This window comes from Hippoglossus stenolepis, chromosome 14 (assembly GCF_022539355.2).
Source record: "Hippoglossus stenolepis isolate QCI-W04-F060 chromosome 14, HSTE1.2, whole genome shotgun sequence".
Taxonomy (NCBI): domain Eukaryota; kingdom Metazoa; phylum Chordata; class Actinopteri; order Pleuronectiformes; family Pleuronectidae; genus Hippoglossus; species Hippoglossus stenolepis.
Window position 1 is genome coordinate 4510149 of NC_061496.1, and position 69297 is coordinate 4579445.

The 69297-nt window shown below is 42.6% G+C and overlaps 3 protein-coding genes and 1 pseudogene across 7 annotated transcripts in view; 2 read left to right on the top strand and 2 right to left on the bottom strand.

Moving 5' to 3' along the window:
* Positions 1 to 9923: 9923 nt before the first annotated feature.
* LOC124854638 lies at positions 9924 to 13599 on the bottom strand (annotated as a pseudogene).
* A 10442-nt stretch (positions 13600 to 24041) lies between these two features.
* ttc14 (tetratricopeptide repeat domain 14) lies at positions 24042 to 35326 on the top strand. Of its 4 annotated transcripts, none has more exons than XM_035176501.2 (12): positions 24042 to 24551; positions 26326 to 26459; positions 26818 to 27017; positions 28060 to 28144; positions 28879 to 29008; positions 29683 to 29838; positions 30293 to 30364; positions 30475 to 30594; positions 30715 to 30837; positions 31309 to 31426; positions 33018 to 33124; positions 33348 to 35326. In XM_035176501.2, exons 1-12 carry the CDS (start codon positions 24418 to 24420, stop codon positions 34294 to 34296), a joined length of 2328 nt encoding a protein of 775 aa, XP_035032392.2. In that variant the 5' UTR covers positions 24042 to 24417; the 3' UTR covers positions 34297 to 35326. The 4 variants fall into 4 exon arrangements, with proteins under 4 accessions (XP_035032392.2, XP_047198904.1, XP_047198906.1 ...); XM_047342948.1 differs by having other exon boundaries at positions 26329 to 26459; XM_047342950.1 differs by having other exon boundaries at positions 24046 to 24173.
* A 20451-nt stretch (positions 35327 to 55777) lies between these two features.
* Positions 55778 to 66870, top strand: fxr1 (fragile X mental retardation, autosomal homolog 1). 2 transcript variants are annotated; one of them, XM_035175880.2, is made up of 18 exons: positions 55778 to 55931; positions 58230 to 58282; positions 58394 to 58487; positions 58578 to 58649; positions 58876 to 59024; positions 59151 to 59244; positions 59373 to 59489; positions 59759 to 59929; positions 60088 to 60166; positions 60565 to 60674; positions 60813 to 60917; positions 62058 to 62301; positions 62447 to 62540; positions 62728 to 62840; positions 63472 to 63681; positions 63882 to 63959; positions 64472 to 64557; positions 65036 to 66870. In XM_035175880.2, the coding sequence occupies exons 1-18, from the start codon at positions 55881 to 55883 to the stop codon at positions 65222 to 65224; spliced, it is 2109 nt and encodes a 702-aa protein (XP_035031771.1). In that variant the 5' UTR covers positions 55778 to 55880; the 3' UTR covers positions 65225 to 66870. The 2 variants fall into 2 exon arrangements, with proteins under 2 accessions (XP_035031771.1, XP_035031772.1); XM_035175881.2 differs by having other exon boundaries at positions 60813 to 60908.
* A 624-nt stretch (positions 66871 to 67494) lies between these two features.
* The window catches only part of dnajc19 (DnaJ (Hsp40) homolog, subfamily C, member 19), a 2376-nt gene continuing 573 nt past the window's right edge, over positions 67495 to 69297 (bottom strand). The window contains exons 3-6 of the mRNA XM_035175882.1: positions 68344 to 68417; positions 68113 to 68192; positions 67858 to 67928; positions 67495 to 67688 (exon numbers count right to left, since the gene is read on the bottom strand). Of these exons, the coding sequence (XP_035031773.1) occupies positions 67618 to 67688; positions 67858 to 67928; positions 68113 to 68192; positions 68344 to 68417 (296 nt within the window). The 3' untranslated portion in view covers positions 67495 to 67617. The remainder of the gene's footprint in view (positions 67689 to 67857; positions 67929 to 68112; positions 68193 to 68343; positions 68418 to 69297) is intronic.

A 69297-nucleotide genomic window follows, 5' to 3' on the forward strand; every position in this document is an offset into this window, starting at 1 on the left:
TGGCTGTAGTTGAGCTGTGGTTGTGTTGGAGCTGTAGTTGCTGTGGTTGGAGCTGTAGTTGCTGTGGTTGGAGCTGTAGTTGTTGTAGTTGGGGCTGTAGTTGCTGTGATTGGAGCTGTAGTTGCTGTGGTGTAGTTGTAGTTGCTGTGTTTGGAGCTGTAGTTGCTGTAGTTGGGGCTGTAGTTGCTGTGGTTGGACCTGTAGTTGTTGTAGTTGGGACTGTAGTTGCAGTGGTGGGAGCTGTAGTTGGGGCTGTAGTTGGAGCTGTAGTTGTTGTAGATGGGACTGTAGTTGCTGATGTTGGAGCTGTAGTTGCTGATGTTGGAACTGTAGTTGCTGTGGTTGGAGCTGTAGTTGCTGTGGTTGGAGCTGTAGTTGTTGTAGTTGGGACTGTAGTTGCTGTGACTGGAGCTGTAGTTGCTGTGGATGTAGTTGTAGTTGCTGTGTTTGGAGCTGTAGTTGCTGTAGTTGGGACTGTAGTTGCTGTGGTTGGAGTTGTAGTTGTTGTAGTTGGGACTGTAGTTGGAGCTGTAGTTGTTGTAGATGGGGCTGTAGTTGCTGATGTTGGAGATGTAGTTGCTGTGGTTGGAGCTGTAGTTGCTTTGTTTGGAGCTGTAGTTGCTGTAGTTGGGGCTGTAGTTGCTGATGTTGGAGCTGTAGTTGCTGTGGTTGGAGCTGTAGTTGCTTTGTTTGGAGCTGTAGTTGCTGTAGTTGGGGCTGTAGTTGGAGCTGTAGTTGTTGTAGATGGGACTGTAGTTGCTGATGTTGGAGCTGTAGTTGCTGTGGTTCGAGCTGTAGTTGTTGTAGTTGGGGCTGTAGTTGGAGCTGTAGTTGTAGTTGGAGCTGTAGTTGCTGTGGATGGAACTGTAGTGGTTGTAGTTGTGACTGTAGTTGCTGTGGTTGGAGCTGTAGTTGCTGTGGTTGGAGCTGTAGTTGTTGTAGTTGGGGCTGTAGTTGCAGTGGTTGGAGCTGTAGTTGCTGTGTTTGGAGCTGTAGTTGGGGCTGTAGTTGGAGCTGTAGTTGTTGTAGATGGGACTGTAGTTGCTGATGTTGGAGCTGTAGTTGCTGTTGTTGGAGCTGTAGTTGCTGTGGTTGGAGTTGTAGTTGCTGTGTTTGGAGCTGTAGTTGCTGTAGTTGGGGCTGTAGTTGCTGTGGTTGTAGTTGTAGTTGCTGTGGTTGGAGCTGTAGTTGCTGTAGTTGGGGCTGTAGTTGGAGCTGTAGTTGTTGTAGATGGGACTGTAGTTGCTGATGTTGGAGCTGTAGTTGCTGTGGTTGGAGCTGTAGTTGCTGTGGTTGGAGCTGTAGTTGTTGTAGTTGGGGCTGTAGTTGGAGCTGTAGTTGTTGTAGTTGGGGCTGTAGTTGCTGTGGTTGGAGCTGTAGTTGTAGTTGGGGCTGTAGTTGCTGTGATTGGAGCTGTAGTTGGAGCTGTAGTTGTTGTAGTTGGGACTGTAGTTGCTGTGGTTGGAGCTGTAGTTGCTGTGGTTGGAGCCGTAGTTGTTGTAGTTCGGACTGTAGTTGCTGATGTTGGAGCTGTAGTTGCTGTGGTTGGAGCTGTAGTTGCTGTGTTTGGAGCTGTAGTTGCTGTAGTTGGGGCTGTAGTTGGAGCTGTAGTTGTTGTAGATGGGACTGTAGTTGCTGATGTTGGAGATGTAGTTGCTGTGGTTGGAGCTGTAGTTGCTGTGGTTCGAGCTGTAGTTGTTGTAGTTGGGGCTGTAGTTGGAGCTTAGTTGTGTTGGAGCTGTAGTTGCTGTGGATGGAATTGTAGTGTTTGTAGTTGTGACTGTAGTTGCTGTGGTTGGAGCTGTAGTTGCTGTGGTTGGAGCCGTATTTGCTGATGTTGCAGCTGTAGTTGCTGTGGTTGGAGCTGTAGTTGCTGTGGTTGGAGCTGTATTTGTTGTAGTTGGGATTGTAGTTACTGTGGTTGGAGCTGTAGTTGCTGTAGTTGGAGCTGTAGTTGCTGTAGTTGGGGCTGTAGTTGGAGCTGTAGTTGTTGTAGATGGGACTGTAGTTGCTGATGTTGGAGCTGTAGTTGCTGTGGTTGGAGCTGTAGTTGCTGTGGTTGGAGCTGTAGTTGTTGTAGTTGGGGCTGTAGTTGGAGCTGTAGTTGTTGTAGTTGGGACTGTAGTTGCTGTGGTTGGAGCTGTAGTTGCTGTGGTTGGGGCTGTAGTTGCTGTGGTTGGAGCTGTAGTTGTTGTAGTTGGGACTGTAGTTGCTGTGGTTGGAGCTGTAGTTGCTGTGGTTGTAGTTGTAGTTGTTGTAGTTGGAACTGTAGTTGCTGTGATTGGAGCTGTAGTTGCTGTGGTTGGAGCTGTAGTGTTTGTAGTTGTGACTGTAGTTGCTGTGGTTGGAGCTGTAGTTGCTGTGGTTGGAGCCGTATTTGCTGATGTTGCAGCTGTAGTTGCTGTGGTTGGAGCTGTAGTTGCTGTGGTTGGAGCTGTATTTGTTGTAGTTGGGATTGTAGTTACTGTGGTTGGAGCTGTAGTTGCTGTAGTTGGAGCTGTAGTTGCTGTAGTTGGGGCTGTAGTTGGAGCTGTAGTTGTTGTAGATGGGACTGTAGTTGCTGTTGTTGGAGCTGTAGTTGCTGTGGTTGGAGCTGTAGTTGCTGTGGTTGGAGCTGTAGTTGTTGTAGTTGGGGCTGTAGTTGCTGTTGTTGGAGCTGTAGTTGCTGTGGTTGGAGCTGTAGTTGCTGTGGTTGGAGCTGTAGTTGTTGTAGTTGGGGCTGTAGTTGGAGCTGTAGTTGTTGTAGTTGGGACTGTAGTTGCTGTGGTTGGAGCTGTAGTTGTAGTTGGGGCTGTAGTTGCTGTGATTGGAGCTGTAGTTGGAGCTGTAGTTGTTGTAGTTGGGACTGTAGTTGCTGTGGTTGGAGCTGTAGTTGCTGTGGTTGGAGCCGTAGTTGTTGTAGTTCGGGCTGTAGTTGCTGATGTTGGAGTGTAGTTGCTGTGGTTGGAGCTGTAGTTGCTGTGGTTGGAGCTGTAGTTGCTGTAGTTGGGGCTGTAGTTGGAGCTGTAGTTGTTGTAGATGGGACTGTAGTTGCTGATGTTGGAGCTGTAGTTGCTGTGGTTGGAGCTGTAGTTGCTGTGGTTGGAGCTGTAGTTGTTGTAGTTGGGGCTGTAGTTGGAGCTGTAGTTGTAGTTGGAGCTGTAGTTGCTGTGGATGGAACTGTAGTGGTTGTAGTTGTGACTGTAGTTGCTGTGGTTGGAGCTGTAGTTGCTGTGGTTGGAGCTGTAGTTGTTGTAGTTGGGATTGTAGTTGCTGTGGTTGGAGCTGTAGTTGCTGTAATTGGAGCTGTAGTTGCTGTAGTTGGGGCTGTAGTTGGAGCTGTAGTTGTTGTAGATGGGGCTGTAGTTGCTGATGTTGGAGCTGTAGTTGCTGTGGTTGGAGCTGTAGTTGCTGTGGTTGGAGCTGTAGTTGTTGTAGTTGGGGCTGTAGTTGGAGCTGTAGTAGTTGTAGTTGGGACTGTAGTTGCTGTGGTTGGAGCTGTAGTTACTGTGGTTGGGGCTGTAGTTGCTGTGGTTGGAGCTGTAGTTGTTGTAGTTGGGACTGTAGTTGCTGTGGTTGGAGCTGTAGTTGCTGTGGTTGTAGTTGTAGTTGTAGTTGGGACTGTAGTTCCTGTGATTGGAGCTGTAGTTGCTGTAATTGGAGCTGTAGTTGTTGTAGTTGGGGCTGTAGTTGGAGCTGTAGTTGTTGTAGTTGGGACTGTAGTTGCTGTGGTTGGAGCTGTAGTTGCTGTGGTTGAAGCTGTAGTTGCTGTGGTTGAAGCTGTAGTTGAAGTTGGGACTGTAGTTGCTGTGATTGGAGCTGTAGTTGCTGTAATTGGAGCTGTAGTTGCTGTAGTTGGGGCTGTAGTTGGACCTGTAGTTGTTTTAGATGGGACTGTAGTTGCTGATGTTGGAGCTGTAGTTGCTGTGGTTGGAGCCGTAGTTGTTGTAGATGGGACTGTAGATGCTGATGTTGGAGATGTAGTTGCTGTGGTTGGAGCTGTAGTTGCTTTGTTTGGAGCTGTAGTTGCTGTAGTTGGGGCTGTAGTTGGAGCTGTAGTTGTTGTAGATGGGACTGTAGTTGCTGATGTTGGAGCTGTAGTTGCTGTGGTTGGGGCTGTAGTTGGAGCTGTAGTTGTAGTTGGAGCTGTAGTTGCTGTGGATGGAACTGTAGTGTTTGTAGTTGTGGCTGTAGTTGCTGTGGTTGGAGCTGTAGTTGCTGTGGTTGGAGCTGTAGTTGTTGTAGTGTGGGCTGTAGTTGCTGTGGTTGGAGCTGTCGTTGCTGTGGTTGGACCTGTAGTTGTTGTAGTTGGGACTGTAGTTGCAGTGGTGGGAGCTGTAGTTGGGGCTGTAGTTGGAGCTGTAGTTGTTGTAGATGGGGCTGTAGTTGCTGATGTTGGAGCTGTAGTTGCTGATGTTGGAGCTGTAGTTGCTGTGGTTGGAGCTGTAGTTGCTGTGGTTGGAGCTGTAGTTGTTGTAGTTGGGACTGTAGTTGCTGTGACTGGAGCTGTAGTTGCTGTGGTTGGAGTTGTAGTTGCTGTGTTTGGAGCTGTAGTTGCTGTAGTTGGGACTGTAGTTGCTGTGGTTGGAGTTGTAGTTGTTGTAGTTGGGGCTGTAGTTGGAGCTGTAGTTGTTGTAGATGGGGCTGTAGTTGCTGATGTTGGAGATGTAGTTGCTGTGGTTGGAGCTGTAGTTGCTTTGTTTGGAGCTGTAGTTGCTGTAGTTGGGGCTGTAGTTGGAGCTGTAGTTGTTGTAGATGGGACTGTAGTTGCTGATGTTGGAGATGTAGTTGCTGTGGTTGGAGCTGTAGTTGCTGTGTTTGGAGCTGTAGTTGCTGTAGTTGGGGCTGTAGTTGGAGCTGTAGTTGTTGTAGATGGGACTGTAGTTGCTGTTGTTGGAGCTGTAGTTGCTGTGGTTCGAGCTGTAGTTGTTGTAGTTGGGGCTGTAGTTGGAGCTGTAGTTGTAGTTGGAGCTGTAGTTGCTGTGGATGGAACTGTAGTGTTTGTAGTTGTGGCTGTAGTTGCTGTGGTTGGAGCTGTAGTTGCTGTGGTTGGAGCTGTAGTTGTTGTAGTTGTGGCTGTAGTTGCAGTGGTTGGAGCTGTAGTTGCTGTGTTTGGAGCTGTAGTTGGGGCTGTAGTTGGAGCTGTAGTTGTTGTAGATGGGACTGTAGTTGCTGATGTTGGAGCTGTAGTTGCTGATGTTGGAGCTGTAGTTGCTGTGGTTGGAGCTGTAGTTGCTGTGGTTGGAGCTGTAGTTGTTGTAGTTGGGGCTGTAGTTGGAGCTGTAGTTGTTGTAGTTGGGGCTGTAGTTGCTGTGGTTGGAGCTGTAGTTGTAGTTGGGGCTGTAGTTGCTGTGGTTGGAGCTGTAGTTGGAGCTGTAGTTGTTGTAGTTGGGACTGTAGTTGCTGTGGTTGGAGCTGTAGTTGCTGTGGTTGGAGCTGTAGTTGCTGTGGTTGGAGCTGTAGTTGCTGTAGTTGGGGCTGTAGTTGGAGCTGTAGTTGTTGTAGATGGGACTGTAGTTGCTGATGTTGGAGATGTAGTTGCTGTGGTTGGAGCTGTAGTTGCTGTGGTTCGAGCTGTAGTTGTTGTAGTTGGGGCTGTAGTTGGAGCTGTAGTTGTAGTTGGAGCTGTAGTTGCTGTGGATGGAACTGTAGTGTTTGTAGTTGTGACTGTAGTTGCTGTGGTTGGAGCTGTAGTTGCTGTGGTTGGAGCTGTAGTTGCTGATGTTGCAGCTGTAGTTGCTGTGGTTGGAGCTGTAGTTGCTGTGGTTGGAGCTGTAGTTGTTGTAGTTGGGGTTGTAGTTGCTGTGGTTGGAGCTGTAGTTGCTGTAATTGGAGCTGTAGTTGCTGTAGTTGGGGCTGTAGTTGGAGCTGTAGTTGTTGTAGATGGGGCTGTAGTTGCTGATGTTGGAGCTGTAGTTGCTGTGGTTGGAGCTGTAGTTGCTGTGGTTGGAGCTGTAGTTGTTGTAGTTGGGGCTGTAGTTGCTGTGGTTGGAGCTGTAGTTGCTGTGGTTGGGGCTGTAGTTGCTGTGGTTGGAGCTGTAGTTGTTGTAGTTGGGACTGTAGTTGCTGTGGTTGGAGCTGTAGTTGCTGTGGTTGTAGTTGTAGTTGTTGTAGTTGGAACTGTAGTTGCTGTGATTGGAGCTGTAGTTGCTGTGGTTGGAGCTGTAGTGTTTGTAGTTGTGACTGTAGTTGCTGTGGTTGGAGCTGTAGTTGCTGTGGTTGGAGCCGTATTTGCTGATGTTGCAGCTGTAGTTGCTGTGGTTGGAGCTGTAGTTGCTGTGGTTGGAGCTGTATTTGTTGTAGTTGGGATTGTAGTTACTGTGGTTGGAGCTGTAGTTGCTGTAATTGGAGCTGTAGTTGCTGTAGTTGGGGCTGTAGTTGGAGCTGTAGTTGTTGTAGATGGGACTGTAGTTGCTGATGTTGGAGCTGTAGTTGCTGTTGTTGGAGCTGTAGTTGCTGTGGTTGGTGCTGTAGTTGTTGTAGTTGGTGCTGTAGTTGGAGCTGTAGTTGTTGTAGTTGGGGCTGTAGTTGCTGTGGTTGGAGCTGTAGTTGCTGTGGTTGGGGCTGTAGTTGCTGTGGTTGGAGCTGTAGTTGTTGTAGTTGGGACTGTAGTTGCTGTGGTTGGAGCTGTAGTTGCTGTGGTTGTAGTTGTAGTTGTTGTAGTTGGAACTGTAGTTGCTGTGGAGTTGGAGTTGCTGTGGTTGGAGCTGTAGTTGGGATTGTAGTTGCTGTGGTTGGAGCTAGTTGCTGTGTTTGGGCTGTATTTGTTATTTGGGCTGTAGTTGTTGTTAGCTGTAGTTGGAGCTGTAGTTGGTAGTTGGGACTGTAGTTGCTGTGGTTGGAGTGTTACTGTGGTTGGGGCTGTAGTTGCTGTGGTTGGAGCTGTAGTTGTTGTAGTTGGGACTGTGGTTGCTGTGGTTGGAGCTGTAGTTGCTGTTGTTGGAGTTGTACTTGTTGTAGTTGGGACTGTAGTTGCTGTGATTGGAGCTGTAGTTGCTGTGGTTGGAGCTGTAGTTGGGATTGTAGTTGCTGTGGTTGGAGCTGTAGTTGCTGTAGTTGGAGCTGTAGTTGCTGTGGTTGGAGTTGTAGTTGCTGTGTTTGGAGCTGTAGTTGCTGTAGTTGGGGCTGTAGTTGCTGTGGTTGGAGTTGTAGTTGCTGTGTTTGGAGCTGTAGTTGCTGTAGTTGGGGTTGTAGTTGGAGCTGTAGTTGTTGTAGTTGGGACTGTAGTTGCTGATGTTGGAGCTGTAGTTGCTGTAGTTGGAGCTGTAGTTGCTGTGGTTGGAGCTGTAGTTGTTGTAGTTGGGGCTGTAGTTGGATGTAGTTGTTGTAGTTGGGACTGTAGTTGGAGCTGTAGTTGTTGTAGTTGGAGCTGTAGTTGCTGTGGTTGGAGCTGTAGTTGTAGTTGGGACTGTAGTTGCTGTGATTGGAGCTGTAGTTGTTGTAGATGGGACTGTAGTTGCTGATGTTGGAGCTGTAGTTGCTATGGTTGGAGCTGTAGTTGCTGTGGTTGGAGTTGTAGTTGTTGTAGTTGGGGCTGTAGTTGGAGCTGTAGTTGGAGCTGTAGTTGTTGGGATTGTAGTTGCTGTGGTTGGAGCTGTAGTTGTAGTTGGGGCTGTAGTTCCTGTGATTGGAGCTGTAGTTGCTGTAATTGGAGCTGTAGTTGCTGTAGTTGGGGCTGTAGTTGGACCTGTAGTTGTTTTAGATGGGACTGTAGTTGCTGATGTTGGAGCTGTAGTTGCTGTGGTTGGAGCTGTAGTTGTTGTAGTTGGGGCTGTAGTTGCTGTTGTTGGAGCTGTAGTTGCTGTGGTTGGAGCTGTAGTTGCTGTGTTTGGAGCTGTAGTTGCTGTAGTTGGGGCTGTAGTTGGAGCTGTAGTTGTTGTAGATGGGACTGTAGATGCTGATGTTGGAGATGTAGTTGCTGTGGTTGGAGCTGTAGTTGCTGTGTTTGGAGCTGTAGTTGCTGTAGTTGGGGCTGTAGTTGGAGCGTCGTTGTTGTAGATGGGGCTGTAGTTGCTGATGTTGGAGCTGTAGTTGCTGTGGTTGGAGCTGTAGTTGCTGTGGTTCGAGCTGTAGTTGTTGTAGTTGGGGCTGTAGTTGGAGCTGTAGTTGTAGTTGGAGCTGTAGTTGCTGTGGATGGAACTGTAGTGGTTGTAGTTGTGACTGTAGTTGCTGTGGTTGGAGCTGTAGTTGCTGTGGTTGGAGCTGTAGTTGTTGTAGTTGGGACTGTAGTTGCTGTGACTGGAGCTGTAGTTGCTGTGGTTGGAGTTGTAGTTGCTGTGTTTGGAGTTGTAGTTGTTGTAGTTGTGGTAGTGGTTGTAGTTGGGGTAGTGGTTGTTGTAGTTGGGGTAGTGGTTGTTGTAGTTGGGGTAGTAGTTATTGTTGTTGGGGTAGTGGTTGTTGGAGTTGTTGTTGTCGTAGATGGTGTAGTGGTTGTTGTTGTTGGGGTAGTGGTTGTATGTTGGGGTAGTGGTTGTTGTTGGGGTAGTGGTTGTTGTAGTTGGGGTAGTGGTTGTTCTTGTTGGGGTAGTGGTAGTGGTTGTTGGATAGTTGTTGTTGTTGTGGGGTAGTGGTTGTGTTTGGGGTAGTGGTTGTTGTTGGGGTAGTGGTTGTTGTTGTTAGATGGTGGTTGTTGTAGTTGGGGTAGTGGTTGTTGTAGTTGGGGTAGTGGTTGTTGTTGTTGGGGTAGTGGTTGTTGGAGTAGTGTTTGTTGTAGATGGGGAGTGGTTGTTGTAGTTGTGGTAGTGGTTGTAGTTGGGGTAGTGGTTGTTGTTGTTGGAGTAGTGGTTGTGGTTGTTGGAGTAGTGGTTGTTGTTGTTGGGGTAGTGGTTGTTGTAGTTGGGGTAGTGGTTGTAGTTGGGGTAGTCGTTGTTGTTGGTGGGGTAGTGGTTGTTGTTGTCGGGGTAGTGGTTGTTGTTGTTGGGGTAGTGGTTGTAGTTGGGGTAGTAGTTGTTGTTGGGGTAGTGGTTGTTGGAGTTGTTGTTGTAGTAGATGGGGTAATGGTTGTTGTTGTTGGGGTAGTGGTAGTGGTTATTGGAGTAGTTGTTGTTGTATTTGGGGTAGTGGTAGTTGTGGTGGGAAGTGGTTGTTGTAGTTGGGGTAGTGGTTGTAGTTGTTGGGGTAGTGGTTGTTGTTGTTGGGGTAGTGGTTGTTGTAGTTGGGGTAGTGGTTGTTGTTGGGGTAGTGGTAGTTGTAGTTGGGGTAGTGGTTGTTGTAGTTGGGGTAGTGGTTGTAGTTGGGGTAATTTGTTGTTGTTGGGGTAGTGGTTGTTGTTGTCGGGGTAGTGGTTGTTGTTGTTGGGAATTGTTTGTTGTAGTTGGGGTAGTGGTTGTTGTAGTTGGGGTAGTAGTTGTTGTTGTTGGGGTAGTGGTTGTTGGAGTTGTTGTTGTCGTATATGGTGTAGTGGTTGTTGTTGTTGGGGTAGTGGTTGTTGTAGTTGGGGTAGTGGTTGTTGTTGTTGGGGTAGTGGTAGTTGTAGTTGGGGTAGTGGTTGTTGTAGTTGGGGTAGTTGTTGTTGTCGTTGGGGTAGTGGTTGTTGTTATTGGGGTAGTGGTTGTTGTAGTTGGGGTTGTGGTTGTTGGAGTACTTGTTGTCGTAGTTGGGGTAGTGGTTGTTGTTGTTGGGTAGTGGTAGTGGTTGTTGGAGTAGTTGTTGTTGTCGTAGATGAAGTGGTGGTTTTGTTGTTAGTGGTAGTGGTTGTAGTTGGGGCAGTGGTTGTTGTGTTGGAGTAGTGGTTGTTGTTGTTGGGGAGTGGTAGTGGTTATTGGAGTAGTTGTTGTTGTATTTGGGGTAGTGGTAGTTGTAGTTGGGGTAGTGGTTGTTGTAGTTGGGGTAGTGGTTGTAGTTGTTGGGGTAGTGGTTTTTGTTGTTGGGGTAGTGGTAGTTGTAGTTGGGGTAGTGGTTGTACTTGTTGGGGTAGTGGTTGTTGTTGTTGGGGTAATGGTTGTTGTTGTTGGGGTAGTGGTTGTTGTTGTTGGGGTAGTGGTTGTTGTAGTTGGGGTAGTGGTTTTGTTGTTGGGGTAGTCGTTGTTGTAGTTGGGGTAGTGGTTGTACTCTTTGGGGTAGTGGTTGTTGTTGGGGTAGTGGTTGTTGTAGTTGGGGTAGTGGTAGTTGTTGGAGTAGTGGTTGTTGTTGTTGGGGTAGTGGTTGTTGGAGTAGTTGTGGTTGTAGTTGGGGTAGTGGTTATTGTTGTTGGGGTAGTGGTTGTTGGAGTAGTGTTTGTAGTAGATGGGGGAGTGGTTGTTGTAGTTGTGGTAGTGGTTGTTGTAGTTGGGGTAGTAGTTGTTGTTGTTGGGGTAGTGGTTGTTGGAGTTGTTGTCGTAGATGGTGTCATGGTTGTTGTTGTTGGGGTAGTGGTTGTTGTTGTTGGGGTAGTGGTTGTTGTTGTTGGGGTAGTGGTAGTTGTAGTTGGGGTAGTGGTTGTTGTAGTTGGGGTAGTGGTTTTGTTGTTGGGGTAGTGGTTGTTGTAGTTGGGGTAGTGGTAGTTGTTGGAGTAGTGGTTGTTGTTGTCGGAGTAGTGGTTGTTGTTGTTGGGGTAGGGGTTGTTATTGTTGGGGTAGTGGTTGTTGTAGTTGGGGTAGTGGTTGTTGTTGTTGGGGTAGTGGTGGTTGTAGTTGGGGTAGTGGTTGTTGTTGTTGGGGTAGTGGTAGTTGTCGTTGGGGTAGTGGTTGTTGTTGTTGGGGAAGTTGTTGTCGTAGTTGGGGTAGTGGTAGTTCTAGTTGGGGTAGTGGTTGTTGTTGTTGGGATAGTGGTTGTTGTTGTTGGGGTAGTGGTTGTTGTAGTTGGGGTAGTGGTTGTTCTTGTTGTGAGTGTTTATTGGATTAGTTGTTTTTATTGTATTGGGTAGTATTTATTTGGTTGTTGTTGTTGTAGTGGTTGTAGTGGTTGTTGTAGTTAGGGTAGTGGTTGTTGTAGTTGGGGTAGTGGTTGTTGTTGTTGGGATAGTGGTTGTTCTTGTTGGGGTAGTGGTAGTGGTTATTAGTAGTTGTTGTTGTATTTGGGGTGGTGGTTGTATTTGGGGTAGTGGTTGTTGTTGGGGTAGTGGTTGTTGTTATCGGAGTAGTGGTTGTAGTTAGGGTGGTAGTGGTTGTTGTAGTTGGGGTAGTGGTTGTTGTTGTTGGGGTAGTGGTTGTTGGAGTACTGTTTGTCGTAGATGGGGAGTGGTTGTTGTAGTTGTGGTAGTGGTTGTAGTTGGGGTAGTGGTTGTAGTTGGGGTAGTCGTTGTTGTTGTTGGGGTAGTGGTTGTTGTTGTCGGGGTAGTGGTTGTTGTTGTTGGGGTAGTGGTTGTAGTTGGGGTAGTGGTTGTTGTTGTTGGGGTAGTGGTACTGGTTGTTGGAGTAGTTGTTGTCGTAGATGGGGAGTGGTTTTGTAGTTGTGGTAGTGGTTGTAGTTGGTGCAGTGGTTGTTGTTGTTGGAGTAGTGGTTGTTGTTGTTGGGGTAGTGGTTATTGGAGTAGTTGTTGTTGTTGGGGTAGTGGTTGTTGTTGTCGGAGTAGTGGTTGTTGTTGTTGGGGTAGTTGTTGTTGTAGTTGGGGTAGTGGTTGTAGTTGGGGTAGTGGTTGTTGTTGTCGGAGTAGTGGTTGTTGTTGTTGGGGTAGTTGTTGTTGTCGTTGGGGTAGTGGTTGTAGTTGGGGTAGTGGTTGTTGTTATTGGGGTAGTGGTTGTTGTAGTTGGGGTTGTGGTTGTTGGAGTACTTGTTGTTGTAGTTGGGGTAGTGGTTGTTGTTGTTGGGGTAGTGGTAGTGGTTGTTGGAGTAGTTGTTGTCGTAGATGGGGGAGTGGTTTTTGTAGTTGTGGTAGTGGTTGTAGTTGGGGCAGTGGTTGTTGTTGTTGGAGTAGTGGTTGTTGTTGGGGTAGTGGTAGTGGTTATTGGAGTAGTTGTTGTTGTATTTGGGGTAGTGGTAGTTGTAGTTGGGGTAGTGGTTGTTGTAGTTGGGGTAGTGGTTGTAGTTGTTGGGTAGTGGTTGTTGTTGTTGGGGTAGTGGTTGTTGTAGTTGGGGTAGTGGTTGTTGTTGTTGGGGTAGTGGTTGTTGTTGTTGGGGTAGTGGTTGTTGTTGTTGGGGTAGTGGTAGTTGTTGTTGGAGTAGTGGTTGTTGTTGTTGGGGTCGTGGTTGTTGTAGTTGGGGTAGTGGTTGTAGTTGGGGTAGTAGTTGTTGTTGTTGGGGTAGTGGTTGATGGAGTTGGGGTAGTGGTTGTAGTTGGGGTAGTAGTTGTTGTTGTTGGGGTAGTGGTTGATGGAGTTGTTGTTGCGTTGTGTGGAGTGGTTGTTGTAGTTGTGGTAGTGGTTGTAGTTGGGGTAGTGGTTGTTGTTGGAGTAGTGGTTGTTGTTGTTGGGGTAGTGGTAGTGGTTGTTGGAGTAGTTGTAGTTGTCGTTGGGGTAGTGGTTGTTGTTGTTGGGGTAGTGGTTGTTGTTGTTGGGGTAGTGGTTGTAGTTGGGGTAGTGGTTGTTGTTGGGGAAGTGGTTGTTGTTGTCGGAGTAGTGGTTGTTGGGGTAGTGGTTGTAGTTGGGGTAGTGGTTGTTGTTGTTGGGGTAGTGGTAGTTGTCGTTGGGGTCGTGGTTGTTGTTGTTGGGGAAGTGGTTGTTGTTGGGGTATTGTTGTTGTTGGGGTAGTGGTTGTAGTTGTTGGGGTAGTGGTAGTTGTTGTTGGAGTAGTGGTTGTTGTTGTTGGGGTAGTGGTTGTTGTAGTTGGGGTAGTGGTTGTTGTTGTTGGGGTAGTGGTTGTTGTTGTTGGGGTAGTGGTTGTTGTTGTTGGGGTAGTGGTTGTTGTTGTTGGGGTAGTGGTTGTTGTTGTTGGGGTAGTGGTTGTTGTTGTTGGGGTAGTGGTTGTTGTTGTTGGGGTAGTGGTTGTTGTTGTTGGGGTAGTGGTTGTTGTTGTTGGGGTAGTGGTTGTTGTTGTTGGGGTAGTGGTTGTTGTTGTTGGGGTAGTGGTTGTTGTAGTTGGGGTAGTGGTAGTTGTTGTTGGGGTAGTGGTTGTTGTTGGGGAAGTGGTTGTTGTTGTCGGAGAAGTGGTTATTGTAGTTGGGGTAGTGGTTGTAGTTGGGGTAGTGGTTGTAGTTGGGGTAGTGGTTGTTGGAGTTGGGGTAGTGGTTGTAGTGTTGGGGTAGTGGTAGTTGTTGTTGGGGTCGTTGTTGTTGTTGTTGGGGTAGTGGTTGTTGTTGTTGGGGTAGTGGTTGTTGTCGTTGGGGTAGTGGTTGTTGTTGGGGAAGTGGTTGTTGTTGTCGGAGTAGTGGTTATTGTAGTTGGGGTAGTGGTTGTAGTTGGGGTAGTGGTTGTAGTTGGGGTAGTGGTTGTTGGAGTTTTTGTTGTCGTATATGGGAGTGGTTGTTGTTGTTGTGGTAGTGGTTGTAGTTGGTGTAGTGGTTGTTGTTGTTGGTGTAGTGGTTGTTGTTGTTGGGGTAGTGGTAGTGGTTGTTGGAGTAGTAGTTGTAGTTGGGGTAGTGGTTGTAGTTGGGGTAGTTGTTGTTGTTGGGGTAGTGGTTGTTGTTGTCGGAGTAGTGGTTGTTGTAGTTGGGGTAGTGGTTGTTGTTGTTGGGGTAGTGTTAGTGGTTATTGGAGTAGTTGTTGTTGTAGTTGGGGTAGTGGTAGTTGTAGTTGGGGAAGTGGTTGTTGTTGGAGTAGGGGTTGTTGTTGTCGGAGTAGTGGTTGTTGTAGTTGGGGTAGTGGTTGTTGTAGTTGGGGTAGTGGTTGTTGTTGTTGGGGTAGTGGTTGTTGGAGTAGTTGTTGTCGTAGATGGGGGAGTGGTTTTGTAGTTGTGTTAGTGGTTGTAGTTGGGGTAGTGGTTGTTGTTGTTGGAGTAGTGGTTGTTGTTGTTGGGGTAGTGGTAGTGGTTATTGGAGTAGTTGTTGTATTTGGGGTAGTGGTAGTTGTAGTTGGGGTAGTGGTTGTTGTAGTTGGGGTAGTGGTTGTAATTGTTGGGGTAGTGGTTGTTGTTGTTGGAGTAGTGGTTGTTGTTGTTGGGGTAGTGGTTGTTGTAGTTGGGGTAGTGGTTGTTGTAGTTGGGGTAGTGGTTGTTGTTGTTGGGGTAGTGGTTGTTGTTGTTGGGGTAGTGGTAGTTGTTGTTGGAGTAGTGGTTGTTGTTGTTGGGGTCGTGGTTGTTGTAGTTGGTGTAGTGGTTGTAGTTGGGGTAGTAGTTGTTGTTGTTGGGGTAGTGGTTGATGGAGTTGTTGTTGTCGTAGATGGGGGAGTGGTTGTTGTAGTTGTGGTAGTGGTTGTAGTTGGGGTAGTGGTTGTTGTTGTTGGAGTAGTGGTTGTTGTTGTTGGGGTAGTGGTAGTTGTTGTTGGAGTAGTTGTAGTTGTCGTTGGGGTAGTGGTTGTTGTTGTTAGGGTAGTGGTTGTTGTTTTTGGGGTAGTGGTTGTAGTTGGGGTAGTGGTTGTTGTTGGGAAGTGGTTGTTGTTGGGGTAGTGGTTGTTGTTGTTGGGGTAGTGGTTGTAGTTGTTGGGGTAGTGGTAGTTGTTGTTGGTGTAGTGGTAGTTGTAGTTGGGGTAGTGGTTGTTGTAGTTGGGGTAGTGGTTGTAGTTGTTGGGGTAGGGGTTGTTGTTGTTGGGGTAGTGGTTGTAGTTTTGGGGTAGTGGTAGTTGTTGTTGGTGTGGTTGTTGTTGTTGGGGTAGTGGTTGTTGTTGTTGGGGTAGTGGTTGTTGTAGTTGGGGTAGTGGTAGTTGTCGTTGGGGTAGTGGTTGTTGTTGGGGAAATGGTTGTTGTTGTCGGAGACGTGGTTATTGTAGTTGGGGTAGTGGTTGTAGTTGGGGTAGTCGTTGTAGTTGGGGTAGTGGTTGTTGGAGTTGTTGTTGTCGTAGATGGGGGAGTGGTTGTTGTAGTTGTGGTAGTGGTTGTAGTTGGGGTAGTGGTTGTTGTTGTTGGAGTAGTGGTTGTTGTTGTTGGGGTAGTGGTAGTGGTTGTTGGAGTAGTTGTTGTTGGGGTAGTGGTTGTTGTTGTTGGGGTAGTGGTTGTTGTTTTTGGGGTAGTGGTTGTAGTTGGGGTAGTGGTTGTTGTTGTTGGGGAAGTGGTTGTTGTTGTCGAAGTAGTGGTTGTTGGGGTAGTGGTTGTAGTTGGGTTAGTGGTTGTTGTTGGGGTCGTGGTAGTTGTCGATGGGGTCGTGGTTGTTGTTGTTGTGGAAGTGGTTGTTGTTGGGGTAGTGGTTGTTGTTGTTGGGGTAGTGGTTGTAGTTGTTGGGGTAGTGGTAGTTGTTGTTGGGGTAGTGGTAGTTGTAGTTGGGGTAGTGGTTGTTGTTGTTGGGGTAGTGGTTGTTGTTGTTGGGGTCGTGGTTGTTGTTGTTGGGGTAGTGGTTGTTGTTGTTGGGGTAGTGGTTGTTGTTGTTGGGGTCATGGTTGTTGTTGTTGGGGTAGTGGTTGTTGTTGTAGGGGTAGTGGTTGTAGTTTTGGGGTAGTGGTTGTTGTTGTTGGGGTAGTGGTAGTTGTTGTTGGGGTCGTGGTTGTTGTTGTTGGGGTAGTGGTTGTTGTTGTTGGGGTAGTGGTTGTAGTTGGGGTAGTGGTAGTTGTTGTTGTATCGTGGTTGTTGTTGGGGTAGTGGTTGTTGTTGTTGGGGTAGTGGTTGTTGTAGTTGGGGTAGTGGTAGTTGTCGTTGGGTTAGTGGTTGTTGTTGTTGGAGAAGTGGTTGTAGTTGGGGTAGTGGTTGTAGTTGGGGTAGTGGTTGTAGTTGGGGTAGTGGTTGTTGGAGTTGTTGTCGTAGATGGGAGTGGTTGTTGTGGTAGTGGTTGTTGTTGTTGGTGTAGTGGTTGTTGTTGTTGGGGTAGTGGTAGTGGTTGTTGGAGTAGTAGTTGTAGTTGGGGTAGTGGTTGTAGTTGGGGTAGTTGTTGTAGTTGGGGTAGTGGTTGTTGTTGTTGGGGTAGTGTTAGTGGTTATTGGAGTAGTTGTTGTTGTAGTTGGGGTAGTGGTAGTTGTAGTTGGGGAAGTGGTTGTTGTTGGGGTAGGGGTTGTTGTTGTCGGAGTAGTGGTTGTTGTAGTTGGGGTAGTGGTTGTTGTAGTTGGGGTAGTGGTTGTTGTTGTTGGGGTAGTGGTTGTTGGAGTAGTTGTTGTCGTAGATGGGGGAGTGGTTTTTGTAGTTGTGTTAGTGGTTGTAGTTGGGGTAGTGGTTGTTGTTGTTGGAGTAGTGGTTGTTGTTGTTGGGGTAGTGGTAGTGGTTATTGGAGTAGTTGTTGTTGTATTTGGGGTAGTGGTAGTTGTAGTTGGGGTAGTGGTTGTTGTAGTTGGGGTAGTGGTTGTTGTTGTTGGGGTAGTGGTTGTTGTTGTTGGGGTAGTGGTAGTTGTTGTTGGAGTAGTGGTTGTTGTTGTTGGGGTAGTGGTTGTTGTAGTTGGGGTAGTGGTTGTTGTAGTTGGGGTATTTGAGTTGGGGTAGTGGTTGTTGTTGTTGGGGTAGTGGTTGTTGTTTTGGGGTAGTGGTTGTAGTTGGGGTAGTGGTTGTTGTTGTTGTAGTGGTTGTTGTTGGGGTAGTGGTTGTTGTGTTGGGGTAGTGGTTGTTTTTGGGGTAGTGGTTGTAGTTGGGGTAGTGGTTGTTGTTGTTGGGAAGTGGTTGTTGTTTGGGGTAGTGGTTGTTGTTGTTGGGGTAGTGGTTGTAGTTGTTGGGGTAGTGGTAGTTGTTGTTGGGGTAGTGGTAGTTGTAGTTGGGGTAGTGGTTGTTGTAGTTGGGGTAGTGGTTGTAGTTGTTGGGGTAGGGTTGTTGTTGTTGGGGTAGTGGTTGTAGTTTTTGGGGTAGTGGTAGTTGTTGTTGGGGTAGTGGTTGTTGTTGTTGGGGTAGTGGTTGTTGTTGTTGGGGTAGTGGTTGTTGTAGTTGGGGTAGTGGTAGTTGTCGTTGGGGTAGTGGTTGTTGTTGTTGGGGAAATGGTTGTTGTTGTCGGAGACGTGGTTATTGTAGTTGGGGTAGTGGTTGTAGTTGGGGTAGTCGTTGTAGTTGGGGTAGTGGTTGTTGGAGTTGTTGTTGTCGTAGATGGGGGAGTGGTTGTTGTAGTTGTGGTAGTGGTTGTAGTTGGGGTAGTGGTTGTTGTTGTTGGAGTAGTGGTTGTTGTTGTTGGGGTAGTGGTAGTGGTTGTTGGAGTAGTTGTCGTTGGGGTAGTGGTTGTTGTTGTTGGGGTAGTGGTTGTTGTTGTTGGGGAAGTGGTTGTTGTTGTCGGAGTAGTGGTTGTTGGGGTAGTGGTTGTAGTTGGGTTAGTGGTTGTTGTTGGGGTCGTGGTAGTTGTCGATGGGGTCGTGGTTGTTGTTGTTGGGGAAGTGGTTGTTGTTGGGGTAGTGGTTGTTGTTGTTGGGGTAGTGGTTGTAGTTGTTGGGGTAGTGGTAGTTGTTGTTGGGGTAGTGGTAGTTGTAGTTGGGGTAGTGGTTGTTGTATTTGGGGTCATGGTTGTTGTTGTTAGTGGTTGTTGTTGTTGGGGTAGTGGTTGTTGTTGTTGGAGTAGTGGTTGTTGTTGTTGGGGTCATGGTTGTTGTTGTTGGGGTAGTGGTTGTTGTTGTTGGGGTAGGGTTGTTGTTGCTGGGGTAGTGGTTGTAGTTGTTGGGGTAGTGGTAGTTGTTGTTGGGGTCGTGGTTGTTGTTGTTGGGGTAGTGGTTGTTGTTGTTGGGGTAGTGGTTGTTGTAGTTGGGGTAGTGGTAGTTGTCGTTGGGGTAGTGGTTGTTGTTGTTGGAGAAGTGGTTGTTGTAGTTGGGGTAGTGGTTGTAGTTGGGGTAGTGGTTGTAGTTGGGGTAGTGGTTGTTGGAGTTGTTGTCGTAGATGGGGGAGTGGTTGTTGTGGTAGTGGTTGTTGTTGTTGGTGTAGTGGTTGTTGTTGTTGGGGTAGTGGTAGTGGTTGTGGGAGTAGTAGTTGTGGTTGGGGTAGTGGTTGTAGTTGGGGTAGTTGTTGTAGTTGGGGTAGTGGTTGTTGTTGTTGGGGTAGTGTTAGTGGTTATTGGAGTAGTTGTTGTTGTATTTGGGGTAGTGGTAGTTGTAGTTGTGGGGTGGTTGTTGTTGGGGTAGGGGTTGTTGTTGCTGGAGGTAGTTGTTGTAGTTGGGGTAGTGGTTTTGTAGTTGGGGTAGTGGTTGTTGTTGTTGGGGTAGTGGTTGTTGGAGTAGTTGTTGTCTAGATGGGGAGTGGTTGTTGTAGTTGTGGTAGTGGTTGTAGTTGGGGTAGTGGTTGTTGTTGTTGGAGTAGTGGTTGTTGTTGTTGGGGTAGTGGTAGTGGTTGTTGGAGTAGTTGTTGTTGTAGTTGGGGTAGTGGTAGTTGTAGTTGGGGTAGTGGTTGTTGTAGTTGGGGTAGTGGTTGTAGTTGTTGGGGTAGTGGTTGTTGTTGTTGGGGTAGTGGTAGTTGTTGTTGGAGTAGTGGTTGTTGTTGTTGGGGTAGTGGTTGTTGTAGTTGGGGTAGTGGTTGTTGTAGTTGGGGTGGTGGTTGTTGTAGTTGGGGTAGTGGTTGTTGTTGTTGGGGTAGTGGTTGTTGGAGTTGGGGTAGTGGTTGTAGTTGGGGTAGTGGTTGTTGTTGTTGGGGTAGTGGTTGTTGTTGTCGGAGTAGTGGTTGTTGTAGTTGGGGTAGTGGTTGTTGTTGTTGGGGTAGTGGTAGTGGTTATTGGAGTAGTTGTTGTTGTATTTGGGGTAGTGGTAGTTGTAGTTGGGGTAGTGGTTGTGTAGTTGGGGTAGTGGTTGTAGTTGTTGGGGTAGTGGTTGTTGTTGTTGGGGTAGTGGTAGTTGTTGTTGGAGTAGTATTGTTGTTGTTGGGGTAGTGGTTGTTTAGTTGGGGTAGTGGTTGTTGTAGTTGGGGTGGTGGTTGTGTAGTTGGGATAGTTGTTGTTTTTGGGGTAGTGGTTATTGGAGTTGGGGTAGTGGTTGTAGTTGGGGTAGTGGTTGTTGTTGTTGGGGTAGTGGTTATTGTTGTCGGAGTAGTGGTTGTTGTAGTTGGGGTAGTGGTTGTTGTTGTTGGGGTAGTGGTAGTGGTTATTGGAGTAGTTGTTGTTGTATTTGGGGTAGTGGTAGTTGTAGTTGGGGAAGTGGTTGTTGTTGGGGTAGGGGTTGTTGTTGTCGGAGTAGTGGTTGTTGTAGTTGGGGTAGTGGTTGTTGTTGTTGGGGTAGTGGTTGTTGGAGTAGTTGTTGTCGTAGATGGGGGATTGGTTGTTGTAGTTGTGGTAGTGGTTGTTGTTGGGGTAGTGGTTGTTGTTGTTGGAGTAGTGGTTGTTGTTGTTGGGGTAGTGGTAGTGGTTGGTTGAGTAGTTCTTGTTGTATTTGGGGTAGTGGTAGTTGTAGTTGTAGTGGTTGTTGTTGTCGGAGTAGTGGTTGTTGTAGTTGGGGTAGTGGTTGTTGTAGTTGGGGTAGTGGTTGTTGTAGTTGGGGTAGTGGTTGTAGTTGTTGGGGTATTGGTTGTTGTTGTTGTTGGGGTAGTGGTAGTTAGAGTTGTGGTTGTTGTTGTTGGGGTAGTGGTTGTTGTAGTTGGGGTAGTGGTTGTTGTAGTTGGGGTAGTGGTTGTTGTTGTTGGGGTAGTGGTAGTTGTTGTTGGAGTAGTGGTTGTTGTTGTTGGGGTAGTGGTTGTTGTAGTTGGGGTAGTGGTTGTAGTTGCTGGGGTAGTGGTAGTTGTTGTTGGAGTAGTGGTTGTTGTTGTTGGGGTAGTGGTTGTTGTAGTTGGGGTAGTGGTTGTAGTTGCTGGGATAGTTGTTGTAGTTGGATTTGCAGTTGTTGTAGTAGTGGCTAGAGTTGTGGTGTTCGTGGTTGGGGCTGGAGTTGTTGTGGTTTTTACTACAGTTGTTGATGCTGGATTAGCAGTTGTTGGCCGTGTTGATTATGTATAGAGATGTTATGGGAGAGAGAAAACAAGTTAAGGAATCCTGAGTAGAAATGATCAAAGATTACTTGAGCATGACACATATCCTCTCTCTCCCCTGAACAAGCTGCTTCATTACATCCGTGTGGGAAACTTCAATCCATATGTGTTTTTGTGCTGACACAACCATAACCTTGTGGATAAGTAGATAAAGTATGAGAGTAAGGAAAACGAGCTGTAAACAGCATCTTCATCACTACTGTTGGGCCATGGTTCTTTGTGAAACCACACTTCGGCCTACATGTTCAGTCAAGAGCCTGAAGCCGCATGTTCCTCCAAGACTCAGTCTCCCAGGGGGCACAGAGGGTGAAACCCCCCCCCCAGGGACACAGGTTTCAACTCCCATTGGTCACTCTGGACCCCATGACCTGTGAGGTCACCGGGCCAATATAAAGTCAGGTTTCCCCCTCTTCTCTGCCTCTTTCTACATTCCCTCCATGGAGAGAAGGCTGTCGAGCCAGGTCTCTCTTTCTACACTCCCTCAACGGAGAGAAGGCTGTCGAGCCTCGTCCTGCCTCTTCCTACAATCCTTCTACAGGAGGGAAGGCTGTCGAGCCTCTTCTCCAGCTCACATCTTCTCTTCCCATCCAACTCTTCGAGAGGAGCACAAAGGCTGCATCCAATCTAGTAACTTTCTCTAATTTGGCACACACACAGACACATGCATAACTCTTCACCTCATTAGCTCTACAGGTCGTAAACATTCCAATAGGTGGGGGAGGGTGTTATCTCTTTGGCCAGTGACCATCTTGAAAGCACGCTGACTCACACAGACACACACACATGTATACTGTAATGGCAGATTTTGCATTTGTGTAATGTTTAATAGAAGAACAGATATGTATTTAGAAGAAGTAGATAACAAATGTGTTTCTGTGACTGACAAAAGTTGCAGAGGGGACTATAAGTGTTTATGGCCCCCACATGTGTGTCTTAGCAAATGCTTCACTGCAGGGGTTACTTAGTGTGTCTGATAGAGATGGGTGAGGGGAACTCTGCATTGTATACAGGACTGGGGTCTTTTGATGTTGTAAATCTAGATAAGGGATCTCGGAGACAGATTGTCTCACACCAGGGGTCTGGGATGGAGATCTGAGACAGGAACTCTGCCCAACCTGGTCAGACATCAAGAGACTGAAGAATACCTTTTGGCTCCTCGCAGGGAGGGGCTTCTGATTGTATAAGTGAAGTGATTCTCCTGTGCTCTGTGCTCATTCTATACACGTCACACTAGGTGGCTGTGTGGGGTGAGCCCACCTGCAGGTGTTTTAGTTGAACTTTCCGAGAGACAATGTTATGTGTGTATTATTATACAATAGAGTATCATTATTAAACAGAAACTGCCACCACAATACACACATACCTATCTTTGTTTAGCAATTAGACCGTTAGTAATTTGTGTTTTTATACTTTATTATATTCATAATAAATGTTTTTCTTTCACAAATGTTTTTTTATTAATGTTGCATAAGTGAATTTCGCCAACCTCTACACTGTCAAGAACCCCATATCTTTCAACTTAGCTAACTATCTATATGGTAATTTTGGTTATAGTTATTAATTTAATTGTTAATCAGAGTTCCAAATTTGTAGTTAGAACCTTAATCAATGAGACTAAATCAATAAATTGGCTATCTTTTCCCTTCCTTTGAAGGGTGGTGCTCCGAGGTAACTTTAATCAATTAAAGTTATTATTTAATATTAATAATAAAATATTAATATTTAATATTTTTATCTTGATAACCAAATTTATTGAATGCCGAAAGGCACACCATTTTATGGTATCACGTTTGATGCATTATGGCACAACACTACCATCTGACACAAGGTGCCTCACCTAAGAGAAGAAGCTCCAACCCTCATATCAGAGAGCTGCTGTGATACATCGCTTCAATAATTCAATGTTGCCTTGAAAGGATGTCATGAAATTCAAAATTGGCCGTGAGTCAAAGTCTGTTGGTCTGTATTTTATTAGCCTTAATTTAACCATGTTAGTCCCATTGAGATGAAGAATCTCTTTTACAAGGGAAATTATTATTTTCTCTTTTTTAGTATTAATTACAATCAGACAACAAAGTGACAATAGTTGAAGTTTAACTGAAATTGAATCGCCCTCATGGTTTAGCTGACCCAGTCATCTTGAACATCAGTCACCTTGTCCACCTCTGTACTGTTATTCTGTCATCTGGACCACCTACACTACTGACTATTGACAGGATAATACTGATATTTTCATACCGTATCTTGACTGAATGTCAATGACAATTGAGCTCATGAGTGCTTCACTGTTTTGCATGTGAGCTGTTGTTTTGTTGACACCTTTTATAGCCTAAATTAAACCATTTTAGTCCCATTGAGATGAAAAGTCTATTTTACAAGGGAAATTGTCGATTTTTTTTGGTTTTAGTATTAATTACAATCAGATGTAAGACATGTATACAGTGTCTAAAAGTGCTGCCAATAAACCAAGTAAAGATCCACTCCAGGTGAGAGAGTGGAACCTGAGTCTGCCGGCCAGGATTTACAGTTGTGTACTTGTTAATGATTCTCCTATGTCCTTGACAAAGATCCATTCAAGTATCAAATGTCATCTTGGAAATGAAGTAAACCCAATGAATTGTTTCTTTTCAATCCCATTTAATCAAGTAATTACTTTATTCATCTCTGGAAACCTTTTACCAAGTTTTGATAACTTTAGGATGGTTTAGTCCAAAAGTCGTATCTGTAATTATTCTCATGATTAGTCTTAATTAATCCTGTGTTATAACCTGTTGCAACAAAATAACACATTTTCTTTTGGTTTAATTATTGTTGTTTTATGTTGCTTGCAGCAAATTATATTTATTTCATCAGACAACAATAGTAAGTTTTTGAAGGAGACACCAATAGCAGGCAAAAACATATACCATTATTTTTCAGAATTTCAAATAGATAACGCATAATAACACACATGAATCACTAATCACCACTGAGCTGCTCTTCAAGTACTCTACTGTTTATTCTCCTAAATTACGTATCATAAAATGCAAACAATAATTGCAATGAATGCTGACCTTGGGCACAGGATGCATGAAAATATCCAAGCAAAAATATACAATAGAGGATTGTTCTTTCCATGATGGGTGGTGTTACTCCTCACTACTACAAAAACAGAGTGGTAGTTTGTCTTTGATTTGTTTTGTGCTTATGTTGTGCTTTGCTCCTCCTTCAGCTAACCTGAAAAACTAGGTAAACATCAATTAGTGAGTGTTTGAATTTTACAGAGATGAAAAGGATACTCAAGTGGAACTTGAACACATAAGACGACATGATGCCCAACATAACCCCAACATGAAACTATCGATTTCATTCTGTGGAAACTCTGTCTTCATCATGACGGCTTTTCTCCAGTCAAAAGGGTTAAGGTTGTTGCTATTTTTTTGGCTTTTGATGAATGCTGTCAGGATGCTGTCATAAGGGTTGTCACACAGGTTCTTGAATTATAAACAGCACAATCCTCTCTAACTACATTCTCAGAGTTCAAGCCTACACAGGATCATATTTCTGCCACACCACAAAAAAAAAGAAGAAACGTTGCACAATATTGCAAGACAGTGGGGTAAATTTGGATCACATGGGGTGTTTATTATTGTATTTTTGCAAATTTACTTCTGCTACTTCCAACGACTAAAAAACACATTAAATCACCCCACCAGACATGTTTGATATCCCTAAGTAATCCTTAAATAATGTGGATATTATACATGGAGGAGACATGCAACACCAAACACGAGTAGTGTTTATTACTAAACATTTAGTAATAAACACAAATGTTTCTTTCCAATATCATGGACAGTTGTATGTTCGTTAGAAAAAAAACTCTTTATTATAATGCATTCCAATCTCGGTATCACCATCTTTTAAAAAAACAACATTATGATAACAGGACAAAAAGTTTGATAAGAACTAACATTGTCAGATGATAGACCATGAACATACTCTGACAACAATTATTAATATTTTCTACTAAAGGCAGATTTATATAGACAGACAGACAGACAGACAGACAGACAGGTAGGTAGGTAGATAGATAGACAGATATTCTTCTTCAGGATGGCTTTTGCTGTTTTCAACAAACAATAAACAATATTGATTCATTGGTTCTTTGAAATATGATTTATTTATGATATAGACAAACATTTTAGCTCAAAGGAAAATGAGCACACAGGTAATAAATCAAATCATGGTGACTATGGTTCCTACGTGGGGTTGTTTCCTCCGGACAGCTGCAGTGTAACACGCCCTGCGCATGCTCACTTCGGCCCTTCCTGTTAGCTTAATGCTGCAGCAGCTAAAGTTAGTGGCAGTAAATCGGTAGTTGTGATTTGTCTCTCGGGACATTGGAGGATTCTTGCGAATGGTGACATCAGCGCGGCGATGTGAGTTTTTACGCAGACAACCAACTAATAAACAATCCACTTCCGCGTTAGCGTGACACTTGTTTTTCACAGTTTATCTCGTTAGCCAGTTAGCTGAGCGACACCGAGCGACCGCTGTTGTTTAAACGGTGGAAAAAACTTCTCCGCGCGGGACATTAACAACGCGACATCCCACCACTGTGTACACGCGCGCACCCCTCCACCGCAGGACATGCGCCACGTTAGCTAACCGACGCAGACGAGGATGGACAGAGACTTGTTGCGGCAGTGTCTCGTGTTCCACGGCGAGTCCCTGTTCAACAAACTGAAGTGCGAGCAGACGGAGAACCCGGACTTCCAGGCGGTGGCGCCCGACCTGTGCAAAGTCACGAGTGAAAGGTGAGTCTCGCACGTCCAAACGGGAAGAACGTGCGTTTATGCGCAAAGGGGTTCGCGTGATACCAGTTCCGCGTCAGGGTTGTGGAGCTTTCCTGCATTTGCACACGTGCGTTCACCCACAAACGATCCCTGTGCACATGTATTTGGATTAAAATCAAAAGGTAACGTCCATCAGTGTATTACAGGTGTTTAAACCCCGCCCACACTTTGAGATCTCACACTTAAGGGTTCAGAGCTCTTGCAATAACAAGCCTGAGGCCCTGGACCGACTCAGCAGGTTCACGTCAAATCAAATCAAATCAAATCAAATCAAATCAAACGCTTCAGATGAACTTTTATTAAAACACATTCCATGATTTGACAGGTTGAGTCCGAGCTCAGCTGCCAGGTTTGTAACCACAGTAAACTGGGTTGGACACATCACCCCGGCTGCAGCCTCTTGACACAGGCTGTCAATACGAGAAGGATTTAAAGCTTGTTTTAATTACTTGCATGGGAACATTGTGGTGTGACACACCAGTATGTTGGAGATGTTTTGACCTCATTCAACCCCGATCACTCTTTGAGATCCTTCGACAGGTTCTTGGCTAAAGACTTTTAAAATACAAACCCTGAGGCGCTGGACTAACTCAGCAAGTTCCTTTTTAAATCAACGCTTAAGCACTTTACAGCATTTTACCTAATTCTAGTTTCTATTAATGTGTTGTCATGCATACATTTCTGTCGCACCTTTAGTGTTTTCATTTGAAAGTTAGTCAGAAAGTTGTGACTCTGCACAGAAGTCATCTAAAGCTCCGGGAAGTTCCAGGAGTATCTTGAAGATCCCTTCAGACTCTTAAAGTTTTCATGTATTATCAATTTCACGTTAAACTTGTGGAGGTATCCTGCGTTTTTATAGCTGAGCTTGGTCAGAAACGATCCCTGTGCACATTTATCTAGATCAAAACATGTTGTGCATTAACGTGCATATCACCCTATTAACTATATACTGTGCATAGACGTGTAAAGGCGCAGATACTTAATGTAAAGTAAATAATTAAGTAGATAAATAATTCACATTGTTCCAGATGATTTTTCCATCGTATTTTCATTCTTTGACTGGTTTTACAATGAAAACAATATTGAATTAAGCTCGATTTGTGGTTTTAAAAACATAGTGAACCCTGCCGATACATTTTAAAAGTATAAATCAGTATTGTACTTAGTTTCTTGATTCAAATATTAATAGTTTGATCTATAAAATGCCTGAAAATAGGGAAAACGTCTGTTACAGTTTGCTGAAGTCTAAGGAGATGACTTCAGAGTTTTTTCCCCAATCAGGAAACCAAGGCTTAAACATTATACCATTTTCAGGAAATCACCACATTTGAGAAGCTTGAACCAATGAATATGAATAATATTTGCTTTGAAATTAAACGACTGACTGAAATGAAATCAATCTATTATCAAAATCCTTGTGATTACTTTTTTTCTTGACCAATCCATTGATCATTTCAGCTCTAGCCTTATTTTGAGGTCCTTTTCATTATTTGTTGGTACGGTTCTCGTCTCTGACTGTTTAGTGCAGCTCTAAAATTAACAGTGTGAATTTTGAGGTCTGTAACCAAACATTAATTTCTCCAATGAAGTCATTCCAGACAGTGTGCAGTAACTCAGTGTTTTCTATTAAAGCTTTTAAAATACTGTTCACTTTTCTGGAATGAATTAGACAACGATTAGTTTGTCAAGTGATAATTCTTAGAGCCAATGATGAATGTTTCTGCTTTCTGTGCAGCAGGGGTGAGGAGCAGGACAACCCCCTTGTGGAGCAGTTCATTGCGAGAAAGGCTGACATCCTGTTCTGTCCGTCATGGAAGACCACCACTCCTCAGGAAGAGGAGCACGAGGAGCAGGAGGAGGAGGCTGCAGGTCGGTGCTGGTTCGACCTCACGTCTCAGGCCACATCTACACCAATGTGTCAGATCTTTAGAATACCATGTTGAAAAGAAGGCTCAGTCCTCTCCTGCTCTCTTTGTTCACCTGTACTGTTCAATACTGGTTTGTATTGCTCATCAGGGCTTCAACCAACAATTATTTTCATTATCAGTTTATCTTTATGTTGTTTTGTCTATAATAGAAGTCAGAAAATTATGAAAAATACCTGTTCTACGATTAAAGAGCTCAAAGTAATGTCTTCAAATGTCTTGTGTTGTTCAAACACTGATCATATCACTGTTTTCTTATTTCCTGCGTGTTTGATTTGTATTTCTCCCTGTGCTCTTCTCAGAGCCCTATGCCATCATGCCACCACTGGAGTTATTCATGGAGGTGTCGTACGAGGAGAGAAGATCCACGCTGTACAGAGACTTGGAAAAGGGAGACATTGTGGTGGGCAGGATCAACAACATAAGAGATTACGGCTTCTTTCTCACTCTGCTGTGCATGGCAGGAGGACTGAAGAGAGACATAGAAGACCTGGAGTTGTCGGTGAGTCAGAAAGCTAAACTAACAGAGTACATGACTCAGGTCATACATGTTCTCACACATTAAAAATGGCCTACTTCCACTTAGGGTGATGCCTCATATCATTAAATTAAAGAAAGAGAAAACTGGATCTGCCAGTTTATCTGGATCCGCCCCACAACAATTCTTGAGTAATGGACAAAAGATCTGTTCCAAAGGCTTTGGGTTCTTTCTGGTTCCACACCCTTCCCTTCCACCAAGTTTCAATAAAATTGGATCAGTAGTTCTGAGGTGATCCTGCTGACAGACAGACAGCATTGGAAACGTAACCACTTTGGTGAATGTAATAAATAATGTTGGCCAGATCCAACTGTGTGGTTCTCTGGGTTTCTGATGGTTCCTGGTATTTACATCCTGAGTGATCAGAATCTCAAATGCATTCACACCTGAGATGGAGGCTGACACCAGGTCTGAACTGGGCCTGAGTGACTGCCATTGCTATTCCCCAGTGTGTTTTTTTTTTTTTTTATGAACCACACGGGTTGAGATCTTATGCAAACAAACGTGTGAGAACTGACATTATTTGTACATCTCTGGGAGTGCTCCATTCCAGATGCTCAGCAGATCAGGTGGGAGCGGGAGGAATTCACAGAACTACATAAACCTGTCCAACTGCCTACCCTGGTTAAATGACACGTCTGGAATCCCAACCAAACCAGACAACCCAGAACAAAGAAGGAATGAGTTGGTTTGCTCAACATCAGTGATTGAATTGGTGTTAACTCTCAGTCTAACTATGAAAGATTCACAATGTGCTTCAGAACCTGGAAAACTAAAAACAGTGAAATTGATGCATTTTTGAATATTTGTAAAACCACCACATCCATGAGTTTTTCTAACTCGTTATGAAAACACAATGCAGTTCCCCCTAAAACCATTTCACTTTGAGATTCTCAAGTATTTGGTGTCATGGGTAAATGCTCATTAATCAGTTTGATTCCTCCTGCTCCCCTGACCTTTCTGGATTCTGTACGATTTGAAAACGTGATTTCCTCTCCACTTTTAGGCTCTGTGTCACATCAGAGAAATTCCCTCCACCGGCAACCACGATGATCCTCTGTCCTACTACCAGATTGGTGACTTCATCAGAGGTTAGTGTCTTGTTTGGCTTTGTCAGTTTAGTTTTTACACATAGATAGATAAAGTTGGCATTTGTTCCCTAAAGTTATTACTAGGCTCTGATCCTTAAAGTGACGGTTGTGGCTAACTGGCCCAATACTGATAGCCATAGCCACGCATACCTTCTGTAATTTCTTCCCGGTTTGCCTCTTGCTGGTGTTTAGTTGCAGACCATAGTTGTTAGTTCACACTGGGTCAACACACCAGCGTCTATATAAAACAGCATGGTGGGATATGACCCATCATCAGTGTGTTACTGCCCTCTTGTGGCGTCATATATTAACACCCAAAAAATGAAACCATAAACACCAGTATAGGCTGCAACAAAGACTTGACTCAAACTGGTTTGTTTTTATAATGGGATGAGACCTTTTTTTGATCATGTAGTTTTTTTTAAGAAGGTATTTCATCACCAAAACAACGAATTTGTTGTCAGAAGGTGTTAGCTTGTTGCTATGCTTAAGCCTTGTTCAGACCAACATTAGCACAATGGTAAAAATACATACCCCGATGTTACACATTTGAAATACTTTCTCAGATTGCCCTCTCGAAATCCACCCATTAGTCGGAACTCCTTACATTTCACACGTAGAACAACATAACTTTATTTTGTCTGTGATTATTTAATGTTTTTCCTCAATCTTTATTGAGGACAGATGAAGTAAAACAAATCTCCTCCTAAGCTCTGTGCTTTGTTCTTCCCCAGCTGGAGTGAAAGACATTGACCGCTACCAGGAGAAAGTCACCATCTCCCTCCAACAGACGTCTCTGTTGCCCGGCTTGGGGCACGTCAAACTGGGGGTCATCACCCGAGAGGAGCTGCCCGTACACTACAGGTAACACGATAACATGATAATACAAACCACAAGAAAATGGGCAACACTGAAGAGACTTTGGCAAACTAACACAGAATGAAACACACAACGTGTAACTTAACAATATAATGTTTTAACAAGGAAGAAACAAGACCAGACAGATAAAATGAGGATCAAACGGTGGAACATGAGCAGAGAAAATGGAAAAATGCAAAAGATTAAATAATGTATATAAATATAGGAATAGTCAGTAAAATAAGAACCAATGCCAATCATTTGTAAAATCTTTCACAGGGATTTAAAAGAAGTTGTAGAAAAAACGTGGGACACAATTTCATTTAAAAATGTCATATCAAAGAAGTAATTCTATTTAAAATAAGATGTACGTGATTAGTCTGTTGATCACAGCAACAGCTTCACCCTGTTCTTCACTTGATTCTCACTTTATAAAATTGTAAATAGAACAATTAGATTTTTGGCTAACACTCTTTACTTTATTTGTTTACAGCTTGATGTGATTTTTGTGACTATAACGGAAAATAAACAAACCTATCAAGCTTGCTACGGCTTGAATAACCATCATGTTTGTCTAATATCCTCATTTATTGTTCTGCACAGATCCTCTAGTGTTCTCAGTGCTCCCGCTCGAGTATGGGACTCTTCCCCGTTGGTTCACTCTGAATCTTCTCTTTCAGTCGTAGCGTCCGTGCAGCCAGTGACTCCAGTGAGACGTACGAGTTTATTCTGAGGCGCTGCCATGGTTACCACAACCCCTCTGTAGTGGAATACCTGCTGGACAAGGTGCGAATCAGTGACACCCACCCACCGTCAATGATGAGAGGACTACAGAGGTAAACATGTCGACTGGCTTGACCTACTGTTTTCCCAGTAGTTGATTCAGCTTTCATAATATGTTATGGTGCTTTTAGCAACAGGATTGATTGATTGATTGATTGATTGATTGATTGATTGATTGATTGATTGATGAGTAACTCACTTGATTTTATAATGACAACCCAGAACAAAGAAGGAATTAGTTGCTCAACATCAGTGCTTGAATTGGTGTAAACTCTCAGTCTAACTATGAAAGATTCAAAGTGTGCTTCAGAACCTGGAAAACTAAAAACAGTGAAATTGATGCATTTTTGAATATTTGTAATATATACACAACCTCTGTTAGCCAAATTTCCACTTCAGGGATAATAAAGATCATCTGTCCCTCAGTCAGGTTCTCTTTGTAAAACCTTCAGTAACAGTGAGAGTAACAGTCTTCGGAGTTCTTACCTGTGTCTCTTTTCTCCACAGTAAACTTTTCCAGGCGGAAGATTTTGCCTCTGCCATCAGGAAGAAACAGTCTGCATCCTGGGCCTTGAAGTGGTAACGCTAAACCTTTTCAATTTTGACTGCAGCTCATAGATGGTTTTCGCTCTCTTCTCCCTCTGGCTGCTTCTTAGTGTGAATGTAACCTTTATGTTCTTTCTTTTCAGTGTACGTGCAGGTGTGGACCTCTTCAAACATGGCCGTCATGTGGAATCTATGAATGAATATAACAAGGCCTTGGAGATCGACACTAACAATGTAGAAGCTCTGGTGGCACGGGGAGCTCTGTGAGTTGATTCTTATTTTAATACAGGATATTTTACAGATTCTTATATTTACCAGGGTCTTTGTCATTTCTACTTTATCCATTTACATTTGAAAAATAAATTGTTCACATCGTTGCTCAGGTACGCTAACAAAGGCGGCATCATGAAGGCTATAACAGATTTTGAGAAGGCTCTGGAAAACTGTCCAGATCACCGCAACGCCAGGAAGTACCTCTGCCAGACGCTGGTGGAGAGAGGAAAACAGTAAGCACTTTATTTTGTGTATTGACCCTGTTAACAGTTCAGAGTGGTGACATCAGAAGTCAATAATGGTTTAATATACGGTTACTCAATATAGTTTTTGATAAACAAAACATGTCGGCGCTTTCTCCCAGCTTAATTAAACCTTTCCTCATCTGCACCTCCTAGTACATTTACAACATGAGCGTCAGTATTTCCACTTTCAAACTTCTTGCACTAGTGTACAGTTAAATTTATGTTTAGAAGACGGCTGAATACCTAAAGAGTTTGGACATTACCAGACTTGGGTGGAAAACTGAATTGACGTGACACAATGTGACAGAAATGCTGTTTAGGAACAGATGAGTCAGCATCAACTGGTGTGATTTGTTTTCAGACTAAAGATTAGGACAAGGTAGAGACGGGAGTGGCTCCAGGAATTTTGTTAATTATTTGTTACTGTAAATATACCTCAAAGTTTTATTGTGTGTGTAGGCTTGAAGAACAAGAGAAGCTAGTGACAGCGGAGGGACTGTACAGGAGAGCGTTGTCTCTGGATGACTCGAACCCTGAGGCACAAGAGGCCCTGCACAAGATCACAGACGCGATACAGGTGAGTGGGACCACCGCACTTGACGAGGGGTTTGGGGGAAGTTTGCAGGTATGCACGAAGTACATCGTATACCAGATGCTAACAACAGTGGGCATATCAGAGCTTGATGCTCTTTATTAAAATACAGTATAACAGATGATGTCAGAAAACAAATAAAGTAGTTGTTGAAGCAAATAAACAAACATTCCTTTGTTTTTTTTCGCCCGATTCTTTGTGGGTTTTTTGGACGTTTCACAGTTTGGTGTGTCGATGGTGAACACCAACACGCTAAAATCCAATACCGAGCAGTGGGAGAGCATCTGCATCCCACTGTATATGAAAACCTCAATCATTCTAACATCACCAGTGTGTGTACAAACTTTAAGAGCACTGTTGCAGTACAAGAAGCAACATTTCTAAATAAAAGTTGAATTTGGTTGAAATCAAAATACATTTGTTTTCCTATTCAAGTTATATTTAGCCACTATCTAAACTCAATACATGTTCGGGTTATGAGCAGCTCATCCATTTCTTATATCAAAGGGAATATTCTGTCTTTATACTGTCTGTCTAGAAGAATGGATTTGGGAAAATCGTCTGTATAGGTCCAGACTTTCAGTGAAGGGATCTAATGAGAGAGCTGTCCATGGTGCTGAATCATGTCTGACTGCATTTACAATGGGATAAACCATAGTCTGTAAATAGAGATGGACGCCATGACGGCTCCACAAAGGTGAAACCAAAGTGTTTTGATCACCTCCTGGTGGCTGGCTGTGTCATAGGTCATAAGCCCCACCTCCTCCATGTTAACGGTCACCCAACACGTCAGATACGTTTTTCTCAAAGATGGTTTCTGTCATTTACGTTAGCTCTTATCACACTGATGTACTTGCTGCTGTTTGTAATACTGATGAAGTGTTTTGGTGTGTGTGTGTGTGTGTGCAACCCCGGAACTCTGCCCTTTGACCCTTCGACTGCCACGGCCTTGTCACCTGTCTCGTGTGGGGGGTGAATAAATCAATAACTGCACAATGACAACGACTTCTCTTCTGGACACTGGGCGTGCTGCCATGTCTGTGGTCCAACACGGTAACGTTGAAACCGTCTCTCTCTCTCTCTCTCTCTCTCTCTCTCTCTCTCTCTCTCTCTCTCTCTCTCTCTCTCTCTCTCTCTCTCTCTCTCTCTCTCTCTCTCTCTCTCTCTCTCAATGGGGAACAAATGCTGTTTATTTTCCCTGCACATCTCTGCCCTCTGTCCTTCCATCCAACCGCCTGTCTGCCAACTTCCTTACTCCTGGAATCTAATCACTTTTCCTCTGGTAAATACGTGTGCATTCCTCCGTCATTCTGTCACCTGTGGTTTTTAATTGCGACGCTCTTCTGTCCTTCTTAAACTTTTGATTTTCCTTTTCCTCTCCACTTTCTTCTTGTGACGTAAATAACAAAATAAATAAACGAATGACCGAATGCCGTTTCTTTGGGGCCTCGGTTGCATGCTTTTGGGTCATGGTGTGTGTGTGTTTGTGTGTGTTTGATTGAATATGTCTGTGGGCTTTTGCGTGCCTTTGTTATGCCTTGCCTTGCCTTGCCTTGCCTTGCTCGGTGACGTGAAGAAATCGATTCGCCTGCAAGAAGAAGCGCAGGCTAAGGAGCAGGTGAAAGATAAGAGCGGCCAGACCAGCGCTGAGAAATTGCGTAAGATCTTAAAAGAAGAGAAGAGGTGAGTTGGTTCTAATCTTTTAAAGGTACGGGAATGATCAATCACCACGTACCGGGTCGCTAGTTTTAATGTGATGTCATTCTGAAGCATTATTAACATGTTTTAAAACTTATTTTGTAGTTTCAAATGCTGGTAAGGCCATTCAATAATGTAATAATGTAAGTAATGTAAAATGCAGCCCATTGATCAGGATGAGAATATCAGTGGATTTATGTTCCCTCAGAATGAAGAAAAAGCGAAAGAGGTCTGCGTCTTCCTTGTCATCGTCCTCAGCTTCCTCCAGGAACTCCTCTGCTTCCTCATCTTCCTCCTCCTCCCGTAGGAGGTCCAAAAAGAAGAAAAAGAAGCGTAGGAGGTCTGAGCGTGGAAGTAAACGCCACCGTAGGATCTCCTCAAGGGGGAGCAGGGGGAGTGAGGAGGGTAAGAGTGAGAGAAATGGGGGGAAGGATGAGGATGAGGTGGAGTGGTATCCCGCACCTCCAAACACCTCCGCCACCTTTCTCAACAAGAAGGGAGGCCCGGGGTTTGGAGAGGGGGATGATGAGGAGGAGGTAGAGGAGAAGATCGGTGAAGAAAGGATCTCTCAGCTTTATTCTTTGTCGGCAGCCTCAGATAACGAAGAGTCCGACTCCTCACGTAGAGAAACCAAGAGAAGGGAGAGCAAGGAGAGCAGGACGGGGAGAAGGAAAAGCAGAAGCCCAGAAAGAAAGGATAGACGGAGCAGAAGTAGCGAAAGGAGGGATAAATACAGGGAAAGAGAGAAGGAGGATAAAGGGAAAAACAGTGACTCCAAGAGGAGAAGTAGCTTAGATGAGAACAGGAAGCGGAAAGTGTCGTGCTCATCAGTGGACTCGGAGTATTCACGGAAATCTAGTTTCTCTGGTTCTGCCTCCAAACTCCTGGAGAACAGGTCAAAGAGGAACTCCGTCGATGGCAGTAGGTATGACAACAGAGGGAGGGAGGACATGAGCGAGGTAGAAGAAGTGAAAAGAGAGAAGGAACCTAGACAGGGGGGGGCGGATGGAGGATTGGGTAAAAGTGCTGGAAATCATAAGGAACAGAGAGGTGTGTCTGGGGAGAGCTCTAAGAAAGCCCTTCCCTCGAACCTCCTTGATATCTTCAGCCAGATTGCAAAGTTTGAGAAGGATAAAGGAGTCGGGCCCAAAAAATAACTTCAAAACAAAAGCCCAGAAAAGGCCAAAAACAAGTGTTAAAAAAAAGAAATGGATGTTTGTGCCATTAATTCAACTGAGAAACTGTCGATTGAATGTGACAAGTTGGTGTCAGTGGCAAAAGGAGTGAATCTGATTTGAAATGTGTTCTCTCTGGGGGATTTAAGGCCTGTAGTGAGCTGTAATTTTTGCTGGATAATAGTTGTCATAAAAAAAATGTTCATCTGAAAAGATAAACAATTAATAAATAATTGGAAAAAAAAATCTCAAAATGTGAAAACCTCATATTACTATTGTGAATGCTGATCATTAGTGAAAATTCATTCATTTCTACTTGATATATCATATTTAAAGATAACGTGACCAAATATGATTTAAGTATCAAAGACTACATATATTGAGTATTTAGTCAATATCATACATTAGCTGTGGTAATTTCCCACTTTACAAGCTGCTGCATTAGTTGTCCTGTATGTGTCACATCAGCTGCTACAGGCTTTAACATGTGTTGTTCTTTGTTTATCTCAAATTGAGACTTTTCTCTTAAAGGTTATATATATGACATTTACTGCCACTAGATGTCGCTCTCTCACCAGCACTCATGTTCTCAGTTGACCAAAAACTGAGAACAGTTCAAACCAAACTTGCTAAAAAAGAACTCACACAAACTTACCTAAAACTACAGAAACCGTCTTTGAGTTAAATTAGTTTTGATGATCAGATCCCAACACTCAGTGGGAGGGTCACTTCGTTTTCTCGGGCACCATTTCTCCATGTTTTTAAATGGAGAATGAGTCTTGGCTGTGATATCAATGATCAGGATCTCAGATATATAACCTTTAAGAAGATTCTGCCTTGTGTCCATTTGTCTGTTCTTTCTGTAGCTTGTTAAATATCTTCCCAGACGACTTGACTGTTAGTTTCACTGTTCTTTTTTCAGCTTTATACAATACAGATGTTCCAGTTGTGTGCCAACACGTTTTCTCTTGTCGTGAAAAGAACTCGATGAATAAAGCGTTTACAATGTCAATACTACATGTTGTGATCCTTAAGTCTTTGTGTTTGAATGAAATGATGTTTTACATGAGGTTGATCGTTGACAGTTTTCTACAACTTTTGTTTTGTGAGGAGATTCACATGATGGAGTTTCTCTTACACTTATAACAGCCCTTTAATATTAGACTAATTTATTATTTGTTTTTTAAATTACTAATTTTAGAAATGCACTACATTGAAGAAAGAAACATTTTTCACAGCTCATTTGTAAAAATCAAAAGCAACACGTTTGAAAAAATGATCGTTTCCCTGAAACTGTTCCACTATTTTACAATTATCAGTGCAAGTACTTAATAAACACTTGTTTTTCAGCTGAATATAAACAGACAAGAGGCTTCGGAGTTTTTCTTAGTGATGTGCAAGCTTCTCTAAACAAGGTCAGCAAATTCTATCCAACATTTATCAGCTGAAGAGTGTTTAGAGGCGAATGAAGAGGTTTTCTCCAGATTAAAGCAGAGTTTAAGATGCTTAACATGCTCAATACAGAGAACAGCATCAGCACCATGAACTTTTATACCGTCCTTCATGGTCTCCAGAGGACTAAAACTAACTTTCTCAGTAGATATCTTTAAATTTTGGTACATTAACTGACTCAAAGGATTAATTAATTAATCCCCCAGACAAAACAAATACCTTCCTCAGTCCTACTTCACTTTAATTGTGCAGAATAGCAAATATGAACATGCTAACATGTCATATTATCAGTATCATGGTGAACATTATACATCCACATGTTATGATGCATAAACTTTATTATCCAATATCACATCTTGACATGAATCTTACTCATTTGCTTTAAACGCAAACTTCAGCTTTTCTACATTAACATCTTATTTTTTTTGCTAAATGTTAAAACATAAGATCTTGTCCGTGAACCTTTGATCCTCGATGTGTCTTTCAAATTTGTTCACTTTTTAATATTATTCTTTATTATCTGTCAGTCTGAGGAAACATTGTCCAAAAGGTCCAACACATCTGTTTGTCTCTCATCCTTCAACTTAGCAAATTAAACCAAACGTGGCCTGGTGGCTTATTGGTGCTTTAAGCTACTTGGTGTCACACGTTTGATTTAATAACTGGACACACACACACACACACACACACACACACACACCAGTGGCAGTGCGACCAGCCGTGCGTTTCTCCCTGTTAAAGTAGCTTATACTTTAGGCTTAGCTCACAACCTTTCACTTTCCTCCTCAATCATTACTGGTCCCATCATCAGTGACGCAGCAGATCATGTTGCAGTCTATCTTGTTAGGGCAGATTAACCACTAATATACAGGCAGGAAAAAAGCCTCTTCATCTAATACTGTACACACACACACACACACACACACTCCTGATCCTGTCCTCTGTCTCAGACGCCTGACATCTTAATCTGAATAAATTCTGACTCCAGGAGCCGCTCGCTCTGTGGGTCATCATTAGACCTTTAAAGAAGCACTGGAGGAATTTTTTTGGTCCTCAGCAAGATGCATCACTGAGCACAGGGATTATTCTGGAGCCATTATTCATCCTAAAAGAGACTCGTGTGAATTTCAGTCTGATTTTTGCAACACATTTTCATTTGATTTTATTTTTTTTCATCCATGAATACAAAGTTTTATCTTCAGCCTTCGCACCTTGTCCAGTAAAATATTTAATTTTTAGATTTGAAAACCTATAGATTTATGTTTGACCCTGCATAAAGTACATGTTTAATGTCCATTAGAAGAGAAAGTCTGGTTTTACTCCTTCGTGGTACCTGAACAAAGACACATTTTTAAGTTTTCAAAAAGAGTCTTGATTTAAGAAAAATATACAAATCTGTGGTCGTAGAAATCTTCATACACATCTTATTCCTGCAGAGGTTTCTCCACCTTAGATGCTCAACACTCAGATTGGCATTTCCTTTAATATACACAAGCTAATGCAGGTGTTTCATAGTTTCATCTTTGTAGTTTCATGGTTACGAGTATATTCACAAACCTGCAGAGAATATTTGCACAAAAAGCTCATGTAACATGGAGGGTGGCGGCTGCGGCTGTAACGTTACACTTGGCTGACTGGTGGGATCAGGGCTGCGTGGGGCCAGGCCCTCGGTTGCAGGACTTGTTTATGACTCTGGTTTGTTTCAGGGTTGTCATCATGATGGAGGTTTGATCAGAGACCTCATGGTGTTTTAAGCTGGATAAGAATCTAAACATCTGTATTTTTGCATATTGTTGTATATTAGTGGGTCAGCCACTGCTCCAGATGTGTCCACGATAGAAGCACAGCTGTGGTAATGCAAGTATCTTAGCAAGTGCTCAACCTCCCTCTGTCATTTCAGCTGGATCTGAGGATATTTGGCTAAAGAGGAAATACATTCCTAATCGAGCTACAGTCGTGCAGCTGTCCACTGGAGGGCAGTGGAACACTATCTGTGGACATCACTAGATTTCCAGAACGAGGGGAACATAGTCGAGTGCGTCTTTTTCTCACTGCTGCTGCTCTCTGCCTTTGTCTGAGGAAGGAACTTCATATAAGTTTAACATGTGAGTGAACCTGAAACAGACGATTTGAGCTTCACGTGCTCACTGTTCAACTTGTTTCAGTAAACAGGGAACCTCTGTGATCTCTGGGCTAGAAACTCAGAGGTCCACGTTTCACCTGGGACTCTGAATGGATCGTAAACAATCAGCTGGTGGTTTATTTACAACCAGCGAAATCTAATGCAGTAAAACCTCCATGAAAGTATTCATGTACAGTAAATACTGGAATAAATACTGAAATGACGTGTTTTAACGTAATGATAATTCTGGAGGATGTAGTGCTGAGTTGTTTCTGTTGTGTAGCCGACTCATTGATATAAATGGAATAGATAAAGGAATATGAGTTAGTGCATAAGTTCCAGCGAGGATTGATAAACAGCCATTATCTAATAATAATACTAATATAATCTATATAATTGATCTAATCTCTTCCAGGTGTGACACCCAGATTAATTTAAAACATTTTCTTTTAACTCTCCAGCCCTTTCATCGTGAGGTTTGTGTTAGAAACGTTTGGCTGCAACATAATTAAATCAAAGTAAATAGTTTTTGTGATTTGGATCATGTGGCCCAAAACTTTCCTGGGCACAAACATCAGAGCAAAATTCTGAAAACACACTTAGTTTTTTTAAAAGTGCATTTAGAATATGATAACAGTAATAATACGTGAAATAAAATTATGTCAAATACGTGTTTGTGTTAAACAATGTACCAAGAAACATTATGTAAGAACACAATGAGAGAAAAAGAAAATCCGCTCCGACTGCAGCTAAATAAACGTCAGTAAAATGTAAAAGTATTGTGAAAAATGTCCGTCACAGAGTTTATATCCAACACAAATATCTTTGAGGGGTGTACAAATAGGTCTACTTGTATTCATTTATATTTTATTGATATATGATATAGTTTTATCAGAATAAAATGGTGAAATTACACAAAAGGGGTTGTGTAGTTTTGGAAAACATCCCATATATGAAAGTCTTGTGGGTAAACCAGCGTGAATTGAATTGATCCAACTTTTAGTCACGAGTTAATATAACTTAATAATAATGAATGCAGATCATGAGGCTTTAAAGCAGAGCAACAGTTATTTTCCTGTTCACCACAAAATGCTACAAATATCACAACTCATCATCCACATGTTCCGTGTCCCGGAGCCACAGAGACACCTCGTCATTGTCCTTCTCTGCCGCCCCCGAAGGACTTTATTTCTCCGGGAGGTTAAGTCCCAGCCCTGCACCGCCGAAATAAGCTGAGAGGGGAAAAGTGACAGAGAAAGAAAAAGAAAGAACGACAGAACGAGGAGGAGAGCGGTGTGACTGCCTGAGGGAAAAGAATAAGGAGACCTTTAGTCCTTGAAGGTGTGGGTCCCTCCGACGGCTCGGGGGGTCAGCGGCAGCAGCTGTCCTGCTTGACCGACTCTGATGAAGCTGCAGATTCTCGCCTTCATGAATCATCCCGCTCCATTCTCCTCCTCCTCCGCTCCCACCTGGTCTCCTTTTCACAAAGAGAGGGGATTCCTCCTCTTAGGCCTCTTTCTTCAGCTCTGAGGCAATCAGACTGTTGAACACGCACAGGGAGATGAGACATTTTAAATTAGTGTTCGCAGAGAGGGAGAGAGAGAGAGAGAAGGGGGGGAAATGACATTTTTCATTTTCTACAATAAAAGGTACTACATTGAATTCTCCGAGCATGACAATACGGAGGAGTAAGTAATGGAATAGGAGCAGACGTGGTGTCCGTGTGTTAGTGGATAATGAGGAATTTAAAGACGTACGCTCCTCTGCTGCCATTCAATCAGAGTCTGTCGCTGTCACTCGTCTCAGCGCCGTCACAATACTCAAACTTCCTGAAATCATTTCTCGAGTCGGCCAGAACTGGTCGTGGGAGTCAGCTAATCCAGGGGGGGGGGCAGCAGCGTGTTTCTATAAGTTACAGTATTTGCTCAGGTGGTAACGAGGACTCGATTACCAACCAGGTAGAGTGGACCAATGACCTGAAGCCTCCAACCCTCACAGGCCACGTTTGACCCGTGTGTCACAGGTGATTTCACATTTCACTGTCGAGGATGTGACAGTGAAGAAAGATCAGAAACAGAAGCAGAAACATCTTGAGGGGTTTTCACAGAGGAAGTGAAGCTTTGCAGCGTGGGATCATTCAGACATTTGTACCAAGATACCATCTGTACAGATGTTTGCTGTGACCGAGCCCGCACTTGTTAAAACAAATACTGTACTTTAGTAAAAGTAAGTCATGCAAATGTTACTCAAGTTAAAACATGTAAATATCATCATAAAAATGTACTTGTAGTTTAAAAACAGAGTTCCCGTGGGGCAAAATGACCCCTGTCACAGTTATAAAAATATACATCATAAGACTATGATTTTAGATGAGTTGATCAGGAAATTGGTGAAATCTGCCGTCACAATCATACAGATTCAAAATGTTTTGTCCCAACCTCAAAATTATAAAATGATAAATAAAATAACTTTTTCATATTTATGAAGCTGGAACAATGAAAAGTCCGGTTCTAGCTGCAGTTTCATTTTCTGTCACTTGACTTATAGATGAATCACTTTCATCGTTTCCGCTCTACTTGGACTTCGTCTTTATGTGTTTTGTGTATAAAAACCATAGAAATGTGAAAAGCGGTACCACAAACAAGTACCAGGTAAAGCAAGTACCTTATATATTGTTATCTGTTTGTTTTAATCAGCCTCATCAGCACAAATACTTTTTCCACCTTGAATTTCCACCAACCTGCACATGTTGAATCCCGCAGGTCTGCATCTACAACCGTACATCCCATAATGTGCCGAGTATTTGCCGAGTGATCAGTGGTTCCAGAATATACTCTGTGTGTGTATAATGTACAGATCCCACATGGTGAGGTGTCAACACGTAGTAACAGTTTGTCTTCAGGCTCTTTGTTCAGTCCTCTCACTGTAATAATTATATTGACCATAGTGTTTGTAAACTACAGTATGTCATTTGGAAACCTAACGTGGTGACATCATCACAAAGCGCCATAGTAATTTCGACCTGTCAAACGCACACAGGCCCATTTCCACTGCGGGACAGAAATATTCTTTACTGCTACTTGACATAATTGCAGCTCTGCGAGTGTGTGAACTGGAGAGTGAACCTCATTTATCAGAGTCTTAACATCCTCCTGGGGCCGCTCCGCTCGCAGCGAGCCGTCATTAGAGAGCACACGCACAGCGGGGGGCCCCAAGACAAAATGCAAACAAGTCTGCACGTCATTGTTCTGCGTGTCCTCTGAGTTATTCCTCGCAGCCTAATGGCATAATGTTTCTTTTAATTCTTTTCATTTCACGAGGGGGATTCAGCACGACTCACTTTGCATGTACCGCACTGACGTCTTTTTTTTTAATCGGAAACGCACAAAGCTTCAAACGTTGTTCTTGCCATATGGTTTTGACAGCTCTATTATCACCATGTGAACCCTGTCGTGTGTCTTTCCTCGCAGCCATCAGGTTTTATTTATCCACACCCCCCCACGATGTCAGGATGCCACCACTGAGTGTTCAATTCAGTTCCAATTTGGATTTTTCTTTTCACTGATGAATTCCAGTTGTGGATGTTTTTTGTTTTTTTTCTTCTACATTCATTATTGAATGGGAGCGAGGAGGAGGCGGGAGTTCAGGTTCAGAGAGAAGCTGCACCGCCGCCATCAGAACATCCTTCAACTTGTGGAGATGAATGTTCTGCAAGTGTTCATGGCCGAAGTGAGAGATGAGAGGAATGTGTTGATTTGCTAATGGAGCAGAGGTGGCAGGTACACAATGTCCTGTGTACAAAAACACTCCTGCTCTGACCTCTTTTCTCTCTTTCTTCTCTTTTACACCTGCTTCTCTCTCCCTCCTTCCCCACTTCTCCCTTTTTCTCCTTCCCATTTTTCCGGCCCATGCATATTTAAATATTCCAGTCACCATTTATGACTGACACTTTACGAGCCCTCAGCATTCAATTGTTACATCCTCGGCTTCTCTGAAGATGCAGGGACAAGCACATTGTGCACCCGAAGGAAATGTTCCTTCTAACAACACAATTACACCTGCATACAAAACAAGCGCGCACACCCCAGTGCACAGATGTATGCAGGAACACACACACACACACACCTGCATATTTGCATACACATGCACGCAGATAGACACTCGTGCAGATAGGTGTTCTCATAAAAGCTTGCAAATTCCATTACACTACAAAACTCGCCAACCTCCTGAAAAGGGTTTGGATTAATTTAGTAAACAGAGGGTCAGAGGAGCTGTGTGGAGGTGAGGTGTGTGTGTGTGTGTGTGCACAAGCCTCAATCTGTGTGTTTGCATATGTGCATGTATGTGTATGTGTGTGTGTGTGTGTGCGAGAGGAAGAAATGCTGACTGTGTGAAGCAGAGTCCTGGCAGCAGCAGCAGCAGCAGCAGCAGCAGCAGCAGCAGTCGTCTAAACCCAGCCACTCTCTCCAGAGATAGCACTTCTTTCTCATTTGCTCTGGCCCTATTTTAATAATAGCTGTGCATAAGTAATTTCTAAAAGGCCAGGCAGGCACATGGGAGCGGGTGTGGGCTGTGGGGTGGGGTGGGGTGGGGGGGAAATTAAACTCATTTTATCTGTGAGCAGGTGGATTCCTATTTATCATTAACATGCATAGAATTTGCACAATGTTATTTCTTGCTGCTGCTGCTACTGATGGAACGTCATCCAAATAATGTCGGAGGAGGGTCTGGCTCTTTTTTTTTTGCTTATGCTGGAGTGAAATTCATAGATAAAAGTACCAGGGCTTTTTTTTTTCTTCTTTCTCGCAATTTTCTGCAAACGGAAACTAATTCTGGGAAGCTTCTTATTACAGTGCAGGCTCATTTGGTTTGCATTAAAAGGGGGGACAGGAGCGACATTAGGATTTCTGCCAGATTTCCAGGAGATGCTCCAACATTCGCTCTTATATCATTAGTAACGCCCTCCACTTACAGAAGCCCCTTTCCTCTTTTAACTGGCATTAAACAATCTCTACTCATTATTGGCCCAATAATAAGACTGGAATATATTTGACTTCCTGATTTAGATCCTATCAAAATATTGGAATGTAAATGTGTAATTCTGAACGCATGATATGGAGGTTTTAATAATTGCTGCATATTGTCTGTGTTATTTTAGCATAATTCAACAGCAGGATTATTGGCCATTTTATTTAAAATTAGGATTGTGGGTTTTTTAAATTTGTTTTGGATTGTTAATCTTTTATTGCCACAGCTGTTTCTACTTTATCCAGTTTTGTTCTCAAAATATCTTTTATTACGTTCCAAGTTTCCATCATTTATGTTTATTAGGGCTCCGGCTGTTATTTTCATTTATAAAATGTAAGAAAACTTAGTCCCAGGTGATGTTTTTCATGTGGAGGGTTTTGTTTTGTCAGACCAATAATCCAGAGCCACATGATATTCAGTTTAAAATCATATAAGACAGAGAAAAGCAGCAAATCTTCACATTTGAGTTCTTGAAACTAGCGTAATTAATCAATTATCAAATAGCTGCTGAATACTTGAGTTTTAACTCTTTGCAATATGTATTTGTAAAGGACTTTTTAAACTTTAAAGGGCATTACGGGTATTAAAAATATAAATATCATCAGTATTAAAAAAACAATTATTAAACTCAAACCTTCACACTTTTCCATCCCGTTACCTCTGCATCCACACCCATGTTGTTATCATGTGGTGGAACGACATCACACGCCACACTTTGAAGAGGGGGATCATGGGAGATACAGTGCGTCTGCGGGCGGGATTAGACGCGCTGTGACCAGTCATTCACACCAGTGTTTACGGCGATGAGGCGCGAGATGATGATGTGTGTCTCTGTCTCCTTTTCTCTCCCCTGACAAATAACAGCATGGCAGCTCATGGCAGCTCGGCGGCTGCTGACAGTCAGCCAAGCAGCCAAGCAGGCAGGCAGTCAGCCATTGTTTTGTAATGTGTTTCACTCTGCCAGCGCTGATCCTTGCTAAGGTACTTACCACGCCATTGTTGTCTAAGTATGCTATTTTCTGGCTGGGCACCTCCACTATAGAATAGGCTGCTTTTTCCCCCCTTTCTTCCTCTCTTTCTTTCTCTCTTTTCCCTTCAAAGAAGAGGTTTGTTACAGTCACCGTCATGCTAATCCTGCTGTGTGATATGTATATGTGTCAACACAGAGAAAGAGCGAGGGAGAGAGGGGAGACTTAACCCGACAGAGGAATGGCGTGAATGGCAGAGAGGCAGATAGACAGACAAGTCCCATTCACTCCCCGCTGTCCTCCATGACACCAAATTACTGTTTATCAAAATAAGACGAGCGCCATAATAAGGATCCTTTAGGAGTGTATCGTCTAATGCGTCTCCAGTGTGTTGAGGCCTTATGGTATTTGCACAGAAACACTCAGCCGGCAGTCAGATTAAACAGAGCAGGTCAGAGGAGGACTTTCAGCCGCTGTCCTGATCATCAACGTATTTACAGAAGGAATAACAGTCGTAAGGGGAAGTTTTTCTTTGTGATGTGGTGTATTTAAAACAAGGGTCGTTCAGGAGATTTAAGTTTGAGGATTTTTGGGGATATGCTTTCTCTTATCTGTGCAATAAATATCCAGCTATCACCAGTTAGCTTAGCTTAGCACAAAGATTGGAAACAGAGGAAAACATCCGGGCCTCGCTCAGTCCACGTTTAACACAACACACAATTCATGTTTCCAGACACGAGAGTTTCATCAATCCTCTCATCAAACTCTGTGTATTTCCCCCAAAAAGTTCACCTGTTCCTTTAAAAACCACAGATTTACCCTCACAAGGTGATACTGTGCACACAACTTTATTTCAAATTCATGTGCAGACCCAAAACATTACAAAAATATCAATACGACAGGCTGAATGTTGGGGAAATGTATAAAATGATGCCAGGTTGGAGTGATTTCACTCAGCGTGTAGGTCACAGTTAGAGCAAACCAATACAGATTATACATGGCACTATAAATGTGGAATTAAATCAGTTTTTCCGACCTTAAACGACATAAAAGGGAAAACTGTATGTTTAAGAATCAACCCCTGAAAAACCCTAAATCAACAACAGAAAAACCTTTTAGTTTCCTGTTAGATCAAAGCTGCAGTCATGACTTTAACAATAATGACACTGTTGATAATGTAATACAATCCCATCCCATTATTCTGGTGCACAAACAACAAATCAAAACAATTGTTTTTAGGGCTGAAAGGTAGAGTATTATTAATTGTAAACAGTAGATTCAGCTGTAAAATAAAACTCAAAAACTAAATGTTTTGTAAAATTCTTGACTCCTCACGACCCCCCAAACTCTCCGAGACAACACACGTGGTCGTGTCCCTGAAACTGCAGCGTCCCCTCCTGCTGTGATGCATCACTGCTCAATCTCCACTGTAATTAATCATCACGTCTCAGACCCTTTTATTTCTCCATTTCTGGTTATGTGTGCATATTTCACTCGGCCATTCTGACGCCAGGAACAGAAAATCTGTGAGAGCCTTAATAAGCCTAATATAGAAACATATTTGAACCCTGGTCCTCCACTAAGTAGATTATAAACATTTATTATAGCATGTTATCATAATATCCTGCACAGCATATTGCAAAACTTCTGTGGGCCAGTTTTTCTCCCGGTGCAGTGGAAGATCATAGTTAATTCAGCAGCGTTATGGTAATGTAGAGGTCCCTATCGGTCCCGGCATCACACATACTAACAAGCTTAGGATAAGCCCAGCCTGGAATGGTATGAGGTTTGAATTTCTGGAACCAACGCGGTCTCTGCAGCCAAATCTCACTTCAGCAGAAACCAGTGGGGTGATTCCTCTGCTTAAAAAATTAGTGCTAGTGCATATATATTTTTTTGCAAGGAAAGGAGGTTTGGTACCTTGTGAGGATGGAAAAAATGCACTGTGGGTAAGAAAAAAAATATTTTAAGGATGGCAAAAATCGTCTTGAGAGGGCTAATCAGCCGGCGACTCTGAAAAGCCTGTAATGTGCATTAAGAGATTTATACACAGTGCAGAGGTAAAGCCTCGCAACATTGTTGACTCATTTAAAGATGCCAACATCTCAACTTTGTGCACTGTTAACAAATGCACACATGTTAAGTTGGTGTACTCTGCACTTCTCCTGTCTCTGTAAATCGCGGTGTATCTGCCATAAGCATGTTATAGCCCCGGGGCTCATCAGCAGCATGTGATCCCAGGCAGTGCTGCCACTGTGAGACAACATGCGAAATCCTGTTTGTGAGACTCGGCTGTTCTCAGCTCTTAGACTAATCTAACCACCCTCAACCTCCGGGAGAGGAGCGTCTGTCGCTCTGAGAGCGGGAGAGGAGGAGAGAGGGAGAGGAGGAGAGAGGAGGAGGAGGAGGAGGAGAGGAGAGGAGAGGTGGGGGAGACGTGAGGAGGAGAGGAGACGACTTCGGTGTTACATTCAATTTTCTCTCATCAGTTAAAGAAAACACGATTGTTTGCCAATAAGAAGTTGCTGATGAAGAAAATAAATGTATTTATTTGAATATATGAGTTTATCACAGAAATATGTGTACATTTTAAAAGATTCTCGGTTCATCTCACATGAAAAGAACCAAACCAAAGAGTTTAAACTACAATAGAAACATGTGAGGGAGCAGATACTGTAAGTCCGGATCGTTGTTTCTCGTCACGTCTCGTCCAAATTGCCGGTGACAGGATGACACCTCCCACACTAAACACAAAATATTCTAATATGAATAATTTCAATTCTTTCAGGCCTTTAAACACGTGAGAGAAAACTTATGTCAGGTTTATAATATGTTATATACACAGTGTTAAAGGTATTGGAAGATGGAATTCTTCTATTCTCCCAATGTTGCTTTCACAGCCTCTTATAGCAAACTAAAGAAACACGAGCTTGTCAAGGTAGTTTTGTTGTAGTGTTGAGATTATCAGAGCATCTGACACGGTGTCAATCACACAAATGGAAGTATTCTTTCATTTTTATCTACTTTTTATTCCTTTGTTTTGTGTGTTTTCCATGTTTTTGTCTGAGTTTGTCAACTGTCTGTTTATGTAGATTTTTGTCATAACCCCCCAAAAAAGGCTTTAAAATGAAAGTGTGTATGTTCATCGTTGAATATATTAAAAGCTACAGTTTACACCATTATGTCCACGTAAGACATCATGATGACTGTTATCCTGCCTGAGTGAACTTTATACTCTACGTTCTGTCTCGTCCACAAAGTTCGATTCTGTTCAAGACACCAAACTCTGGACATTTTCACTCACATTTCTGGATTTCGAAGAAGACGAAGAAGAAGCGAAGCAGATTTTAAGTTAGTTTTCGGCGTCAGTCTCACTTTTATTCTCCCTTTTCACTGTTTCAGTAACTGTCTCTCTCTCTCTCTCTCTCTCTCTCTCTCTCTCTCTCTCTCTCTCTCTCTCTCTCTCTCTCTTTGCCCCTCTCTGTCTTCCTGTCCGTCTCTTTTCTCTCTCTCTCTCTCTCTCTCTCTCTAAATGATAATGCAGAACATCACAGATTTGGCACTTGTTTCGCGGCAAAAATTAATTAATGCAAACTCCAAGTGCTATCAAAATTATACATTTGGAGCGCGCGGGCAGATACAGAGAAAGAGAGCGAGTGAGAGATGTGAGGACGCTCCGGTCTCATTAGGAGAGCAGGCAGAGTGGAATTAGTCTGAATATAATGACAGGCCACACTATCTCATGTAAAAACAGCCCTGTTTTCCTCTCTCATTCATTGGCACTAGTAATTAGTTTTGGCCCTAAAACTGTCACCCTTTACTCTAGAAAAGGCAGATGTGATTTGAGGTGCAATTTAATCTTGCTTTAATGAAGAACTAATGGACGCATTGCAAATTACTCTCCCCCCCACCCCCCACCCTCCCTCCCCCACACCCACTGTATGATTGAACAGGGGCTCGGGAGGGAGAAGAAGAGAGGAAAAAAAAAAATCTATTTCCTGCTTTTGAAAAGATCAAGAGTATCTTTGATAATGGTGAGAGCGTCACCGGCAGCTTCATCGCATCGAGCCAACAAGCCTCTTTTGCCCAAATCACAATTCAGTGGAGAGGAGGCCACAATTAGTGACAAAGCAGAAAGAGCGCTGCGGGGCCCGGGCGAGCAGAAAGCCCCCCGGCGCTCCAGGCTCCTTGTTAGAAACTGGCCCTGGAGGTGTCACACAGGAACAATGAGGCCTCATAAATTACCCCTGGAATAAAAAAAAAAAAGAGGAAAAAAGATGTACTACTAATTTTCAATTACACCTATAATGCATTCCCGATTGGGGAGAGAAATTGGACATGTGTGGGGGAGAACAAACAGTCGCCTCCCTCTGTTTGTGACACACCGGAGCCTGTGATACCCAGAGTGTATTAGCAATGAATTACATGGTGTTTAATATAGCAGTGCGCTGGTGATTTAGCTCCACGGAGATCCAGAGAGAAAGAAGAGGAGGATTGAGTATCGCTGCCAAATAATGTCTCGTCATTACATTTGATTTCTGTTAGAGGATAATCACGAGAGAGAGAGAGAGAGAGAGAGAGAGAGAAGGAGGGAGACAAATTGCATTCTTATCTAATTTGGCCTAATTTGGAAAAATGATGTTGTTGTATGGAAAAGGGAGCATTTGTGCCGGCCCAGAGGAAAGAGAGGAGGTGGAGGAGAGAGTTTGAAGTGTGGGAGAACTGCCCGTCTGCTGCTCTCTAAACCACTTAAGGGACACTGTGTTTCAAACTGGCATCGCTAACGCATGATGCTGTAGAGAATATATCAAGGCCAAATAATGGTCCTTGAAATGGGTGAAAGGAGATGTGAGAACTGAGGAGGGTCAGACATGTGGAACATGTGTATCTGTCTTCCTGTGTGTGTGTGTGTGTGTGTGTGTGTGTGTGTGTGTGTGTGTGTGTGTGTGTGTGTGTGTGTGTGTGTGTGTGTGTGTGTGTGTGTGTGTTTGACTACAGCAGCAGCACGGCAGAAAGCCTAATGGGAGTGGGCTTAACTCTTGCACACAGCCTCGCTACATATCTGATTACTGGGACCAGTAATTTTCTTCCTTTAAATAAGGAAGAAATTGGATAGGATGAATGAAATTTGGCTGTCGTATTGCAGTGATGGTGCAGCATGGAGATTATGTGTTTCACATAATCGTTCATCATTTCCCGACCAGTGTTCGGGCTTAGCATAATGGAATTGGTAAACTGGTTTAAATCAGAACGTGAGGACAGACTATCAGGCCGAGTGTGAGGGTCTGTGGTAATGTCTTCAGACCGAGCAGAGTATTTCCACCACAGAGCTGCACACACACACACACACACACACACACACACACACACACACACACACACACACACACACACACACACACACACACAGACCACACAACAAACACTTCAGGAACACGCTGTCTCCTCTGCTTCTCCAAAGAGCCGGAAAACTCGGAAAAAACGCCTCATAAACATCTTTGAAGATTGTTTTTTTTTTGCGGTACAATAATTCAGCTTCAGATCTGTTTTTCATGCATTGACTTGAATATTGATCTGTGGACTTGTCTCATATTCATTGAATATAACAGAGTTATGACCTATTCTTAAAGGATTAAGACGTTGGAGGTGACTGCAGCAAACCTGATGGAACAAAACAGTAACATACCTGAAAATGTTTTAAATTTCTTTACTTTGCATTATGTGTTTAACAACTTCTTTTAGCTACTGAGTATTAACCACAGATTGTTCGTTATTTACTTAGAATTTTCATTTTTTAACATTTACATCTATTTAGGTTTCTTTTATTTTCCTGTACGTGTAACTGACCATGTAGCTCTTTGTGGAAAAGTCTAAGAAAAGATGATAATGATGTTTTGATTACGGAAAATTGGAGTCAACTGGATAAATTACAACAGATTGTATTTTATATTATTATGATGTATTGATGTCTGAAGTGGATGTCATGTCTGTCATATTCCCTATAACATCAATTTTGATAATCCATGTTAACTCTAATACAAAACTAAGACAAAATACTTGAACTGATGAATGAGTGTTGATTAAACTGTCCGTCAGTCATTTTTCTCCTTATAACAAAAACACAGTTTCATAATTGTGAAAATGCATAATTGTAATGATGAATATAGATTATATGTACATGTAATATTTCGTTTTTATTATTAATATTATTTACTTATTGTAATTGCCATGCGACATGTGGCTGTTTGCTTTTATTTCTTTTTCAGTTTTTGGTGTTGGGGGATTGTTCTTCATTTTCCTTATTGGGGAACTTCCTCCAGATCAATTGGCTTTAAATAAGTGTTAAATGTGGTTTACCCAGAGGGTTGTTGGTCAATCCCCGTCTCCCCCATGCCGCTGTTGGGCAAGATACTGAATCCCAAACTGCTCCTGACTGGTGAATGAGATGTGATATAGAAAGTGCTGCTCATAGATGCACTGATGTGTGTGTGAAAACTGTACTTTAAAGCACTTTGAGTCATTAAGACTAGAAAAGCTCAATATAAATACAGACCATGTCTCTGCTCCTGTTTCACTGTGGAGCCACATCCGCTCTGAGGAGCAGAGACCAGTCCCCAGGAGGGAAGCTGTTGGCCACTAGGTGTCACAGTGGCTGTTTGTAAAAGAGGAGCCACAGGCTTCTCTGGGTTTCACTGACAGCTACACCCAGTGTGGTCCGACCAGGATCCAGCCACCAAATGTAAACTGCTGCAGAGCAAGAATTTAGTGAATTTCACTGAAGAATATGATTTTCTAAACAAACTGTTTCTGACAAACACCAGTCTCCAGCTGTGCAGGAGCTTCTGACGATCAGAGGATGAACAAGGATGAATAATGTTTGAATCACAAACCATCAGCATCATCTGTGCACCAGATGTGACAGTATTTCCATTTAAGTATTAAAAATGTGATACTGTGATGGGTTTGAGCTTTTAACAAGGCGGTGTTGAATTTCTACAGGGGTAAATCTGATCAATCTGACTTTATACATGTTTTAGTAAACTAAACATGTTATTTGTAGACTGACAGTTGAACTGTTGGTGTTTGTGACTCTTTGACATTACAAAGGAATCAAACTACAGCACATGTGAACTTCAGAATGCTTTTTTTTTTTTATTGGAATTGGTTGACCTTTACTCAGAATTAAAGATTTTACTGGTTTCAATGCACCAGTAAGTGAAGGTCATCATCAGTACGTCAAGATCCACAGTGTCAGTAAAAACATATATAATTATTGTTATATAATAATCTCTGTCAGGATTTTTTCATCGGGCCAGAAATGCTTCACATATCATCACTTCTAACTGACCTGCAGTCCCAGTGGTCAAACTGGGATGGAGAAAGGAATCACTGGACCAGATCCACACCTGTAAAATACAACAGAGCAAACAGAACTCCTCACAGAAAATAAATCCATCTATCGTTTCATTTTTTGTTGTTGTTGAATCCAGAACAAGATGAATGATGATTCATAAAACTGTATAATGTTTGTTTTTTTACAGAAATACAGCGGAAGGTTAAAAAAAACAACATTATACAGTTTTATGAATCATCATTCATTTTTTAAAAATGTTTATATATTAGGTATGCCAATATATATTCAGTTTAACAAATCTAGATATTTATGATTCATGTAATATTATGTAAGAACTGAATACTTGTCAGCTGTGTGGTGTTATTTTAATAAATCTATTGTTAAAACCTGTACAAATAACACATAGTGGTTATTATGAAGAGTTTATAACACATTTTAAAAAGCATGTAAATTATAATATCACAGCAGTCTCTTTTCTAAACATATTTTTAAAAGCTTTCACAACGTTTCTACTTTATATTCATTTGTTTTATTCACTTTTACTCTCATTTAACTATAATGATTAATAATTAATTGACAACTGTTTTCATGACTAAGTTTGAACATTAATTTAGACATTTAAACTGTTGGTCAGACAAAACAAAATATTTGAGGTTGTCACTTTGAGCCGATGGGAATTCTTCTGTTTTACAAACCAAACACTTAATGGACGGATGAAGACAATGATCAGCAGGTGAATCCACAATGACAACTATCATCAGTTGCAGCCAAACTAAATTAGCTAAACGTAAACCACCACCGAGAGTAAATCAATGTCATAGAGGCCATTTGCTTTGCTTTTCATGCATTTATTAAGTTTTTTATCTTAGTTTTGGGCTTCAGTTCAGAGAGGACAGAGACAGAGCTGTGAAGGCAGACAGAGAGGGGAGGCATGCAGCAACAAACAATACTCAACAGGGAAACGACCCAACGAGACTGCTCCTGGGTGTGGTCTCGCATAAACTGAGTCATGGCAGCCTCCGCATCTGGATCCTCCCTCAGTAACTGAGATTTAACATCCTTGTGATATTTACTCTCCAGTTTTTTCACCACAGTTTTCCCAAAGGCTCATTCTTCATGGTGAGTCCATTCAAGGTCTGCCTCACCAGACGTAATGACTGGTTGTTCCACTTCTTCTTTCTCCAGTCGTCCAGAGCACCACATTTTTTCTGCACCTTCCATCTCACCATCGCGACAAAGCCTCGGATCTGCTTCACTCTCTGGCCGATAAAATCGCCTGTATTTTGGATAGTATGATGAATTCCTGACGTTGTTGACATCTTATTGTATGGCATTGCAAATGTCATTTGTTGGTTGCAAGTTAATAGCAGTAAGTGAAGAAATGCAAGTTGTTCGGTGTATTGGCGGGTTGTCCTTCTTCTATGTTGGGTTTATTTGTGCGGAGAGAAAGGAGAAATTCTTCTTTTTATTTTGTATAAAATGTCTTTGATATCAACCTTCTTCTTCTTCTTCTTTGTCCGGTATATTAAAGGATAAACTCTAACTTATATAGCCCACTTGTCCTCTGATCTGAAATGTCTTCGATATCATCCTTTAATGTTTTCTTCATCTCTGTTCGGTTTATTTGTGGGTGGCAACCAACGTCAAAGTGCTTCCCTGCCAGTGAACCCAGAGCAGAGAAGAAGAAGAAGAAGATATCAAGGTGCATTACCGCCATCTACTGTGTCTTCTTCTTCTTCTCTGCTCGGCCCACCGGCGGGTTTAATGTGTAATGTACCAAGATGCATTGGATCTTCAATGAGGTTATGCTTTGATCCGCATTTTTGTTTGTTTGTTTGTCTATTGAATATTAGGTCATTCAAATCTGAATCTCTACGAGTAAATGATCTGATAACTGCACCTTGATGTTGGATGCCAATAAACCGAACAAAGAAAAAGTAGAAGATGATCTGCAATTTGATTTATTCTGTGTGATTGAAATACTGCAATAAAATGAATATGAGTTTAAATGAATCAACACTATGCTAATTCTCATATTCCTCAAAGCAGAGGCCAAGGTCTAAAGGTAGCTAGAGCTTATTTGAAAGCCTCACTCTCAGCTGCACGAAATCATATTCACTATTCACTCATTTAAGCAGCAAATCACTTAATAAGGCTAAAATAATCTCGTCTTTTGTTTTGCTGTTGTAACCAATAAAATCAAAGCAAATCAAGAGATCAAAGACTAGTTTTTTTTTACTTGCAGAGGAAACAAGCAAAAAAAGCAAAGAACTTTCCTTAAAAAACTGAAAAGAGTTTAATTCCAAACAACTCCAGTATTGATTCGTTTTACAGTGGCCTATATGTATCGTTCCATCCATCATATCTAACAGGACATTATCCATTTTTAATACACACTCCGTCCCATGCATGTGAATCTCTAACCTTAGAACACATTGGAACAGAGAAGACAGAACTATGGCTCATAGACAGACATACCTATGTGCTCCAAGTAGAGAAACACAATTGTTGTTACTCAAGCACACACACACACACACACACACACACACACACACACACACACACACACACACACACACACACACACACTAATCAGTGCTACACTTGCTGCCAGTGAGCCTTATTGAAGGCTGTGTTAATGATGACTTAATAGTGTGTCTTTAGATCTGGTCAATAGCTCTAAAGAGCCATGAGTCACATCACCCGGGTATTGAAAATGTCAGTAATGTGCGTGATGACTCAACACTCTGAGAGCAATTGGGTTTATAAAAGCTCAAAGTTCAGCCTTAAAGTTTCAGTGTGTAGAATTTAGTGACATCTAGTGGTGAAGTGTCATGTTGCACATTCACCACACCTCACCCTCCTCTTCCAAACATGAAAGAGAACCTGTGGGTAGCCTTCAGTTGTCATAAAATCTCTTTACTGCATCATTTACACTGTGTTTTAGGCCTAAATGTCCGGGACCGGAAGTGGCTAAGCTAACGGACTTCATTTGAAATATTTTATTGCTCCTACAATCTGTTTATGGCACTCTTAAATTATATTTATATATTATATTGTTTTTGTCCTTTAAATCTGTGGAATGAGGCCACAGAGACAACAGAGGGCTTGTCATCACAGGGGAATCCACAGCATCTCCTCCTGTCAAGAAGTCAGCCACGGCCCAACAGTTTGGTGAGCTCTTCACGACTGAGGTGGGAATCGGACCCACTTTGCAGCTGGTGAATGAAGAGGTAACCTTATACTGGGACTCCACCTCACTGGAGTCCAAGCCCCTTGTATGGTGGAATACCAATGAGCACAAATATCCTCATGTTGCCATGTTAGCAAAGCGCTACCTGGCTGTTTCTGAGTGTTAATGTTAATACTACAGCACAGTTCAACAGTTGATTTTCTACATGCTGCCCCTTCATGAATATATTTTATATTTGTATTCATATCTTTGGATAATATTTATGTTGCACAGGCATAAAAAGAAGCTGAAAGCTGAAACCCTAACCCTTCCTGGTAACATCCTAATATGTGTGCCTAGTGGAGCACACACCACTAGGCACACATATTAGGATGTTACCAGGAAGCCCGATAGGAGGCTGGATTTTCAAAATAAACCACCCCAGACAGTAACAGGATGTTAACAGGAAGCACGCAGAGAGGACAGTTGAAGTCTTTAAAAGAACAACTTTCACAACTGTTCAGCAACATTGTTTGTTCAGCTCAGGTGGTTGAAATGCTTGTAGAGTAAATAAGTGGTTGTGGTTTCAAAACCAGCCCTCGGCAAAAGTTTTATTTTGCTTATTTACTGCTGCTGCTGTTAAATAGAAACACACAAAGTCCTCTCTCTCTCTCTCTCTCTCTCTCTCTCTCTCTCTCTCTCTCTCTCTCTCTCTCTCTCTCTCTCTCTGGGTCTGTCTGTGTCTCTCTCTCAAACTGAAAGAGTCTCTCTGGAACCTGCAGCAAGCACTAGGGACATATTCAAAATTTCTTGGGAGGAATTTTCTAGTTTTTTTTTTAATATGGTGCACCTAAATGAATACTTATTTTACAGTTTTTATTTATTTGAGAGAATATTTGTTATCACAAATTTTGTAAAATTTACTTTTTTAGGTAAGAAAGACACAGCAATAGTCTGTTCAGTTAACCAATGTTGAATACATGTTAAAATACAGTTTTCTGTTCCTTGTTTTTGTTTCCTCAAAACTCAAGATAACAACGTGCACAACTGGAGAAGAAGACCAAAGAGAAGAGATGTGTTTTTAACAATGATTTGAAGCGTGCAAAATATATTTTTAACATTTAAAAATCAATCCACATATTAACCAAACTTTTAATCTCAGGCTCTTTCAGGGTCCAAGTTGGGGTCCGGGGACCTCAGCTCCTCCAAAGTCTCCATTAGATGTTCATCTCATGTAAATAACAACAATAAAAACATGTTCATCTCATGTAAATAACAACAATAAAAACATGTTCATCTCGTGTAAATAACAACAGTAAAAACATTATATTTCACAGTGTGAGTGTTTGGTTTCATTTTGGAAGCTGGTAAACAACCCGGACACGTGTCACCTCTCACCTGCCCTGACTTCTCCCCCCTGATGCTCCCAGCAGCAGCACCTGTCGTCCCAACATCCTTTGCGTGTCCAATATGGAGGAACTGGCGGTGGAGGTCCGCGGCTCCAACGGGGCTTATTACAAGGTAAATACCGGCGTATCCGCGCCTTATCACCGGGGACAGCCCGCCACACGGTGCGGGACATCATCCGGAGGGTGTCGGACTCCAGCTGCGTGTTCCGACCCGTTCCGAAACCACGTCGTTAGCTTGTACTAGCATTGCTAGCCGGAGTTAGCTGGCTAAGCTAGCATCGGTGGGGCAGCTCTCGAACCAGCGACCTTTATCCAACACTCAGCCGGGAACTAACACGAGCTCGTCTCCGATCAGTGGAAACTCATAAAGATTCAAGTTGTTATTTACTGCGCTCGATGTTTGGCGTTAGCTTCCTGGAGCTAAAAGTTAGCTAGCTAGCTAGTTGACGTCAAGACGTGAAGCTAAGTGGGAGCCGAGCGATGATTTATTCGGGTAATTGGGTCGTGTAGCTGCCCGGGATTCGAACGTATAACCCTCGAGTGAACGTGTTTGATGTTTACGAAGCTGAATTTCTGGCCATGACAGTGATTTCTTGTGAAACTTCACGTTGTGTGCGTCTATTATTTGACACCTCATCATGCCCGAGCTATTTTTTCTCTGTGTGTGTGTGAGCCAGCTGTTCCTTGTCAATCCCGACCGGCTGCCATGTCAGTGGAGGGGGTCACCGACACCACAGACTATTTCGAGACTTGCTGCGTAAAGTCTCTTCTCTAACTCCTCTCACTCATCACCTTTGCCACACTGATTCCTCCTTTCCTTTCCTCCTTTCCTTTCCTCTCCTCGTCTCAGTTCAGGCCTCATGAGTCACTTGGTCCTCAGCCCTGGTTGAGTTGTGAAGCTGTGATTCAGTGGTTCTGTAAAAGACCAACTTCAGCGATGTTCTGCTGTACTTTCAGTTTTGATCTGGTTTCATTTCACACTCGTGATGACATAAACCTTGAAGACCGTGTCACAGATCATAGTTTAAACTATTTAAAGCAATTTCCTTAAATACCTGGGCACTATTTTTATCAACTAACTCAGATTGGATCAATATGACAATTGGTGGGGAATTTGTCAGTTGTGGATAAAGACCTGGTGCAATGGTTTAGTCTTATAATTCTGTTAATGTCTCTTTTTTTTAAATCTCATTTCTATCTTGCGTGTCTTTTATTGCATCTTCCTCTCACACTGTATTTACTTTCTATTTATTCATACTTGTTTTGTTCTTCCTTTGCACTCCTTTTTTAACACACCATATAAATACACCTACTTGACTTCATGATAAGGGGGGTGGGGGGAAACACAACATCCAGTTCAAATTGTGTTTTGACACCAGTGTAGCTTGTCAGTAGGACACAGGCTGGATTTATTGACCATTAGCTAAACGTAGAATACTACAGACTTAAAACAACAGGACTTTTGGGCTCCAGAACACGTAGCACATCTAACTGCTGTATTTCTTTGACCAAGTCATAGCATAAAGTGAGTTGATAATGTGTAAAACACAGACACAGGAATGTACTCAGCTTGCTTTGTGCTGCATGCTCTGGCACTTAATAGCAGCCAGACACATTTGGCATGTAACACATGGCTTGTACCAGCACAGCACACCCAGAATACCCAAACAAATTCCCCTGTCCCTCTGGGTGTGGAGCCATGCAGATTATTTTAGTTTATTTGCTCAGGCTTCGAGGTATCTGTAAATACATGTTCCGCCTCTTTAATAAATTAGGTGTGAGTGGAACTTTATTCATGGAGACTCGAAGAATTGATAAATGACATCTGAAAGAAAAATTACATACACAGAACAAGTGGTTATTCTTTTTTTTTTTGTAAGGAAACTACCAGAGATAAACTGGAACCAGTGAATGTTTAAGTATATTTTCAAGCAAATATTCCAATTGATCAACTATCAGAGAAGTTGCTGATTATGTTTCTGTCGATTGACTGATCGTCAAACTTCTAAAAATCATTTTATACTCTTAATTTTGTAGAAATGTTTTGCAAAATACTATATTAACTCTTTGTTGTGTTACTTCCATGCACATTTATCTGTATCAGCCAGTAAGGTATTTTGTGTATGAGGAAGCAGCTAAAGAACTCAGACATCACCCTGAGAGAGGGAAGACAACACTTGATGAGGGAGAGACAACAACACGAGAGAACAGTCGTGTTTCAGATTTTAATGGACTCACCTTGAAGCTCTGCTCCTCGCAGTTTCTGCAAATTGTTTGCAAATCCTTTATGTCCTTCACAAGGTTTCTTCAAGAATCACAGTCATTTTCCTCCGTATTCCTCAGTTGAACTCAGTTGCTCTTCAGTTCAGTCATGTTCTAACAGCTTTGTGTATGTCTGTCTGTCTTGCAGGGCCTTGTCAAAGACATCCACGATGACTCTCTCACCATTGCCTTTGAGAACAAGTGAGTCGTATTCCAGCTGCAGTCTTAAATCACGTCAGGTTCAAGATATTTAAGACAAATGTTGTGAGCACCATGTTTTAACAAGGGTGGAAACTACTGTTATATTTTCAGTTGGCAGCCAGAACGCCAGGTGCCCTTCAATGATGTCAGGTTGCCCCCACCCGCCGACGCCAAGAAGGAGATTGGGGAGGGCGAGGAGGTGGAGGTGAGGAGCACACACATGTGGTCTTTCTCTTTATTTTACTTTCTTGTCTCTCTCTGTTGGTGGTCTTACTCTGTCTTCATCTCCTGACAGATCCTCTCCAGAGCCAATGATCAGGAGCCCTGTGGTTGGTGGCTGGCTAAAGTTTGCATGATGAAGGGAGACGTGAGTGTTATTCATTATGAAGCTTTTACACTTCACACTCAATGTTTACATTAAAATGAATGCTTTTAAGTATTTCAGCATTATTATCAAAAATGTACGAGTTTTGTCACTAAAACATTGTTTTTGTTGTCTGTCTTGAGGTTAAAAAAACCTTTTACTCATGTCATAATTGCGATATAATCAATATGCTAAAATTCATTTCACACACACTTGTCTGTACTTTCAGTTCTATGTGATTGAGTACGCAGCGTTTGATGCCACCTACAACGAGATCGTGACCTTTGAGCGCGTGCGTCCAGTCAACCCCAACAAGGCCATCACCAAGAACTCCTTCTACAAGTGCTCTGTCCCTGTTCCTCAGGACCTACAAGAAGCGTACGTACACCACGACAAGGGTGGTGGACACATCTTAGTCTTACAGCTTGTGTATTTCACGATTCACATAGTATTTATACTTTTGATCGGACTTTTAAAAAGTATTTAATTGATCTCGTATCACAGGTGCCAGAATGAGAACGCCCATAAGGAATTCAAGAAGGCCGTGGGAGCTCTTACTGTCTCTTACTGCCCAGAGACCAGCGAACTAGTGATTGTGGTAACTGCTTTAATCCTGTCGTCAATATGTCTGTGTAGTGGATGACTCTTCTTAGTCGTCGTCCACAAAGAAGCAGCTCCATGTATGTTAATAATTCATTCTTTTATTTTGTGTGTGTGTGTGTTTAGTCCACCAATGAGACAACAGTGAAGCGTGTGTCTCTGCTGAGTGACATGCACCTGCGCAGTCTCAGGACCAAGCTGCTTCTGATGTCACGCAACCAGGAAGCTACAAAACATCTGGAGGTCAGTTAGTAACCTGGGAAACCACCTGCTCATTGAGGTCACACAGGAAGCTTAGCAATCATATGATCGTGTACCACATTCCTTTGTGTTTTATCGAAGTACAACTAGTGTTGATCAAAACAGTCCTGTGTCAGGCAGGTGGATGTGGATTTTCAGTTTTCGTAAACTATGATAACTTCTCTCATAAAAACATATTTCAAATGATTACAGCTGTGTTTTTCTGTATCGTCAGACAAAGTCAAGTGAGATGCATCTCCTTCTTTGTTCAGAGCTCCAGGCAGCTGGTGTCGTCCTTCCAGGAGGAGTTCGTTGTGAGGATGGATCTGATGGGTCTGGCCATCGGCACCCACGGCAGCAACATCCAGCAAGCTCGCAAAGTTCCAGGTGTCACTGCCATCGAGCTGGATGAGGAAACTGGCACTTTCAGGATTTATGGCGAGGTAGGGTGGTGCCTGACCGAGTGGTGCTCGAAGCTTCAGAGGAAAAGGAGTGAATGAACCCAAGTCTAAGAAACATAATATGGACACATTTAAATTTGTTTATGTACCTGTGTTTTAGTTGAATGTATAATGGATAAAGTAACTGGGTTTTCTTCTAGAATGCAGAGGCGGTGAAGAAGGCCAGGGGCTTCCTGGAGTTTCTGGAGGATTTTGTCCAGGTGCCAAGGAACTTCGTTGGTATGTAGACGCGCACATTTCCTGCTTGAGATTGGAAATCCCGAAAATCTCTTTTTACCAGCAGCAGTCACAGAGAAGCTGAAAATTAGATGCTCTGTGTGTTGTGCTTTTCTATATATGTGTTTGTTCTCCAACTTTGAAAAACTCTTAAAACTTTTACTATATTAAGTGTTTTGTATCCTGGGTCTGATCCTACTGACTGCTTTTAATTGTTTCTTATTGGACTTCAATTCTTCATTTTTAACTTGTTGAGCACATTATAACTGTGTTTTAGGTTCTGTGTAAATTAAGTTGATTATTGTCATCTGTAACTTTGTAAAATCACATCACAATTTAATTTTAAACTTCAAAAAATTGTTATATATTCTATATTTACTAATTTAGTTGATTGTCTGCAGGCAAAGTGATCGGTAAGAATGGTAAAGTCATCCAGGAGATTGTGGACAAGTCCGGTGTGGTGAGGGTGAGGATAGAAGGAGACAATGACAACAAGCAGCCCAAACAGGAAGTAAGTCTGCTGCAGCAGCGTGTTCACTGCGGCTGATAAAGCTGCTTGAAGAGAAAAGATAACAGCCAGTTTCACACAACTATACAAATGATGTTCACTCATTCCCATACTAACAGTGCGTTGTCTTTTTGTGTTTAGGTGACACAGGGAATGGTCCCCTTCACCTTTGTTGGTACTAAGGAGAGTATTGGCAATGTTCAGGTCTTGCTGGAGTATCACATCTCGTACCTCAATGTAAGGACAGTACGTATGTGTGCGTGTATGTGATGCATGTTTATTTATGTTATAATTTTCTGGAAACCTTTCTAATACTAACCAGTGTTTCACTAATGAAAAGCATGAATTGATGATGCATGTTGGAATAATCTGCATAGACACAACCTAACTCACATCTATCTGGCTGTCTACACCGCTTCATAACCCATCACAAAATCTTTAAAAAAAACATGCTGCTTTGATTTGATCTTGTGCTGTGCAGGTATACAAAGTGATATCAGATGGAGTAGTATTAAAAAAAAAAACAATCAGTAATGATGTGTAAGGCCTGGGTAACAAAACAACATCAATAATAATTATCGCAATAGAATTTTCATTAATAGCAACATAACTAAAGATTTGTAAAATGTTTTGTTTGCCGTTCTCTGCTCATAAAGAAGAAATGAAAACCACAAACTTCAATCTAACGTAAAAACAAAATCAACTTGTCAAAGAAGAACAGAAGCCATTTATTTATGTGTGGCTACTGTGTCTGTCGTCATCTTGTCAATACATTAAACACAAGATGATCTTTCAGACTTAGCGATCCATTGATCATATTATCGGTTTTGTTGAGATAAATCAAAGTAACATGTTGCAGCATCAGTACAACCAGATGTGAAGTTTTCCACACATATATTAATACCACCTCTGTTGAAGTTAAATTCCACGTTGAAACACCTGATTATTCTTATTTATCGTGAATCACACTTCATGATAATCATGACCAATGATCACTTTGCTGCTCTGTGGTGTGTATTTTGCTGTGTGTGTGTTTATGTATGTGCATGGTCTGTGCCACGTGGGTGTGTTTGTTTTGTGCGTAGGACATAGTGGAGCTTCTTTCCGAGGGCCAGCGACTCGAGGAAGAGCTGAGGCTGAATCTGGATTTTGCACAGGGAACCAGCCTAGCAAGATTCAGAATAAGCAACAGCATGCACACTGGATGTGATATAGATGTGTGTATGATAACTGCATGCTGACCAGTGATGACATCTCTAAAAGATTTGATTGATTTCCTGAAAATGCTAAATTATTATAATCACATCTTCTTTTTTCTTGCTTTTCTTTCTGTCTGATTCTCTTTCACTTTATTTGAACCTTTTCACTTATTTATTTTTCGCCCAGGAGGTTGAGCAGCTTCGTCTGGAGAGGATGCAGATTGACGAGCAGTTGCGTCAGATCACCCAGGGTCAGAGGGGGGAGAGAGGAGAGAGGGGCGAGAGGGGCGAGAGAGGAGAGAGGGGGGACAGAGGAGGAGCGTACAATGCAGATGGCAGCGCCAATGCCTCCTCGTCCACCGTACATGTCGGTCGCTCCTACAACAGTCGTGGCCGTGGACGCAGAGGCCACAGCTACAGCACTGGATATGGTAGGCACCTTTAAAATCAGCTTATATGGTTCCAGATACTGTGTTGAAATAGTCTGTGCACAAATTATAAAATAAAAAGCTCCAGTATGTTCACATCTGTCCTAACTTCTTCTCTCTGTCTTCTTGTGCATCTGCCTGAGTTCAGGTACCAACTCAGAGCAGTCCAACGCCTCTGAGACCGACTCAGAGCGCAAGGAGGAGCTCAGTGACTGGTCCCTGGCTGGGGAGGACCAGGACAGGTGAATAGCTTCAAACTATTGAACCCAAAGATGAACAAACATGTTCATCTGCCATTAAAGGAAGTTTTATTAGCCTGACCATCTTTTGTTATGTAGCTATTGATTATTCGGCAGTGGATGTTTTTCATTAGATTTTTTATGAATGGATCAGTGTGAGATGTTGATTGGTTTACTAACTGACTTCCAGGGACAGGGAGCGAGGCCAACGGCCACAGAGAGATGGTCGTCGGAGGCCAGGACCCGGCAGAGGCCGTGGAGGAAGAGGAGGAAGAGGAGGAAGAGGATACAGCAACAGTTATGGTAAAATATACTATCATACACTTTTTACAGTTGTTGTTGTCACAAATAGGCAGGAAGGCAGTCTAAGTAAACAATAGTAAGCAGTAATAAAGGCTAGTGGCTATGTTTTCACCAGGTACTTTCTTATGCCTCCGTGTTGGTGTTGAGAAGATCACTGTGAACAATTTCTTTTGGCCTCATGAACATGATATCTTTCAAACGCCTTCAAAAATCTTTCTCAACAATTAAGGTGGAAATTACGACAAATTTTCAGACAAATTACTATTTGATAAAATGATGAACTGATGTCCAGACGGTCAAAGGTCAACTTCACTGTGACCTCATAATGAAACCACTTTTATAACCTTGATTTAACGAAACACTTCAGGAACAGAAGGGGAGATTTTAATCATGTTTCCTGTAACTTAACTTGAGTCTGTAAATGTAGTTTTATCTTTTACTTCTTCAACCTCAACGTGGACTGAACGATGAACCAGCACTAATTGGCAGAGATAGATTTGCGACAAGTTTTGTGAACATGTGAACGGGGCTTTCGAGGACACACTGTGTAGAGAGGAACTACCACACACCTTTCTCTTTTCTTAAAAGTAGGTTTGATTCATCGAAGTCTAACTTGTTTGTCTCTCTGCAGCAGGGCCCCAGGGCCACGAGGATAACAATGCCTACGGAGTCCTGGAGACCAACACGGAGACCGACCACACAGCCGATACAGATGCTAGCGAGTCAAACTTGCCTACAACCCGCCGCAGAAGGTCTCGGCGACGCAGAACTGACGAGGACGCCACACTGATGGACGGCATGAGCGAGTCGGACAACGCCTCAATGAGTGAAAATGGAATAGGTATGGAAGTCACATGATCTATAATATTATTAAACCTCATTGGTCCTAGTTGTCAAAGGATGCTCTAAACGTTTCCTTCTTGGAGCCGACTGTTGCTGTCAGAGTTTCAGTTAATCAGTGTGAAATCAGTCAGTGCAGTTTAATGACGGTTTTAAGCCCCAAATCAATCGCTGTCTTTGTGATGACCCAACAACCCGTAGATGACCCGGAAGCTAAATCTCAGCGTCGTAACCGTAGTCGACGTCGCCACATCCGCCTGCCTGAGGAGAGGCAGCCAGGTAACCATGACAACCTCCAGTGTGCTCACCCCTGGTCCCTGGCTCTGAATGGCTTATTGAGAAAGTTGAACACCAGGCCTCATGTTTGCTTGTGTGTCTCCAACTTACTAAACAACGACTTCTCCTATAACGGGTTAGACAGTAAACATGCATCTTCCGTGTGTTATTTTGGCCTCATAATTCATTACTAATAACTCAGCCACAACTTGTTTTGTGTCGTCATCTACGCAAATATCAGTCAAGTTGTCGCTCAACTTGTGTAACTTTCCGAAAGCTGACAACCATGCCTGCTTTTCACAGTCATTGCACAGGTGTTAACATTCCTCACCTCGCACTGCCACCACTGTTTGTGTTCTGCTTCTCTACAGGGAGAGTAAGAGGTGCTGTCATCCTCATCGGGATGAAGTTCCAAACATGGGGCAGATTTGTTTAGAGCTATGCAGCCGTCTCAGCATCTCGGCTTCTGTCTTATTTTACCATGGTTTTTCTTTCCTCTTGTCTTGTGTGTACAGTGACTGTGGCTGACTACATATCCAGGGCTGAATCTCAGAGCAGAGAGTTGACCTCTACCGACCCCAAGAAGATAACCAAGGATGTGGTTAGTACTCAAGTGATCAAATTGTTGGCAGACCACAGGTGACCTTCATAAAAGCTCTTGGTGAACGACCATCACGTATTAAACGGAAGGATTTTCTCCAAATTACTTGCGAGGGTATCTTGAGATTATAAACTTTTGGAGCTGATTGGTCAATGACAAGAAAAACATGGTCCAAAAAACTAATTTTACTAGATAACTCCATAATTAGGGTGAGAATCTAAAGCATCAGAAAAGTGATGTCAGGAAAAATTCCCTATGAGTCAGAAAATTACATCATACATAGTTTAAAAATGCATTTTTCTAGTCATCTCTGCATCCTATTGGACTATAGACACGACCTGAAGCTTATATAGATACATGATCATATCTTTAAATTAAATATTTAGCATTGCCTGATGGCCCCTCTGATACTTTTATTTAATGTAAATATTGCCTTTTGATTCTTTTCAAAACTTCTCTGTGCCACATGTCTCTTCAGGCTCAGGTGGATGCCATCGCTGAGCACAGCCCGCCGTCTCCCCCGGCAACCACCAATGGTTCCAACAACAGCGACGCCGCTGCTGACGGTGAGGGCAGCAGCAAAGCTCCCAGGTCTCCCAGTGAGAGGCCGGCCAAAGTGTCCTACGAGGACCCAAGCCCACAGCCCGTTGTTAACGGACTCTCCTAGTCAGACCGCATCAAAGGAAATGGTTTCAAATATTTGAACACGTTTGGCTGCACTGAATTTAATCTCACTGTCTCTAGAGCAGCCCTCGTCTAAATACAAAAAGCACTGTTCTTTTTTTTTTTTAACGTTACGAATATTTGAAACCTGTTTCACTGTGCAAGTTTTAGAGGTCTAACCCTAAACCCCATTTTACATGTGTTCTGTTCCAACTATCCACTTTACTACATTTTTTTTACAATAGTTCTTCCTGTATGAGCTTGCCAAAGATAGTCAAACACACTCAGACGTACATACATCTCTATTCTACTGTTCCTCTCAGTCCACTCTTCGTTGAGAGCTCAGGGGGAGGTCGGACTGAATGCAGTATTTGTAAAAAAAACGCAGACAGGGATTCAGTTCGAACCCATAACTGTGGTATGACTTCAGCAGTTGTTTTTATTGGTATAAATAACATCATAGCAGGGTTTTAGAATAAGAAATCATGCCTTTTAACAGGCAGATGCAGAAAGATGCTTCCACACCCTTTTTCAGGATGTTTTATGAAATCTGAAGTCGTTTGGAACTTCAGCGTTCTGCATGAGCAGCGGCTCAGTGCAGGCAGGTGTGTCGGAACCCCCCAAGTATGTAAGACATACACGTGATCAGCTGTTGTGCCTTGAGAGTAGATTCAACATGTCGTTGCCTGGCTCTGCACACCATCTGAGATCCGCTCACTCATTTCCGTGTTACTTGGTCGCCTCCACCTGTCACAGTGGAACCAGAGCAGCCGTCTCCTTTGTGCTACATGTACCGGCACTGTCGGCAGGTGCAGGCCGACACTGAGACCCTGGTAGGATTTCAGAGGCATATCTTTTTTAATTCAGGTGTGTCTATTCTTAATGTTTGTGGGGCAAATGAGTCCAGTTATCCGAGTTTGACGTTAGCTGCTTTGTTTTTCAATATGCAACCACTTTGGTCATAGAAGAAATGTTATTACAGAGTGTCTGGAGAGGAAACAAACAATGGAGGAGTTGTTTTCTTTGCACTGAAACTTAACCTTTTTCTTTGTTTAAAAAAAAAAGTTGATTGTAGTCGAGTCTGGAAAGTGACCTGTTACTGTTTCGTGCTGGACAGAGATGTAGCCATCAGTGCTGGGTTTCCTGGAAACATCTCGTTTCATCGATTCCTCTATTGGAATTAACAGATTCAAAGCACATTGTTTGTCTTTTGAGATTTCCCCTCTCCGGTTCCGACTGAAACAGAAATCCTGTCGCAGCAGCAAGAACCAGACGAGCCGGGTGTTGAGATGTTTCTGGGAAACCAAGCAAGTGTCATTTTCACGATTCTTCCACAGACCAACTGGTTGGAAACTGGTCATGACTGTTCCATTTAGGAAGGAGATTTATTTGGTTTATTTATTTAAAAAGTGTACAGTATTTAAAAAAAACAAAAGGAAAAAAAAACAAGAGAAGCTCTTCATTTTCTTGACACTAAACAACATGTTGCCGAGGGGTTTATTTTGGAGACATAAGACAATTTGGACTACTGAGGGTTGTGACATCCAGTATGTTTTTTTTAAGGATCATTCTGGTTGGTTGATGTGCAATATGTTTTGTATGCAGGTAGTTCTTAAATAAACTTGATCTTCTGTATAGATCTAAACTCGACTGTGTGCTCTGTTGCTGCCACATCACTTCACTGGAGCATTTTCAATTTAACTCAGTTCAGTCACTTCACAGTCCAGCCGTCAAATTATTACATTCATCAAGATACAAATTAAAAATGTAATGTTTAGCAGTATATTCATATCGTGTCTATTTTGAAAATTAAGCTGAGCGTTTTTTTTCTTAAATGTGAGCCACTGAGCATCTCCATGTACTGAGGCTCACGCCCTCTGCAGTGGCTGCAGGTTCGACTCCCAACTTGCAGCCCTTTGTCTTCATGTCTTTCTCACCCATTCACACTTAATCTGTTCTTTCAATTAAAGCAATAAATATCCTAAAATAATAATATGTCTATGTAGATGTAAAGAGTTTGTTCTATAACTGTTCCTTCCATCCGTACTGGTCACAAGAGAAATCTCCTAAAGCTAAAATGATGCCGGACAGTATATGAGTTAATCAAATCAAGTGGGTGTGTTTTTTAAGTGCAGTGTTTGTAGTGTGCAACAAATATTTTAATGTACTTATCGGAATATGAGTTGTTTTGACTTGAAAAAAACATCTACGAGCTTCAATTCATTTGCTAAAAAGTTCACAAAATAAATTTAAATATAATGAGGCAGGGCTCTGTTGACATTTTGTACAGTGTGATTTTATTTGAGAACAATCAGTTAGAAAAGTGGTAATCACTCAGTCAGCTCAAGATCAGGAGCAGAGTGAAATCACATTAATGTCCGACCAGCATCTCCATCTCTATTTCTTCATCTGTCCGTCCATCAGATCCTTGGCTTCATTTATCTTTGCTGCGAGGTACGGAGATCCGCCTGGGACACACAATCAATCAAATCACGGGATAAAACTACATATATCAGTCTTTGCAGTCATGCTAAACACAGTGTTTACATGTTAGAACAGACTGTAAAAACTTAAAATATTTTAATAGTTAACAGCTGATGCCAGAGATCAGTCAGAACTTTTAAAGCTTCTTCTCACCTCGATCTGGATGGTTCAGGATCATCAATTTTCTGTGGGCTTCTCTGATCTTATTTCTATTGGCCGTTGGACTGGAAAACAAAGATACATCATCAATTATTAATGTAATAATCTGTGCAGATAGGTTTATTTGATGCACATATTAAAACCAGAGTTGACAAAACAGAATAAGAAGTTAATAAAACCAACTTAACATCGCCCAAAAACCATATAATAATTGTCAGTGGTAAACTGTTCCAAAGAGTGAAAACGTACCTGACGCCTAAAACAAGGGCAGCTTCTCTCTTGTTCATCTTTGGTTCAAACCCCCCTCTGTAGAACCCTCCTCCAAAAGCCTGTGACAACATATTCAGCAAACAGCTCACAGCCTGGATCCATACTCGCAAAAACACTTATTATAAACTAATCTAAAGTGAAATGAGGGATGAAGAGAAATCTAGCACATATACTAGTATTTACAGGTATGTGTGCTGGTTTCCTACTCACCGTCGTGGGGAAGCTCTGAAGAGCCTGTTTCATCTGAGGCTCCATCTGCTTCATGGCCTGCATGGCATAACGGCCTGAGAGACAAAGAGGAGTGAGAGGCAGATATATTATGTTCAGTTTATTAGGTACAGCTAGCTAAAAGAAAATACAGCAGACCTGCAACATCCTGACCTTCATTAAGTTATAGTGTTCAGATTCTATTCGGTCCAACAAGGAGGTTTTGTTTTCATTGCTATTTGTTTGTGTGTCTGTCAGAAAGTTTGCTAAAAAACTACCGCACCAATTTCCAGGACATTTTATGGAAGAGTCACCAAAGAAGAAGCCAAGACATTCTGCAGAGGATCCACAGAAACAGGGAAATCTAGAATAGTTTGCACCTTGTAACATCCAAATATCGTTCAAAAGATTATATATACAGTCAGCTGGCAGTTTATTAATTCAATTCAATTCAGTTTGTATAGCACCAGATTATAATAAACATTATCTCAAAGCACTTTACATATCATTCAGAGAGATGTTTATTCAAGTGTGTGTTATGTTGAAGTGCTTATTTGAGGCTGTACTGCAACATACAGCGATATGTTGGTTATCTAGTCTGTCATTAGAAACAGAAACGAGGTGGACAGAGAACTGAATTGGATGAGAGGTGAAAGGTCTTCAGGAAACACAAGCAAGTCCTGAAGACACCATGGAAACATCTGTACAGTTAAACACACGTGTGCCAGATGTGTCTTCTTTCTATGAGTTTGTTCTTCTTATACGTCTATAACATTATGTGTTCAAGTTTTCACGTGACACAGCTCTACATTTATTCATTTAATTCGAACACCACCTTGTTTCCTCGTCACATTGCACCCTGCTGATTGTTATTTATCTTACATTTGCTTATCTTTGTAAACTCTGTTTTTAAAGAAGTGCTTTATAAACGCATGAATACAGTTTATATCAGATATA

Coding starts and splice junctions, on each gene's coding strand:
- ttc14 (XM_035176501.2), top strand. CDS start 24,418: ATGGACAGAGACTTGTTGCGGCAGTGTCTCGTGTTCCACGGCGAGTCC. Junction 27,018..28,059: donor TAGAAGACCTGGAGTTGTCG/GTGAGTCAGAAA, acceptor CTCCACTTTTAG/GCTCTGTGTCACATCAGAGA. Junction 29,009..29,682: donor GAGCTGCCCGTACACTACAG/GTAACACGATAA, acceptor CTTCTCTTTCAG/TCGTAGCGTCCGTGCAGCCA.
- fxr1 (XM_035175880.2), top strand. CDS start 55,881: ATGGAGGAACTGGCGGTGGAGGTCCGCGGCTCCAACGGGGCTTATTAC. Junction 59,025..59,150: donor CCTCAGGACCTACAAGAAGC/GTACGTACACCA, acceptor CTCGTATCACAG/GTGCCAGAATGAGAACGCCC. Junction 62,841..63,471: donor AGGATACAGCAACAGTTATG/GTAAAATATACT, acceptor GTCTCTCTGCAG/CAGGGCCCCAGGGCCACGAG.